Raw genomic sequence first — 63,294 nt, 5'->3', positions numbered from 1 at the left:
GTCGCCTTCCTGTCTCCAGTCCTTGTGGGTGAGTGCGGCTAGTCTGCTAGCATCCTTCATTTCTTCAGCCTTGCGTAGAGCTTCTCTGAGACCTCAATTCCAGACTGCGGCATGGATCCTGCAGCCGCGTGGCTCTCAGCTTCTCTAGGGTACAGCCAGCCACAGCTGGGCTTACTGGCCCACACTGCACGTGTGAGCCAAGCCCCTCCACAGTGTGTATGCATTCTATGGGTCCTGCCCCTCTAAGAACCCCTGGTTAACGTCTCAAGTCAGGTTAGGCAGGTGTCACAGGAGGACACTGGGAGTCAAAGAGGACCAGTGATAGGCTCGTCCTGCTGAGCAGCATTCTGGGAAGGGTTCCAACCCCTGGGCTTGTCAGCCTGTTGTTCCTGCCTGCTGCTGCTCTAACTGCAGCTGGGGGAGGCCAGCTAGCCTCAGACTCTGTACAGCTGTCTTTAAATGTATCATAAGTGCCCGCCGAAGGGATGGGCACGCAGACCGGAATAGAGCGCACGACGTCATTGCATTGCTCCATCTCCAGCACAGCAGTGAGCACTTTTAAATGGCTTTGAGGAATCTTGTAGGGTGGGATGTACTAATAGTGAGAGGAAGGGGCACAGAATGCCCCTGGATAACCAGCTGAGGCCCACAGCTACTTATGTGGTAGGCCCTGACAACAGGTAAATGAGGTAGCCACTGTCCCCACAAAGGGGCTCAGAGATACAAGGCCAGCTCAGCGTGAAGTGTGGGGCAGAAATGTAGTGGGTGTGTAGAGCCAACAGAAGGCCGTCTGTACAGATGGATCTATGGCGGTGGGAGTAGTGTTCCCACTGAGGCTTCCCCTTAGGTGAGATTGTGACAATTCCATGTGAGCAGCCTATTAAGGGAGAGAGAGGAGGGGGGTGAGGAGGGGGGGGAGAAGAGGGAGAAGAGGGGGGAAGGAGAGGGGTAGGAGGGGGTGCTAGGCAGTGTGTGTGTGTGTGTGTGTGTGTGTGTGTGTGTGTGTTTTAAACTTTCATTGTTCAAAGGATATAATTTATAACCAGGCTCAAAAATAAAAGTGAAAAAAATAAGTTTAAATTTTAAGAAAAAAACATGTGGGCTGGAGAGATGGCTCAGTGGTTAAGAGCACCACCTGCTCTTCCAGAGGTCCTGAGTTCAATTCCCAGCAACCACATGGTGGCTCAAAACCATCTATAATGTGATCTGATGCCCTCTTCTGCAGATAAAGCACTCATATACAATAAATAAATAAATATTTTTTAAAAAGAAAAAACATATACGCTGGCTTATTTCTCTTACACAGTCTCTCTTGTGGGAGCTGAAGAGATGGCCCAGCCACTAAGAACCTCTTTTGTTCTTCCAGGACCTGAGTTCAGTTCACAGCACCCATGTCAGGGGCTCACAATCACCCCTAACTCCGGTTCTAGGAGGAATCTGTGCAGGTAACCACGTGCATGGGCTGTCAGGAAGCATTGCACAAGACACAGTCATGAAGTAATAGTGCTTCAAAAGAGTGGCCTGAGAGGTTGATGTGTAGTTCCTTGTGTGTTAGTTTTCTCAAGCTTAGATCAAGAGATGAAAGCCAAGAAGTTAGATTCAAAGTCGCATGCTTGGCCCTCAACAAGCACGGCCTATCTGTTGCTGTGACACTCACGGGTGTTACAGACCTCTCTCAGAGGCTCTTCCCTTCGAGTATGGTGCTAGATTCGATCAGCCAGTTTCCCCCCATACCTTCATTTCCCCAGTCCGCCCTCCCTGCCTCACCCTGAATGAAAGAATGATTGAACTGGGGCAGATCGGCTCCACAGAGGTACCCACTGGCAGAAGAATCCCAAGGTTCTCCATTCCCGCGAGCCTTTTGTGAAGCCCCGCGTCCAAAACCACAGAATGCGACCAGCGGCACCACCCAGAAAACATCCAACCTAAGCCAGGCGGGACCCTAGACAGACGCCAGAGTTTAAGCTTGGGATTTGGAGGCAGGATTTAGGGTGCTGGCCCAAAGTCGTGCCTGCTAGTCCCTGAGATGGTTCTGCCTTTACTCCCCTCAAAACCCCCTCCCCTGACACACAATGAAACTGGAGCCAAAAAAACTGGCCTTGAAAATTAAACTCACTACCTCCTAGAAAAATACAAGGGACACGAAGCTGGACTCCGGATGCTCGCTTGCTGTTGGGGCCACATTCCCGGGGCTCTTTGCATTGGGAGAATCAGTAAGGATGACCGTTTGCATAGAGAAGACCAGGCCCACTGGTGCTGATGAGACGCATGTGGCTACCAGCAAGCCAACCTTCCATCCATCCCTTTTCCGTGAGACTGCTGCTTTTGCCCAAAAAAGGAACCTTTCAGATACCTGTCCCTCAGGCGCCAAAGCAGGAAAACACTCTGGCACTTAACTGCCTTAAAAGGCGGCTGATGCTGGGCCTCTGGCTGATGACGCACACACGCGCACCCCACCCAGAGACGTGGGGAGCAGGAACTATTGTTCCCAAGACACAATGATGACATAATCCTTCTCGCAAGGGAAAAAGAATGTGAATTCTCAGACAGACTCTACCCTCTAGCCAGCATCGCTCAGCCCACCCCCACCCCCACCCTCAGAAAGCTGTCTCTCGTCCAAGTGCAGTCGCCTTGTGAAAACTCAGATCAAAAGTATCCCTTGGGCCTGCAGGTAGACGTAAGGATGCTTCCCTGTGGGCTCAGCGTGTTGCTCCTGGCCTGCCACCATCAGCTCCTGAATTTAGAACGCAGGCCTGGGCCACCCAGTTATGTCTATCTTGGCCCAGCGTCAACCTGAGCCTGGCTCTGTGTGTATATCGAGGCAGCAGAGCTGGGGCTTCCTTCTGCCACTCTGTTCTTCATTCCTATTTGTTTCTGTGCCTGTGCCCGGCCCCCGGAGAGCAGGGCGAGTAACAGCTATTCAAGAAGGTAGTGGGTGTGGTGCACGCTTGTAACCTCAGCACTTGAGGTGCTGAGGCAGGAGAATTTGAATCCGGTCCTGGGCTACACAGGAAACTCCATGCCAGTTGCACAGTGAGACCCTGTCTCGGAGAAGGGAGGTCGGGGACGGTGCCTGGACGGTAGGTCAGCAGTAGAGCACTTGCCAGGCATGTGCTGGTCACTGGGTTCTATCCTCAGCTCCAAAGCAAGGACTGGGGGAGTGAAGGAGTCGGTGAGAGGACGGGGGAGTCTCCTGTCCCTCTCTGTCCCTCTGCCAGGAGAGTTGACTGTGGACCCAGGCACAGTCTCTCGCTTTCTCCACCCTACAAGTCACCTGCTCCATCATAAAGACCCGGCTTGTACAATAACAAGTCACCCAAAACTAAGTCACCTTACACCCACACCCCGTCAGGAGCCATGGGGTAGCCCGGAAGTCAGGTCTAGACAGGCTTCGCTGCTTAGCCACCATAGGATGTTTTATTAAAGGGGCAAACCTGGAGAAAAAAGGGGGGTGGGATAGGGCAAATCAGAGGGGCAGGATGCAAGGTTCAGGTAAGCCACAGGCCATGTCTCCAGGACGGCACCAGCATCCCATCTGTGGAAAAGGGAATCTGCGACAAGAGAGCCAAGTCTTTGTACAGAAGGGTGGGGGTTTTTTTTTTCCCCCTAGTCTTCTTCAGAGGGAAGGGTTCAATACTCCCGGGAACCTAGGCCCCCAACACAGCCAGCCGAGCTGCAGGGAGCGCAGCCACCACCGGGGGCGCTCATGTCCAGGCTACGGGAACCAACTCCGGGTGTCTGTAGCGGGGAGGAGGTCAGGCCTGGACCTCCAGTGACTTCGCCGCTGCAGGGAGCTGTAACGAAGAAAGAGCGTGCAACGTGAGAGTTATGAACGAAGGGAGGGCTCAGGGAAGCCTCCCGCCCCATGCCTGCCAGGGAGGCCCACAGACAGACTTCTCCAAGGAAAATGGACCCTCCTCAGCACCAGACACAAGGTTGGGCTCCCCCAAAGGAGTCCTCTAGACCAGAGTGCACACAGAGAAACACTCCCTAAGAAACAGCCCCCTCCAACCCCAATCTGCACAGAGGCAGATAAACCTCTTCTGCCTGCACAGGGGACTGAGGGAATGAGGGGACGGATGTCCCACCATCCCCAAGTCACTTACCCACACTCCCTGGCCCAAGTCCCAGACCAAGCCTGTGGCAAAAAGAAGCAACAGCTAAGTCAATCTACCTACCAGGGTCCCCAAGACAGATGCCTCCCAGACCAGACAGAGCCTTCCAGCCTGCAGGCCTAGTCCCCATTCCCTCACCTCCTCTCCTCGCCCTCCAGCAGCCTGCGGTAGGTGGCGATCTCGAAGTCCAGGCCGAGCTTGACAATCATGAGCTCCTGGTACTCACGTAGCTGCCGGGCCATGTCCTGCTTGGCTCGCTGCAAGGCAGCCTCCAGCCAGGCCAGTTTTCCCTTAGCACTGCCTGAGGCCACATCCTGCAGGGCCTCCAAATCTTTGCCTTTCTCCAGTTCACAAGGCTGGGAATGAAGGGAAGAGGAAGCTGCGACCCTTTAATACAGTTCTTTATGTTGTGGTGACCAACCCTCCCCACCCCCCAGCAACCATAAAATTACTGTGTTGCTATTTCATAGCTGTAATAAATTGTAAGTGTCTAATATACAACCTCCAAAAGGGTCACGACACACAAGTTGAGAACCACTGGTCTAGACCATCAGATTTTAAAAAAAACAACAACCTTTGCCCAACCAGTGCACTCAAGATGGGCAGTGGAGCCCACCAACTGGGATGGCTAAGAACTCTGTCTCAACGGTGGCCTTCCTCACACGGAGTAAGGGGAAGGAAGTATCAAACGTCCTTCCTCAAGACAACCGTGGTTGGCGCTTCATAAGGAATGAACAGAGTCTGGAGGTGCAAGTCTGCAATCCCAGCTACTCAGGAGGCTGAGGCAGGGGAATCAAAAACCCAAGGCCTTCCTAGGCTCCGGAGAATTCGAGGCCAGCTTGGGAAAGTCTCAGAGGCCTCATGCCGCACTGAAGAAGGACAGAGGACTGGGAAGTGACTCAGAAGTGCTAGCCTACTGTGGGGGCTTGTTTCTCTGTGTTGTTTGTGTGGGTTTGCTCGCTTGTTTGGGGACAGTGTCTCCTCACTATTTTAGACCTTCCTGGAGCTCACTGTGCAGCCCAGACTGGCCTCAACAGGAAATTGTTCTGCTTAGGCATTCCAAGCACAGGGATCAGAACTCTGTTTTACATTAGATTTGTCAGCAGTAGGCATAAGGCCCAGGGCTGGGGTACCACAGGCAAACTCTTGCTCAAGAACCAGAACACGCTCATATAAGCCTTGTTGCTCAGGCTCCCCATCAGCTTACTATACAGCACAGGGTGGCCTGCAGCTTGAAATCTTCCGGGCTCTGGAGCTACCGGTGTGTGCTACCACACCCACTTTGCCTTTCACAGGTTTAAGGGAAAACTGGAAAAATGAGTTTGACTAAGGCAAAAAACAAAACAAAACAAAAACAACAGTGACATTTAAATATATATTAATATATATTATGTGTGTATATATATACAAATACATATAAAGGGAAGAACAAACATATGTATTCATAATACCCTCTTTGTTAATTGTCTCTCCATGTAAAACAGTCCAGGCAAAGGAAGACATGAGCTACACAGGCATCCAACAGTCCCGTGCACATGCGTGCACACACGCGCGCGTGCACACACACACACACACACACACACACACCACCTCTTCCACAGGATGAGGGGATCTAGAGAAAAGGTAACGGGTGACAGCACATCCCCTGCTCTGCTCCCCACTCCCCATGCCCCAACCCCAATGTCTCCCCTGACTCTGAGCACCACCCACCTCCGTCCTCAGCTGCTGGATAGCCTGGTTAAGCCTGTTCAGGGCCTCCTTGCTGTGCCTCGGGGTCTGCACACACTTCTGCACGGTGGCCTTCATCTCCTCACACTGGGATGGGGCGGCAGAGTAGAGGGGAGATCAGGGAGGAGAATAGAGGCTAACGCAGCCCCACCCAGACACGGTGTCCCTGCCCAGTCCTCTCCTCCAGCGAGCATCCGGCTCTCCACCCTGTAACTGGCAGAAGTCAGTGCTCTGTCCCGGGATGGTATCTGTCCAGGGGCTTTGCGAGCTGGGCAACCCGAGACTCACCCCTACAACAGGAAGAGGTCACTGTGGAATCAGGGCTCTGAAGCTTACACATATGACCATCGCTTAGGAAAACCCATGGTAACTCCTAATGTTAAAATACATCACACTTAGTATACTTCTGGATATGTGTGACATCGGGTGGGGTGTATACAGCATTGGTGTGTGTGGTATGTGTGTATGTGGTCGGTGTGTATATTGGTGTAGCACTGGGAATGGGTTGTATGTGTGTGTTCGTGGGTGTGTACATGTGTCATGTATATGTGTGTATAACTGTGTTATGTGTGTATCTGTGGTGTGTGTACATGTGGTGTGTGTGTGCACACACAGGAGCACTTCTGTGTGTATATACGTGTGCTTTGTGTGTGTGTGTACATGTGGTGCTTGTGTGTATATGGTTGTATATGTATATACGTGTGTGCAGGAGCACTTGTGCATGCATACACGTGTGTGTACGTGTGTTGTGTGTGTATATATGTGTTTTGTGTGTGTGTGTGAAAACAAGCATGCCATGGCGAGCATGTGTTGGTCAGAGGACAGCTTTTAGAAATCAGTTCTCCTCTTCCCTCGCATGAGTCCTGAGGATAAAACTCAGGTCCCGCGTCTTGGCAGCAAGAGCCTGAACCTGCTAAGGCATCTCACAGCATCTCACAGCACCTCACAGCATCTCACAGCACCTCACAGCACCTCACAGCATCTCACAGCACCTCACAGCATCTCACAGCACCTCACAGCACCTCACAGCACCTCACAGCACCTCACAGCACCTCACAGCATCTCACAGCATCTCACAGCACCTCACAGCATCTCACAGCATCTCACAGCACCTCACAGCCAATCTCACAGCATCTCACAGCACCTCACAGCACCTCAACATGCATCTCACAGCATCGCACAGCACCTCCAGCATCTTCACACAGCACCTCACAGCACCTCAGGCGGAAGCTGTGCACAAGCAATCTCACAGCATCTCACAGACATCTCACAGCACTCAGCAGCATCTCACATGCAACCTCACAACAGCACCTCACAGCACCTCACAGCATCTCACAGCACCTCACAGCACCTCACAGCACCTCACAGCACCTCACAGCACCTCACAGCACCTCACAGCACCTCACAGCACCTCACAGCACCTCACAGCACCTCACAGCACCTCACAGCACCTCACAGCACCTCACAGCACCTCACAGCACCTCACAGCACCTCACAGCACCTCACAGCACCTCACAGCACCTCACAGCATCTCACAAGCAGCTCACAGCACCTCACGCAGCACTCACAGAACCTCACGCACCTCAACATCACCTCACAGCACCTCACAGCATCTCACAGCGCTCACAAAAATCTCACAGCAACCTCACCAGCATCCGTCACAAGCATCTTCCTCACAGCACCTCACAGCACCTCACAGCACCCCACAGCACCTCACAGCACCTCACAGCATCTCACAGCACCTCACAGCACCTCACAGCACCTCACAGCAATCTCACAGCATCTCACAGCACCGCACCTCACACACAGCACTCATCACACATCATCTCACAGCATGCTCACAGCGACCTCAGCATCTCACAGCATCTCACAGCAGCTCACAGCATACAGCGCGCACAGTGCACCAGCATCACTCAACGCACAGCACACTCACAGCAGCATCACAGCACTCACAGCATACAGCATCACAGCACCTCAAAGCATCACAGCACCTCACACTCTCACAGCACCTCACAGCACCTCACAGCACCTCACAGCATCTCACAGCATCTCACAGCATCTCACAGCATCTCACAGCATCATCACAGCATTCCTCACAAGCACCGTCACATGCCACATCAACAAGCACCTCACAGCATCTCAACAGCATACTCACAAGAACCTCACAGCAAGCACCTCACAGCAATCTCACAGCATTCTCACAGCACCACAGCCTCACAGCACTCACAGCGACCGTCACACAGCACCACTCACAGAGCACTCACAGCATCCTCACAGCACCTCACAGCATCTCACAGCATCATTGCACAGCACCTCACATGTCATCTAAACAAGCAGCACCTCACAGAGAAGCAATCACAGCATCTCACAGCACCCACATCACAGCACTCAACAGCACCTCACAGCATCTCACAAAACGTACACGCACCTCAAAGCACCTCACACTCGCCTCACAGCACTCACACATATCACAAGCAACCTCACACACAGCAACCTCACAGCACCTCACAGCATCTCACACAGCACCTCAAACAGCACCTCACAGCATCTCCACACCATCTACAGCATCATCACACAGCAGCGCTCACAGCACACACAGCATCTCACAGCACCTCACAGCACCTCACAGCACCTCACAGCATCTCACACACATCTCAGCATCTCACAGCACCTCACAGCATCTCACAGCACTCAACTCACACATCTCACAGCACCTCACGAGCCATCTAACAGCAGCACCTCACAGCACCTCACAGCAACACCTCAACACCAGCACCTCAACAGCACCTCACAGCATCTCACAGCAATCTGTCTACAGCATCTCACAGCATCTCACAGCATCTCCAAGGCACCTCACAGCACCTCACAGCATCTCACAAGCACCTCACAGCACCTCAACACACAGCATCTCCAAGCTCTCACAGCACCTCACAGCACTACATCACCTCACAGCACCATCACATCACGCACCTCAACAGCAGTCTTCAAGTCATCCGCACAGAAGAAACGACCCGTCATTCACAGCACTCACAGCATCTCAAGCACGCAGAGGTGCAGTCTCACCAGCACACCTCACAGTCACTCACAGCACCTCACAGCCTCACAGCACCTCACAGCATTCGCACAGCATCTCACATCACAGCATCTCACAGCAACCTCACAGCAGTCTCAACAGCACCTCACAGCACATCGCAAGCAACCTCACAGCATCTCACAGCATCTCTACACAGCACCTCACAGCACCACCTCACAGCATCTCACAGCACGCACAGCTCCACAGCATCCTCACAGCACCTCAAGCAGCTCCAACTCAACAGCACCCCTCACACATCGCACCACCTCCACAGCAACATCACAAGCATCTCACAGCACCTCACAGCATCACCTCAAAAAACAGCATCTCACAGACACCATCTCACAGCATTCTCACACCTCACAGCATCTCACAGCACCTCAACAGCACCTACAGCACCTCACAAGCACCTCACAAAGCATCTCACAGCACCTCACAGCACACAGCACTTTTTCTCACAGGCACCTCACACAGCACCTCACAGCACTCACAGGCATCTCACAGCAAATCTCACAGCATCTCACACACATCTCACAGCATCTCACAAGCCTTCACAAGCACCTTCACAGCATCTCACAGCAACCTCACAGCACCTCGCAATCTCACAAGCAACACATCTCACAAGACTACAGCATCTCACAGCACTCACAGAGCACCTCACAGCATCTCACAGCACCTCACAGCACTCACAGCGACCTCATACAAGCACATCACATGCAGCCTCAAAGCATCTCAACAGCATCTCACAGCATCTCACAAGCAGCCTACAGCATTCACGCACCCACAGCACCTCACAGCAGCAACAGCACCTCACAGCACCTCACAACACAGCATCTCACCCATCTCACAGCATCTCTCAAGCACCATCACAAGCACCTCACAAGCACCTCACAGCATCCAGCACCAAACAGCATCTCACAGCACCTCACAGCAGCACACACCGGTGCACACAGCATCTCACAGCACTCACAGCATCTCACAGCACCACACAAGCAAGCACCTCCAGCATCACAGCACCTCACGGCACCTCACAGCACCAGAGCAAATCACAGCACCTCACAGACACTCGCACAGCATCTCACAAGCACCTCTACAGCATCACAGCACCTCACAGCATCAAGCGCATGCTGTGGGACATCAGGATCTCTCACACAGCACGGAACAGGCATCACAGCATCTCACAGGGCACCGACAGTCAGCAGCAGCAGCAAGCAATCAGAGCACCTCACAGCACCTCACCAAAGCAGCATGGCCTTTCCCTTCAGAACCCTTTTATAGCTGGGCCACTGCCAGAAAGAGCTGCCCAGTCTGCGGGAGGGTCTTTCCAGGAAACACCCTCACAGATATGCTCAGAAACAGCTTTTCTAGTTGATCCCAGAACCACTTAGGCCAACAATCCGTTCGCATCCCTACACTGCACTCACTATGTACTGGCAAATCCCCGACGCTCGGAGCATGCTGAGGTTGTGCAGCCGGATTGGGAAGGAGGAGAGGGAGAACCGGAGCTCAGCAAGATGGGAGAGTTGACGGCAGGGCAGCCCAGTAGTCCGTCAAGGCCCGGCTTGGCTGGCGAGAGCAGAGAGGTTGACGGGAGGTGGCAGAGAAGTGGCCCGTCCAGGCTGGAGCTCAATAAGTTTCTGAAAGAGTCAGAGAGGGCCGGGGCTCCAGACCAGGAGTCTGGACACACACAGGCCTTGCTTCTCAGCTCCGTGATGCCTGGAACCTTCTGGCACCCTCTGGGGGCTCCGTGATGTCCTGGTGTGAGGGCTGGCAAGAAGACTCACACACTCTGGAGCCCTCTGGAACCCTCTGGGGTCTCTGTCTACAGACATGGCTGGCACTGGCTTGACTGTACCTCTGACAAAGGCCTTTGTTCAGGCCACTCTGTCCTACTCCCTCAGTGGTTTTCACTGTGGTGGCTTCTATTTCTTCTACATCTTCTGAGCGCTGGGAGTTGAAGTTTAGAGATGCACTCAGCTGTAAAGTGTATGTTCGGGGACAAGTCTTAATGCCATAGGACAGCTGTGCTGGTCCAGCCTCTACTTGCAGGACCCTCATCTATGAAGGAGTCTGGTGGCCCTTCATCGATTTGGACATTTCTCTGCACACGCTTGTGACCTCTGTTCATGGATACACACTTAATAAGAGGCCGCTGGTGGCTCTGATTCCTGGGAGACATTTTGCTTTATAGTCTACAAAAGGGCAACAACTAGGAAATGCAGACAGTGTTTGCTTGTGGCAGGTCCTGCCAAACCCGTTGCACACGTGTGTAATTGCTTTGCTTTCCTCTCCCATGGAGCCTTGAGTTGGGGATTTGTTTTGTCACCTCTGTTTTAGACTTGTGCAAACAGGTACAGAGCGAGCAAGCACATAGCCTATGTTCACTCAGCTTCCAAGAGGCAGTCCAGCCTCCACCACCCGGCTGTGGTTTGCTGTGTTTGGGGCAAGGCAGCAGCTACGGCAGGGCTCCAAACCCCAAAGGGACTCCGTGAAGAAAAGAAAGCCAAGTCAAAGTTTTTTTGCTTGTTTGTTTTTAAGTTTTATATCATGCCTTTAGGACCCCAGTAAACCACTCAGACATGAGTCTTCCTCACCGGATGCAAGCGATGCTCACACAAGCTTCAGGTGCTGGAGAACGCAATGTGTATTGCCCAGAGTCTGCAAAAGTGCTCTGGCTGTTTTCTCAAAGGCAGTGGTGGCTCAGTGAAATGAACACAGGACTCACACTGCAGATGCATCCTTCTACTAAGAGACAGCCCCCTGCCCCAACCATTGCTCATCTGCCCCAGGGACAGAGACTGTCCTGGAAGCTGAGCTTTTGGGTCCATGTGATGTGCACTCCTTAGAAGGCTGACAGAGACACACAAGGCTCAGAGTTGACTACATTAATTTATTGGAAACAGAGAGAGAGAGAGAGAGAGAGAGAGAGAGAGAGAGAGAGAGAGAGAGAGAGATTAGAGACGGGGTGGGGGTGGGGGGAGCTGTGGTTTTAGCTACTGGCTCCCAGGTAAGTCAGGGTAGGTGCTGTCCCAGACCTACTCTCCAGACTCCCCACCTTGAGCTCCAAAGGGACTTCTAGAAGCCAATATTTGCTTCTGAGAGCAGGGGCTTGTCCAGGGAGACCAGAGGGACCGAGGGTGAGAGGGTCGCGTCGAAGTGAGCAAGTGGCTGAACCTCTTGCTCCAGGTCCCAGTACTGGGAAGCCAGAGATGGCTCAGGGAGGCAAAATGCTACATGGGTGAGTGCAGCGCCTAGCATTTACGGCCACAGGACACAGTTGAGCCACAGGGCGCACACAGGCCTGTGCTCACTGCCAAGTTCCCGCTGCAGGGGGCGCTGCAGACACTGCCGCTCACTGGCCTGGAGCCTGACACGCACAGGTCCCCGCACACGACCCCTCCTCGGGAGCTGCTGACACCTGCAGATCCGGAAGAATGAGTCAGAGCAGGGGTGGAGAGGTGGTAGCCAGGGAAGCCGCCTGATTTCTGAAGGACCCCGTTTCCTGGCCCTGAACCCCTGGGTTCCTGGTCAGACCCCTTCCTGTGAAGCACCTGCTTCTAGAAGGGTCTTTTTGTCTGATCCCAAATTTCTCCTGCTACTCTGCCGGTCTCCGCTTTGCATTTAGCTCCCATCTAAACACCTCCTTTCACACTCTGGCCGCTGTCACATGCAGTAAACCTGTCCACACCAAAGCCCCCAATACTTACAAACATTCACAGCTCCTACACCTTCACACAGCCTGGAGGACGACAAGAGAGAACTTATGCAGCTCAGCATAGCAGCAAACACAGCCCGCACCCCCAACCGTGTCCTACATGTCAGAATTTGCCCTCAAAAGTCAGTTAGAACTCGGCCCCTTATAAACACGGCCCATTGTAAACAGCCTCAAAGGGACCAATGGAAGTTTCCACTGCCCGAGTCTGGCTATTGGCTAGCTAAGGGCAAAATGGAGTTTGGCTCCTCTGGGAGGGACCCACCTCTGTTCTTCACCCTCCAGCAGGCGCTTGTAGGTGGCGATCTCGATGTCCAGCCCCAGCTTAGAGTTCATCACCTCCTGGTACTCCTTGAGCAGGCAGGCCATGTCCTGCTTGGCCTTCTGCAGGGCAGCCTCCAGCTCAGCCAGCTTGCAGCGGGCATCAGCCAGGGCGGCCTCGCCCTGCTGCTCAGACTGGGTCACAGCGCCCTCCAGCTTGGTGTTCTGGGGACACAGAAGAGAATGGGGTAGCTGGTGGTCCCTGGGTCTCACTGTCCATTATCAGCATGTTATCCAGTCTTTCCCAGCAGCTGGGAACATTCTAGAAGCAGCCTCTTGCCTTGTTTACATGGGTCAACCTGAGTGGTTGTGATTAGGAAATCTTGCTTTGCAAACAGGTGGAAGACTAAGTGGTAAGATCCAAGCAGGCCACGTGCTGGCCGTATGGCCCTGAGGAGGCATCCAGCCTCTCTGGTCCCAGCACAGCTGACCCATACACACCTGGCACTTGGCGTTCTCGATCTCGGCCGTCAGCCTCTGGATCGTGCGGTCAGCTCGTTATCTCATCCCTGGTGCGGCGCAGGGTCTCCCCGTGCCGGATCACCGTGGCCTTCATCTCCTCGCACTGGGGAGATGGGGGGAAAGCAGAGAAGCCCATGAGGCACAGGGACGCAACAGGGACCTGTCTGAGCACACTGCCAGACTAGTGTGCAAGACGCACAGTGCTCAGCCTGGGCTGCCCTCCCTCAAACCCAAGGGCTGTCTGCAATCTTCTTGCCATCCTTGGGGTGCAAGAAGCCTCTTCTGACAGACCCCCAGAGTCTGCCCCTGTTGTGTCTGGAGGACAGATGTCCTGACCTCTCACTCACCTTGGTGCGGTACCAGGGACTCAGCTCTGCCCGGCTGCGGGCTGGCAATGTCATCATACTGAGCCCTTGATCTCAGCTATGACACAGTCCATGTTCAGGTCCCGGCTGGTTGTCCATTCTTGACGATTGACGGAGGTGTCTGAGATGTGGGAGTGGAGGATGCGGGGTCTCCTGCAGGAGGAGGCAGACAGCAATCAAACACTGTTGAAGATTCAGCCTAATCCCACACGTGTGTGCCAACCTCTCAGACCTCCCCTGGTCCGCACAGGATTTCACAGCCTTGGCGCAACTGTCTTCAGGCTACCTGCCAGGCTTCACCTGGATGCTGCCCCTCACCTCCTCATACAGTTGCCTCAGGAAGTTGATCTCCTGGGTGAGTGCCTCCACGTTGGCCTCCTGGTCTGACTTGCGCAGGTAAGCACAGTCCACATCCTGGGAAAGAGGAATGCGTGAGCCACTTCTGAGCCCGTCCTGTGCAGCACAGGTAGAAGGACCCGTGTTTCTGTGTGAAAACTGCCTCTGCTTCTCTTCCCAGCATGCACTTGGCAGCACCTCTCTATGGAGACGCTTCCTGCTTCCCAGGCCTGGCCCCAGGCCTTGTCCCCTTTTTTCTCCTGTCGATTCTGCCTTGCTCCAGCAAGCCTCCCAGATGGGTTCCAGGCTGTGCCTCTGGAGCCTGCCCTGACCCCAACGTTGATCTCTGGTTCTGTTCCATCATTCCTCACACTCTGGGTTGAGTCCTGACTTGTGGAGTAGGAAAGTGGACCACACAGTTGTTCAATGGAGAACAAAACCCAGCAGTTCTCTTTGTACCCCAGCCACAGGCTAGACCCTCTGAAACAGGACATGGCAGCAGAGGTCAGTGCGGCCACCCAGTGCATTGCAGTCTAGGTAATTTGCCCTTGTCGCAAACCTGACATGACATGTATTGGGTTGCTTCCCACGGAATGCCCCATCCTACATGGAGAAGCACACACCCCTGCCCCCTGAGGCTGGCACCAGCTACTCTCCAGGCACAGTGTCTGTCCCCCTCAGATCTCTGTGCTGCTCTGCCTCCCACACCCCTGCTGCTCACCTTCTTCAGGGCCACAAACTCATTCTCGGCTGTGGCTCTCAGAGAGACTTCCTCCTCGTACCTGACGTAAAGGAAGGAGAAGTCACTCAGGGAAGGGGAGTCTCTCAACCCCATAGTCCATGTCAGAGAGAGCCGGGGTGGGGGGAGGGGAGGAGCCTTTACAGCAGACCGTGCCAGCCCCACCAAGGACTTTCCGGTTATCCAGGGACCTCTCTCCATTTGAGTTTGGGGAGGCTTGTCAGCATTCTGGCCAGTGATGCTCTGGGATCAGCTCAGGAGAGGAATGAGGCTTAGCCTCAATGTCTTGTGGGAGGTGGGTACCATGGGTTCTGGGGGATTGTAGCCCAAGTCCTCCTTCACTTAACACCCAGTTTTATTCCAGCTGCTGAAGGACATGGAAACCTAGGACTGTGCACCTAAGGCTGTGGACTTTCTGGGTGTTGGCCCTGGCCCTGCTCATGCCTTAGCCTGTACCTACTTCGTTGTCACAGTGCAGGGGATGAAAGTGGAACAGTAAGAATGCCCCTGAGTGTCCTCCCCTAGAGGGAAGTGGCCAGAGTTGCTAGACTGCCTGCAGCTCAGCTAGATGGAGCTTGACCAAAGACACTCAGGTCCTCTCTTCTAGACAGAAATTTCATAGATTCCATATGGCTAGCAATGCCCTTGCTTGGGGGATGCACGCCCTCATGAAAACAATCTTATTTCCTGTGCCTTGAGCTTTGAGCTAAGCAAAATCCTCTGCCAGTTCCCCACCCAGAGCCCTCACCTTTTCTTGTGGCCCTCCATGGCCTCCTGCACACGGTTGAGCTCGGCAGCCAGCCTCCCGCTGTCGGCCTCCACACACTCAGCATCCTTCCTCAGCGTCTCGATGTAGCCCTCGAACAGGGGCTCCAGGTTGCTCTCACAGCACTTGCGGTTCTGGTAGAAGTGCCACTTGGTCTCCAGCAGCTTGTTCTGCTGCTCCAGGAAGCGCACCTGTCATGGCAGTGAGAAGGGGCTCAGGGCCAGATCTGGGGTGGTGGGAGAGGGTGGTGGAGGGAGAGGGGCTCCGGGAAGGATCCCAGCTCTCCAAGATTCCCTTCTCTTGGCCCTGCCTCAGCTTCCCCACGTGGAGAGAGCACAAGGAACGGTGTCAGTGCCCACACTCATGAACCCAGGCAGCCACTTCAGTTGCCCTATGCTGGGCTCAGTGCTCTCCTCAAAGCTAGGCAGGTGGGCAGGAGCCCCCACAAGCCCAGCACCCATATTCTCACATCCCAGGATGAGGGAGCTGACTGGCACGCAGTCCAGGGAGATGGCATTTCACCAGGCCATTTAGAGGAGCTCACTAGGTGGGCCTCTTGCCCCTTCCTCCAATGCTCTGCACCCCCTCTGTCAAGCTGAAGTGCAGCCATTCCTCACTGGGCAGCCAACAGCTCCATGTGGAAGTCCCCTGGAGCTCCCTGCAGGCAGTTTGTGCACAGCGAGGCCATAAACCCTGCTTCTCAGGACTGACAGGTCCTTAGTGCGCCCAACCTGGGCACACTTCTCCCTTGGAGGACTAGGGTTCAATGTGAGGAGGTCTCTCTGCCTCCTGCCCCTCAGTGCCAGCCTTTGGCCATGCACATGCCGGGCTCCAGGGTAAGGGTCTGAGACGGGACACCACCTTGTCGATTGAAGGCCCGCGAAACCTGCTGGTTGAGGCACTTGATCTTGCCCTTCCTCTCCTCATGCTTCAAGCACTGCGCGTTGGGGTCGATCTCCAGGTGAGGGGCCGTGAGAATGGCTCTCGTTGGACAAGAGACGGTGGTTGATGCAGGGGGGCTGGGCCCGCCAGAGGCCCCCAGAGCGGTACCGAAGCTTGCGTCAGCAGGAGCCAGAGCGGAAGGCCCCGCAGACGCTGCGGCTGCCGAAGCCCCCTGAGAGTCCGCGGTAGCAGGAGATGCCCCTGTAGGGAGCTGCGGAGATGCAGCAGCGTCCTGGCCTGGGTCCGCAGGCTGAGGCACAGCTGAAGGCGCGGCCACAGAATCCTGATCCGCAGGTCATTGTGCTGTTGAGAATGTGCTGCAGGGTTCTGGGTGGGAGCTCTGGAGTCCTGGTCGAAGCTCCAATGTGCCGGTCCAGGTGCCGTGGTCCTATTTATGGCAGGTTCTTAGGGGTTTGGCTAAGAAGGTGGTTGAGACAATTGGACTTTATGGGCTTGGGCGGTTTAGCCCTGTCCAAGCCTCTCTAGAATATGCTTTAATGGTAGAGTGGCCAGCACCCTCATCTTTGTATCCAAAGCTGCGTCAGCCTGTGCCTGGGGCACTTAGCAGGTCACATCTTCAAAGTGCCTGAGGTGGGGCATGCGCACTCTGTGGCATCAGGGAGCGCAGGGTAGAGGGGAGCTGGGAATGCGATGTGGGTGCAGTTGTGCCTTTTGTGTGTGGGGAGGAAGGAACCCAAGCCAGGCTGGGGAGTGAGCCCTCAGACCCCATAGACTTTGGTCCACAGTGGCGGGGGGGGGGGCCCTCCATCAGGGCTGTGCACGCTGGGAATTGCTTTCCAGACTACCCAGTGCCTCAGATCTGCCTCTTAAGTCCTTTAAAAGCTGATTGGCGTTTCCAGAGTGTATGGCATGCAGTCCTTAGGGAGTTCAGCGCCCTGACTCCTCAACTGAATCCAGGGTCGTGAGCAAACTGGTTCTGCCCACCCCTTCAGCATACAATTCTTAAAATATACAGGTAGTTCTTTTTTTTTTTTTTTTTTAAACATGCAAGAAAACCAACGGCAAATCCAAAAAAGCACTTACAACCCATTCCACATTCAATCTCCGTTAGACTCAGAACTTTAGGCTGATTGATTGCTCCATATGTGTGGCAGTTGACATTTCAGTCAGTTGAGCCCCCAGCTTTCTGGTTTTGTTGTGGACATCTGAGCCCCTCACTGCCTATGTGGGAATGATGCCTGTTTGCTGCTCAACACAGGAGAGGAACAGGCACCGCTGGGCAAAATCCTGTGAGGCAGTGCTGCGCGCTGAAGGCTTGGCTCCTTTACAAGCCAACCTTTGGGACAAAATCAGTCACAGTAAATGTTGTGCAGTTCTTGCTGCATCGGGTCAGGAGGCCTGGCATGTCAGTGTGTGAGTTTGAAGTCGGAATGCTTGAGAATTGTTCCCCCTTTACACGGGGCGAGGACTCCACCAGGAGCACACACCTTGCTTTGCTAAGAGTGCATCCCTTTGCACGGGGTTACCTAGTGTGTGGTCATCATTATAAGCAGGAGATGCTCGCCAGCTCTTACCTCAGCCGTCCTCAGGATGCACCGTTCCTCTTGTTTTACAGAAGAGGGGTAGAGGCTCAGACAAGTTGGGCAGTTTGCACAAAAGTCTCCTACCGGCCGAGTAGTAAACTTGGGGACGTGCTAAACCTTCACCCTCATAAGTGTGAGGGCCAACTCCTCATTTCCTACTCTCTGAGGGAGTTCCAGAGGGTAGGGGAGTGGTGGCTGGGGCAAATATCTGTGCACTTAGACAGTGTAAGGAAGACGACAGAGTCAGTGATGGGAACAGGTTGAATGGGAGGGTTCAGTGGGGTGTGTGAGCTCAGGGATGTGTGGGGATGGCACGTGGCTGAGATGCGGCTTCGTGGATGGGAGCATGGACAAGGCCACGGATAGCACCAGTTTTAGCTACTTGCGTCCTATGGGCAATTGTAATTGTTTTGGTTCATTACTGTGTCGTACTTGCCGCCAGCCATTCCTCCTCCAGTAGACTATCTTAGAAAAGCCACGCGGGGAGGAAGGTACAGAGGGCAGCGCAGTGACACAGAGGTCCCACTGAGCCCAGGCAAGTAGAAAGCTCTTCCGGAGGAGCAAGAAGGTGGGCTTGGTGAGAGGGTAGGAAGGAGGAGACCTCAGGGCGGGGCTCTGGCATCTGCAGTCAGAGATGGAGAGGACAGTTGTGGGACCACAGGCTGTTGGGGTCATCTGGTTACACAGATGGGTGTGGCACCTGCTGCCACTTTATGTGTTCAAAGAGCTGGGCCAATGTGTTGGAAGCTCTTTGCTACCATTCTGGGCACTGCCCACAACAGTGTCCCCAGCCAGGCAGCTGGGCAGAAGTCTTTGGAGCAAGCATGTGCTGAGTCAAACAGGTGGCCTTTCCTTCCAGGGGAACTCTTCAACAAAAAACCCTCACACAAACACAGACCCATTAGGAACGCCTCACTCTCGCTAAGCGATTTTCAAGCCCAAGAAGCAATTTAGGATAAGACACAAAGACACTCATGTGTGACACCACCACACTGGACTTCCGAGGCTATTACTCACTGCTAATTTTTGAACACTTAATAGGACGCAGCCTGTTTACTTCCAGCTGAAAGCTGAAAAATTAAAACAGAGGTGAGGAAGGGTCAAGAGAGGAGGGAAGAGGACAAGAGGTTGACTTTTTTTTTTTTTTTTTGGCAGTTTTTGTGGTTTTATTTAAACAAATGAAACACGCACTCCAGCCATCCACTCATTTTCTTTCGCTGTGTAGCCTGGCGTTGGGATTGGTCACTCTGATGGCCAGCTGTGCTGCTCTTTCTACGATGGCTTTTCGGTTCTTGGAGGAAACATTGTGAGCAATCTCGGCACAGTTAGATTTGTTGCACATCAGCAGCACTTCCAGCTCCTTGACATTGTGGACCAGAAACTTTCGGAAGCCACTAGGCAGCATGTGCTTGGTCTTCTTGTTGCTCCCATAACCAATGTTGGGCATCAGGATCTGGCCCTTGAGTCTTCTCCGCACCCTGTTGTCGATACCTCTGGGTTTCCGCCAGTTTCGCTTAATTTTGACATATCAGTCTGACTGGTGCCTGATGAACTTCTTGATCTTCTTTTTAACGATCTTGGGCTTCACCAGAGGCCAGAGGGCAGCCATGATGCCACAAAAGAGATGGCAGCCACCTCGCAGGCAGTGCCGAGGAAGTAAGAGGCTGACTTTTGAACCACGCCATTCTAACATCTTTGCTCTGACAGCATAAAGTCCGTACATTACGACTACGGAAATTAAAACCATTCTTCTTGAGGAATATGTCAGCAGATAGAGCGTATAACTGATATGCTTTAACATATAGTAACAAGTAAAACACGTGAACAGGAGTCCTTAAGAGCTCCTGTGGACTGTGGCTTCTTCAGAGACTCCTCTCTCTGGCCTGGGTGCTCTATCACTGGATCTTATAATTATATAGTTTATTTTATTTTTACAGCTTTAGAAACAGTGGTTATAAAACCAGTGGCATTTTTAGCCACTTTTCAGGATTTGAATTTTACATATATGGACTCACGTCGTATGTTCTCTTTCATGTTCTGTGTTGCCTTATCTAACTGTCCCGTGTTGTTTTCACTCGGAGTGTGCTTGTTGTACGAGAAGACCCCGTTCAGTCACCTTTGCCTGGCGAGGCTCATGATCTGTGCCCACATATGGAAGAGAGGCCTTGGGATGCCCCTTCCCAGTTCTGATGCAGCTGTAGCCGTGTGCCAGCCTTTACTGCGTGCGTTTTCTACTCTCCCAGCTTTCAGAAGAATTGCCCTTGATGCCAACCTTGGCTCACACAAGGCACCATTCTTACAGATCAGTACCCATGAATCTGTGTGATTAAGGAATCCTTACGCTGTGTATGTGTGTGTGTGACTATAGCGTACACGTGTGTGTCTGTGTGTGCCTGTGTGTGTGACTATAGTGTGCATGTGTGTGCTCACTAAGAACATCTTGTGGGACTCAGTCTCTCCTTACACTGTCTGAATCCTGGGGATTGAGTTCAGTTCATCAGCCTTGGCAGCAGGTGCTCTTACCCACTGGGGAATCTTGCTGGTTTTTGTATAATCTGTTCATTAAAAATTTAACTCTCTCTCTCTCTCTCTCGCTCTCTCTCTCTCTCGCTCTCTCTCTCTCTGTTTTACCTGCATGCATGCTTGTGCATCGTGTTCATGCTTGGTGCCCATGGAAGTCAGAAGGGGAACAGGAGTTGTGGATGGCTGTGGTCCGAATCCTCTGTGAGAACAAATGCTTTTGGCTCCTGAGCCATTGCACCAGCAGCCCTGGCCCATGCAATGCTTACAGTTCTCCCAGAGGCTCGGCCTCTGAAGTTTCGAGACCAAGGAGAGAGTCAGAGACAGCTGACCCTGGAGGCTGGTGCCCCAGACCCAGATGGAAGGAATGGGTTTGGCTCTCTGCATTCCCATCTGCCCACCGTCAACAGCACACTGCAGATGTGTTTGCACGGGACACACCTAACACACATTTTCACTTGCCCTCCTCTTCAACACCCTCTTCGAGGCCTTTGCACAGTTCTCTCAGGGTTCTGGCCTGGAGCATGGGGGAGACCTCAGTTTTAAGAGAAACGCTGGGCACACATGCAGGTCACGAACAGAGGTGCATATCCTGGAACACATTACTGGATACAAAAGATTTGTTTGTGGACACATTCCAAGGGCTTGGCACACAGTAGGTGCTCAATAAATGTCTGTTGGATGAATGCAGTGAGTACCAGGCACACATTAAGTACTGAGTAATGGGGATCATCAAAGCTAGGTGGCCGGTTGTACAAAGCTTTGTGGTCAAATGGGGTGGGGTCAGACCAGGAAGTGGCCGTCCATTCCTAAGGGTGGGGTTGGACCAGGATGGCCACTCCTTGGTGAGGTCTTAAGAAGAGGAGTAAAAGAACTGTGTTCTTGGCCAAAGAGAGTCGGCCAGTGAAGGCGAGGACCCAGAAGGCTTGGGGCAGAGTAGATGGGGTGTGTGTTAGGCTGAGAAGGAAAGGAATCTGACTGAGTGCAGAGCAGTAGAGAGTAATAGAAGGATGGAAAAAGAGTAAGAGGTGGAGCAAGATGGAGGAAAAGTGGATGAAGATCCAGGGGGAAATATTGGAAGCACCTCTGCAGAAATGGAGGAGGAGGCGGGGAGGAGGAGGAGGAGGAGGAGGAGGAGGAGGAGGAGGAGTGTTGTTGGAAGGGTACAGCCTGAGGTCAGAACCCTGATCTGTCTGCCAAGGGGCCCCTTCAGCCCAGAGGCCTCGTGGCGAGGTCTCACAGGCTGGTGCGGAGGTTAGGGAATTAGACTCAGCAGGCTAAGCTCTAGTCTTCTGACATTTTGGCCAAAGTTGCGTTCTGATGGATGTTTAGGCAGAGTCCTGGGTAGGGACGGGGAGGAGAAGCAGGGTTCTGATGTGGAATGGCCCCCAACTTGCCTCACATATGTAGGGGTTATATCTGAGGCCAGTTCCCTCATTCAAGAGTCCTGTTTGGTGTGTAAACATCCCCCTTCCCCTAACTTGGAAATCTCATGGAGCCTGGCTTCTTTCTGCTCACAGCTGAGAAGGGCACACCCAGCTGGTGATGCGTAGGTGCCCTCTAGCTGCAGGCTATTTCACTCTAAACTCCCCATATTGTTTCAGGGACGGCTGGCCTGCTTCCAAGGTCATGGCTTCTGCTGGATGGCGCTCTCTGTCTCTGTCTCTGTCTCTGTCTCTCTCTATGTCTCTGTGTCTCTGTCTCTTTCTGTCTATCTGTCTCTGTCTTTCTGTCTATCTGTCTCTGTCTTTCTGTCTCTGTCTCTCTCTGTGTCTCTGTCTTTCTCTGTGTGTCTCTGTCTCTTTCTGTGTCTCTATCTCTGTCTCTCTCTATGTCTCTGTCTCTCCCCTATCATAGTTTTGTGACCTTCTTTCAAGGACCCTCAGTCTTCCTGGACTGCTAACCTTGACTCCTCCTCCTTACCGCAGTCTCTCTGAGTCACCTTCAGGCTTCTGCCTTGCAAAAGCCCACTCCTGCCCATGCCAAAGAGCTTCCCTTGTCCTGGAAGGACATGGCAGTCAGGCATTCCTCTGTACCCGACGTGGCTGTGAAGAACCCTCTGCACACTCTAACTTTCCCCACCTCAGGGTCTATGTTTCCCCTGGTGTGTGTGTGTGTGTGTGTGTGTGTGTGTGTGTGTATGTGTAAGAGAGAGAGAGAGAGAGAGAGAGAGAGAGAGAGAGAGAGAGAGAGAGAGAGAGAGAGAGAGAGAGAGAGAGAGAGAGAGAGAGAGAGAGAGAGAGAGAGAGAGAGAGAGAGAGAGAGCGCTCCAGAGTATATGTCTCTTCTTCTCTGTAGTTTCCCTTCCCTAAGTCAGTACACATTTGGGGTTGACCTGACACGGCATATCAACCCCAGAGTCCCCAGATCCACCATCTGCCAGGTACATCTGGTCTCTGCTGCCTTCCACCTTGGGGGTCTGTCTCACACCCAACGCTTTGCCCAGAAGCAGAAGAGACTGACCTGGGCTTTGAGTATCGACTTCATAAGATGAAAATGGCCCAGTTTGCCATCACCACTAGGGCCGCTTGTCCACAGGGGCTGGAAGAAGAAACTGCTCTCTAGGCCATACCACGTGGGTCTGCTGTGTCTCCACATGCAGGGCACCCCAGTCCCTTCTGTCAGCAGCAGGGCTACTTCTTCTTCACCCAGGAAGCTCTTCCGTAGCCCCGGCTTCCAGCTCACCAGTGAGTGAAGGCTTGCCTGCTCGTGCTCCCTTCGCAGTTCTATTGTGTTATTGTCGATTACTAAGGGGTCCCCTCAACTGCCCCAGGGTTTTCTGGATACCACCCAATCAGGAGATTTGAGGATCAGAGAAAAATAAAAAAGATACACAAGCTAGGAATTTTTTGATTTACGACCAAGGATTTATTTTTTTCAAAATAATATTTTATTTTGTGAGGCAATGTAATTATGTCACTTCCTCTTTCCTTTTTTTTTTTTTTCTCCAGGCCCTCCCACACACTCCCTTGCTCTCTTTAAAATTCATGGCTTCTTTTTCTTTAATTGTTGTTGTTGTGTGTGTATAAATGTAATATATACATTCCTAATTACATAAATTAGACCTTCTCAGCCCATACAATGTTACTTGTATTATGTTTTCAGGGCTGGCCATTTGGCACTGGCTAATCAATTGGCAACCCTTCCCTGGGGAAGACTCTATCTCAGCTCAGCTTTCTGTAGTTGCCTGCCATTCTTTGTCTAGAGTTGAGGCCTTGTGCAGTTTCCTATGTCTGCATTAGCACATCTGTTGGTATTATCCCTTCCACTCATGTTTACGTAGCCATGTTGGTGAGACATGCTGACCGGCAAACGTCCTACTCCTCCGGCTCTTCCAATCTTTCTATCCCCTCTTCTATAAGATCCCTGGTCCTCGGGGACAGAGCTTGTGGTAGGTGTGTCAGTTGGGACCGGGATCCACAACTCTGCCTTTTGCTGGGTTGTGTGGGCAAGGATTTCTAAGACCAAATGAAAAAAAAAAAAAAAAAAAAAACACAAAGTTTTGAACTGTTTCCCAATTAGTGACTTTCCAAACCATTTGACCCTTTTCCCCCTGTTGGAGCTACGGCTGAAGAGTTGGCTGCAACACGGGCTTGTGAGCAGGCCTCCCTTGAGTCAGTTGGGCTGGACTAGGGAGGCGATGGACACGTAGGCTCTTTCCTGAGGTAAAGGCCATAGTGCTTCTTCCCCTGGGACAGGCCCGTATGGCAGAGCAATAGTGCACTCCAGAGTAATGGGGCACTTTCTATGGTCCAGCTGCCATGCTAAGTATTGTTACAGTGTAATATTTCACTCAGTTCCCTCCCACTACTCTTTCAAGACAGGCCCATCACTGCTAATGCACACAGGTGGTTCGGGAAGGTGAGTGAGCACACACAGTCAAAGCGGTTCACACCCCCACACCCCCACACATTCACACACACCCACACACACCCACACACCCACACACCTGCACACCCACACACCCACACATCCACACACCCACACATCCACACACACACACCCACACACACACCCACGGACTCACACACCCACACACCCGCACACCCACACACCCACACACCCACACATCCACACATTCACATATCCACACACCCACACATCCGCACACCCACACCCACATCCACACACCCACACATCCACACACCCACACACCCGCACACCCACACACCCACACACCCGCACACCCACACACCCACACACCCACACACCCACACACCCACACACCCACACACCCGCACACACCCCACACCCACACACCCACACACCCGCACACCCACACACCCACACACCTGCACACCCACACATCCATACACCCACACACCCACACATCCACAGCACAACAACAACAACAACAGCCCATGTCTGTTTGTGCCCTTGGAGCGCTTCAGGCTCAGGACTAAGTGCTGAGTGTAGACTGATTCTTTAATCCTTACACCAACTTTACGAGGCAGGTGCTTATCTGCATCCTACAGATCACAACGGAGGTTCTGAGAAGCTCAGCATCTGCCCGGACTTATCTAGTAGCGTGGGGGAGCTGGGATTTGAAACTAGGCACTTTGGAATCCGGATCTGTCCTCAGCTGGTACAACGTGTATTTCTACTTTTTTTTTCCAATTGAAGCCCGAGAATTATGCAATGGCAGAATAAATACAAAACAAATATGGCTGGACCAGGAGTCAGGGCACAGTCATGATGCACACAAAACAACACTGCCCTCTGTTCTCCTTTGGCTGGTTCTGTTCTAGTCTGCTCTGTGACAGAAAAATGGTGCGTATTCCCATTAGTGGGTGACAACATCAACCCTAGAAAAAACACTGCCCAGAGTGACTGGGGAGGGTTGGGGTACAGCCTACCGCACTGTGCTCTACAGTTTACAGAGCCTACACACACCCCCTTCAGACTTCTGAGACAGCCAGTCAAGACAAAGCGTCAACCTGTTTCCCAGCCGAGGCAAGCAAGTGCTTCTGGGTCACGCAGGGCTACTTGGGGCAGCCCTCTCACAGCACACAGCTCTTGTGAGTTCGAGGTTTATACAGGATAGGTGACGGAGGCTGGTGTAGTTATGCTTTAATGCCTATCCGCACCACTGGCAAGCTGATGTTACAGAGTGGAAGGTCATGGGGGGGCGGGTTCAGTGTGGGAAACGTCAGAGACTTGGCTGACAGTGAGGGGTAGCATGTTGATCCAAATACTGTTCATATACATAACAGTGAGGCTACCCCCACACCCTGGATGGCATAGGAGCCTGAGGTGAGACAATCATATTAGATATTTGTCTTAGGTCTTTCTAAAAAATGTTGGGATTTCCTGGGGCCAGTGAGCTAGGCTATATGCTTAGTCCTTGAAGAAGACTAAAGGAAGACAGTCTCTTGGTCCAGGCCAGCCAAGAGGAGACAAAGATAGTCTGTGTCCATCAATGTGAGTGTGAGTGTGTGTGTGTGTGTGTTTACCTGTGCAGGCAAACATAGACATGGGGCCTGTGAGTATGTGGAAATTGTGTGTGGGAAGAGCAACTGGTGAGGGAAGGAAGGAAAAGGCAGTGGGGCTGAGAGATGGAGGAAGGCAGATAATTTAGTGATTATACAGATGTGGGGCCTTAAGGGGGCTCAGAAAAGAACCATTAAGCTGAGGCACCCCACCCAGCACACCAATTCCACCAATTCCATGCCGTCAACATCCCTAGCCTGGTGGGGTCAGGACCACGGACAGCGATGATGGCTTTCCCTCCCCCGCACCCCCTTTCCCCCAACTCCACTGTTCGGACCTACAACTCCATTCCTGATTCTTTTTCCTTGCAACATGAATCACCTACACTGTCTCTCCACTTCCAACTCGGTGTTTTGGGCACACGGGCAGGGATGGAGGAGATGAGCTGGCCCTTTGAAGAAGGAAATTGTACAGTTTAGGGTAAAGGACCACAAACACCTGGCTGCAACCGATCACCAATTAAGCACATTTAAGGAAGAGCCCCAGCAACTAAACAAGCCAAGCTCATAAAGCCTTCTAATTGCTTCCAACCACGTGGTCACAGCCAGGGTTCCCCACATATATAAAAGGCCAACAAAAGCCAGACACCTGAATCCACGTCCGCTGTACCCTCCACTTGGACGTCTCCAGTCTCAGAGTCTCCCTTCTCCCCACATAACCATGACTTGTGGATCCTACTGTGGCGGCCGCGCCTTCAGCTGTGCCTCAGCCTGCGGACCCAGGCCAGGACGCTGCTGCATCTCCGCAGCTCCCTACAGGGGCATCTCCTGCTATCGCGGACTCTCGGGGGGCTTCGGCAGCCGCAGCGTCTGCGGGGCCTTCCGCTCTGGCTCCTGCGGACGCAGCTTCGGGTACCGCTCTGGGGGCATCTGCGGGCCCAGCCCCCCCTGCATCACCACCGTCTCTGTCAACGAGAGCCTGCTCACGCCCCTCAACCTGGAGATCGACCCCAACGCGCAGTGCGTGAAGCATGAGGAGAAGGAGCAGATCAAGTGCCTCAACAGCAGGTTCGCGGCCTTCATCGACAAGGTGGGTGTCCCGGCTCAGACCCTTCCCTGGAGCCCGGCATGTGCATGGCCAAGGCTGGCCACTGAGGGGGCAGGAGGCAGAGAGACCTCTCACATTGAACCCTAGTCTCAAGGGAGAAGTGTGCCCAGGTGGGGCGCACTAAGGATCCTGTCAGTCCTGAGAAGCAGGGTTTATGGCCTCGCTGGGCACAAACTGCCTGCAGGGAGCTCCAGGGGACTTCCACATGGAGCTGTGGGCTGCCCAGTGAGGATGGCTGCACTTCAGCTGACAGGGGGGGGTGCAGAGCATTGGAGGAAGGGGCAGAGGCCCACCTAGTGAGCTCCTCTAAATGGCCTGTGATGCCATCTCCCTGGCTGCGTGCCAGTCAGTCCCTCATCCTGGGATGTGAAGATGGGTGCTGGGCTTGTGGGGGCTCCTGCCCACCTGCCTAGCTTTGAAGGAGAGCACTGAGCCCAGCATAGGGCGCTGAAGTGGCTACCTGGGTTCATGAGTGTGGGCACTGACACCGTCCCTTGTGCTCTCTCCACGTGGGGAAGCTGAGGCAGGGCCAAGAGAAGGGAATCTTGGAGAGCTGGGATCCTTCCCGGAGCCCCTCTCCCTCCACCACCCTCTCCCACCACCCCAGATCTGGCCCTGAGCCCCTTCTCACTGCCATGACAGGTGCGCTTCCTGGAGCAGCAGAACAAGCTGCTGGAGACCAAGTGGCACTTCTACCAGAACCGCAAGTGCTGCGAGAGCAACCTGGAGCCCCTGTTCGAGGGCTACATCGAGACGCTGAGGAAGGATGCTGAGTGTGTGGAGGCCGACAGCGGGAGGCTGGCTGCCGAGCTCAACCATGCTCAAGAGACCATGGAGGGCTACAAGAAGAGGTGAAAATGGCCTGGTGGTTCTGGCATAAGATGTGTACTAGATCAAAGCCCAGGACAGAGACAGCAACAGCCTGGCCAGGCTGGAGACATTGTGGGTCTGTGCTGTCTGTGAAATATCTACACATGGCTCCTTGCAGAGGATTGGAGGGTGTCAGAATGGGCTGTTTCTGCCTCAGCCTTCCCTCTGGAGATGGAGATGAACAGCTCTGCCTTCTCTGAGGGACAACAGTCACAGCACTCGCGCCCCCCAGCAACATCCACTCCTTTTGACTTTGATCTCCTGCCCTGTGGCTTCTGAAAAGATCTTGCCCAGGAAAACAGGAGGGCCAGGGCCCATGCTCAGTCTGTTATACCGTCCTGTGTCCTTAGCCTGGGAATCTGGGTCTAGTCAGAGTCTCAGCTGGGACTGACACACAAGTGAGGGGAGGTGGCAGCTGCACAACCCAAGACTCCATGGTGTCCACTCCCAGACTTGAACCCTCATTTTCTTCCTGTGTGGGGTCTTCTCACCCCATCTCACATTCCCTCTGTCTGTCCTAGGTACGAGGAGGAAGTCTCTCTAAGAGCCACAGCCGAGAACGAGTTTGTGGCCCTGAAGAAGGTGAGCGACAGGGCTGTGGGAGGCAGAACGGCACGGAGACCTGAGGGGCACACCGTGCTTGTGGTGACCCCAAGGTTTAACCTCTCTCAGGAACTGTGGCCTTTGTACGACGAGATAGGAAAATTCTCAGGGAGGTGGCCCGGATCCGATGAATGCCATACCCAGGGCTGTGACAAAGGGCTGTTGTGAAGGCTGTGGCACTTAAAGCCAGCGGCTCCAGGGCCGCGGAGCTATGCACTGGTCTGAAATGCCTATGGGTTCCTGCTCTGATGCAGGACTTTGGCTGTACTGGCCTTGCTGTGCCTTTCCCTGCTTCGGGGGTGTATGGCTGGAGTGTCAGCAGCCACAGAGCTTCATTCTGCTTATTGAAAAATGGGGTGATCTGCACCCTAAATCTTACCAGAAGGTTAGGGCCCAAGCCAATGTGGAAGGGATGAAAGAGTCACTAGGCATGGCCAGGGGCCCTCCTGATGCACTGCTGGTTCAGGTAAGGGTCAGTTGGTTGACCTGGAAGCCAACTGCGAAGCTTCTCAGAGTAGAACAAAGAGTGAGGCAAGGGAAGATGTCTTGGGGGCTGAGAGGCCAAGTGCATGCTGGGAAGTGGAGGCAGAGATGACTTGCACACAGAAATCTTTCTTCCCTATGCTTTTCATGGGATGGATGAAGGGATGGAGGAGCTTGGGGCAAGGTGGGCTAGTGGCTCAGGCTCACACATCCCTCTTTCCCAGGATGTGGACTGTGCTTACCTGCGCAAGTCAGACCAGGAGGCCAACGTGGAGGCACTCACCCAGGAGATCAACTTCCTGAGGCAACTGTATGAGGAGGTGAGGGGCAGCAAGCCAGGTGAAGCCTGGCAGGTAGCCTGAAGACAGTTGCGCCAAGGCTGTGAAATCCTGTGCGGACCAGGGGAGGTCTGAGAGGTTGGCACACACATGTGGGATTAGGCTGAATCTTCAACAGTGTTTGATTGCTGTCTGCCTCCTCCTGCAGGAGACCCGTATCCTCCACTCCCACATCTCAGACACCTCCGTCATCGTCAAGATGGACAACAGCCGGGACCTGAACATGGACTGTGTCATAGCTGAGATCAAGGCTCAGTATGATGACATTGCCAGCCGCAGCCGGGCAGAGGCTGAGTCCTGGTACCGCACCAAGGTGAGTGAGAGGTCAGGACATCTGTCCTCAGACACAACAGGGGCAAGGACTCTGGAGTCTGTCAGAAGAGGCTTCTTGCACCCCAAGGATGGCAAGAAGATTGCAGACAGCCCTCGGGTTGAGGAGGCAGCCCAGGCTGAGCACTGTGCATTTTACACACTAGTCTGGCAGTGTGCTCAGCAGGTCCCTGTTGCGTCCTGTGCCTCATGGGCTTCTCTGCTTCCCCCATCCCCAGTGCGAGGAGATGAAGGCCACAGTGATCCGGCACGGGGAGACCCTGCGCCGCACCAGGGAGGAGATGAACGAGCTGAACCGCACGATCCAGAGGCTGACGGCCGAGATCGAGAACGCCAAGTGCCAGGTGTGTATGGGTCAGCTGTGCTGGGACCAGAGAGGCTGGATGCCTCCTCAGGGCCATACGGCCAGCATGTGGCCTGCTCGGATCTTACCACTAACCACACTGTCTATTTGTTGTTTGAGGGTGGGTGTGTTTCCCAGCTGGTAGCAGACTAGATGTATCTAGGTACTACATAGAGTTAGAGCCAGGGACCATCGGCTACCCTGTTCTCTTCTTTGTCCCCAGAACACCAAGCTGGAGGGCGCTGTGACCCAGTCTGAGCAGCAGGGCGAGGCCGCCCTGGCTGATGCCCGCTGCAAGCTGGCTGAGCTGGAGGCTGCCCTGCAGAAGGCCAAGCAGGACATGGCCTGCCTGCTCAAGGAGTACCAGGAGGTGATGAACTCCAAGCTGGGGCTGGACATCGAGATCGCCACCTACAGGCGCCTGCTGGAGGGCGAGGAACAGAGGTGGGTCCTGTAGCTTTTCCCTATTCCAACCCTTCTTGGGTCCTCCTCAGCGTTGAGTCCCACACCTTGGGTACCAGTCGAGCATGGCTTCCTCATCTCACCATCCTGCACGTGAATAGGAAATACATGTAAGTCCTCTAACCTTATCCCATCTCACTTTGTCATGTTGAGCTGGGTCTAAGGCTGTCGACAGGGAAGTACCAAGTTTCACCCCGCTAAGGCCTAGGTGGAGTCTATACCCAAGACACCCTTTCCTCTTTCCTCATCAAAGTCTGCGTGTGTTCTCAGGACTCCATCTTCTTTCCTAAACTGGCCCTGGCCAGCTCCACTCCAACCTTAGAAATTTAGATTTATCTCACAATAGCGGCTTCTGGTGACCGATCCCACAGAGCCTGCTTAGCTATTATGACGCAGTGAGAGCCCCGAAGAGGCTCTCCCATTGCACTTTGGACTGAGGTAGAGCACAATGGAGACTGATTTCCTCTGGAACTCTTAAGTTTTCATGACTCAGAGTTGGGTACTGGTGGAGGACCCACTGTCCGTTCAGACTTCCTGTGGTGGAGGGCTCCTCACACTCCAAGTCTGTAAGGACCCCACTCTAAACCAAGACCTCATTTTGTACCCCTGTTTTTGTTTCATGGTCAGTTGTTTAGCCAGCCTCCAGGGTGACAGGCAGATGGAGGATCGTGTGTACTGGGGAGATGGGCAAACAGACTTGGTATCCAGAAGTCCCTGTGGTCTCATTAGAGAGATTCCCTGGCACAGTGAGTCAGCTTGGGGAGCCCAGAGGCACTGGGTGACAGGACCTGGGAAGCTGGGGAGACATGGACAGATCACTGGAGAAGGAGCCACAGCTTCCCCACCACATGGAGTTGGGGGGACGATAGGACAATGAAGACAGTTACCTAGGAGACCAGAGGAGAGGGCCAGTTGCTGAGTTTGACAGCCCTTGGCCACTGTGTGTTCAGGGCAACTCTGCTTGGCTTCCCTCTGGGAGATAATGCAGGCCAGGTAGAGCTGGAGTTTTAGCACCTAACTGCCACTTCCTCTATGGGTGAGCACTGAGAGGAAAGCCATAGGTAGTCTCCAAGCTGGCTCTGAGGTCTGGTATCTCATTTCTTTACCCAGGAGTCATTTGTGAGGACAGGTGTTGTCTTTAGACACTGGGGTAGAAAGTGTCCCATAGGCCAATATTGCCACAATGACAGTCGGATAGGATTTAGAAGATCACACTTGCTCCCTCAGATGCACTTACAACTCAGAACCCACAGGCCAGCAGCAGCCAGTGCTTAGCTGCATGTGTCGAGGGTCCCTTAGTCCCCATGAGAGCAGTTGGATCATTCCGGGAGGAGACCTAGACCCCACTGGGGTGCACAGCAAATAACCATGGGGAGATGGAGGGCATACCTTGCCTTCAGAACTCACAGGGGCCCCTCAGGGGTACCCCAGCTTCTGGTTACCCAGTCTCTTTCATGCACCTTTTCCCTAGGGCGAGAGCCTAGGAGGGCCCATGACAGCACCTGTCATACGCTTGTACTAACGTCTCCCTTTCCTCACCCACAGGTTGTGTGAGGGCATTGGCTCCGTGAATGTGTGTAAGTAATTCCAGCCTCCCCGTTTCTTGCCGGGTGGTGCAGGCCTGTCGGGGGCGGGCGGCGGGAGCAAGTGTGCTTGCTGGCTTGCTGCAGAGCCACTTGGCAGTGTCAGTGCCTGACGTAGTCTCCCCTGTTCTCCCGGCTTACAGGTGTGAGCAGCTCCCGCGGTGGCGTCGTCTGTGGCGATCTCTGTGTCTCTGGTACTGGCCCTGCTGTCAACACCAGAGTGAGCAGCGGCCCCAGCAGCAACGTGGTGGTAGGCACCCCCAATGCCTGCGCCCCCTGCGCCGGGGCGGGCGCCGGTAGTGGAGGCTGTAAGAGGTGCTAGGAAGCCTCAATACTGCAAGCCACTGCCTCGGGCGGCCCTGCCTGACACTGGCCTTGGCCCCTGCTGCCTTCATCACACTTTGTAGCTGTTCCTACCAACTTGTTACAAGGACTCTTGTTTTTCTCCCCCCCCCCTTTTTTTTTTTGCTGAATTCATTGGCCTTAGGATGTTGGAGGATCCGCTGTCCCAGGATCTTCTTTGTCTGAGTTTACCCAGGTCCCTAGCAGGCTTTTGCCTGGGCATGGAGACAGGGACCAACAAGGTTGCTGGCTTTTCTGTCACTCAGTGAGAGACCATGTGACCCAGAGCATTTCCTTTTGGGTCAGCCTGGCAGCAGCTCCCTCAGAACAGGAACTCCTCTGCATGGTTGCCTTTGTTTCACTCTGTGTTCCCAATAAATTAATTGCAGCGAATCAAATGTGCGTCTCAGACTCTCCAACACACTGCCTGTGACAGGTGTTTTCAGTAGGCTCAGACTCTCCAACACACTGCCTGTGACAGGTGTTTTCAGTAGGTTCAGACTCTCCAACACACTGCCTGTGACAGGTGTTTTCAGTAGGCAAAGACAGCATTAGGCACCTCCTATCTGGCCTGGAGAAATTAGACTTTGATGACAACAAGGGAGAATCGAAGGCAAAGAATCTTGAGGGTTTTCTGAGGAGTTCTGTTCTTAGCAGTGTGCGCTGTGGGCTGGGTGACTGTTCCTGAGGTCTCCCAGGACATTTTACTTTGTATCGTCCTTGGCCTCCCTGAGTAGACACAGGCCTGTTCCACTCCCCCCATTGTGATATGCAAAGACATCTCTAGACAAGGTGACATGTCTCAGAGCTTCTCAGACACACGTCTTTGCTCCCCTTCAGTGAAGGGCACTTCTGGGGTGCTGTGTGTGAGGAAGAGACTAAGAAGAATGGAAGAAAGGTAGTGAGGGGCAGAAGAGGGAAAGAGAGGGACTCTCGATAGGCCGGCGGGGCGGCAGGAGACATGATGACACCTGCTGGGTGGATGGACAAGAAAGTTCTTCCACCATGCCCTCTGCTGAGAGTGAGGAGGGTTGCATACAATTCCCCAGTGTGGCTCCCGACTCTCTGAAGAGACAGGGAAGGGGCTTTGTCCCTAGAGGCCCTATTGGAACACCAGCCCTTCCGGCTATTTCCAGTTCCACTGCAGCAGGCAGGTCTCTCAGACCTCACAGGACCTCAGCTCTTTATCTGTAAAATGAGATGGGTGGTGCCTACATTGTGGGGAAGATGTGCCACCTGTGCCACCTGTGCCGGATGATGACACGGAACACATCTCTCCAGAGAGGCGTCATTTTTAAATGTTAAAAGAAATGTTTTTCTCCAGCAAATCCAGGTGTTTGCACATGCTAGACGAATGCTCTCCCGCTGAATAACCCTCCCAGCCTGGAATGTGTTAAGCACATCTTTCCTCTTGATTCTGTGACATTTGCAGGAGGCTCTTCCTCTTCACCTGGCATCTTGTTGGGCACTGTAATGAGTGAGAGCTTCTTAGTGACTTCCTGGTTCTGGCTGCCAGCTGGGAGCCGAGGTCGGAGCTGTCAGCTAGAATGTATCAGCCATGTAATAATCTGAGCAGAGAAAGTTACCACGAATAGTTATTAACTACAGTAGAGGAGCTGGGGGAGGGAGAGGAGGCTGACAAAAGATGTGACTAGGGATTGCCTGGTGCCGTGGTCAACCTTGATTTTCCATTCACTGCACTGAGAGTGACCTAGGATATGTGTAAAGCAAGCCCCTGGCTGTGTCTGTGAGGGGGTTTCCAGAGAAAATTCCTAAGGGGGGAGAAGAGCCCCTCTGAGCATGGGGTCACTGTCCTGCGGTCCAGAGGAATGAGTGTGACAAAGGAGAGAAGAAAGTCAGTCAGCGAGCTCACCTCTCTGTCTGCTGGCCATGGAGGGGAGCAGTTCTGCTGCCCCCCACTTTCACCATGATAGATGGAAAAGCCTGCAGCACTGAGCCAAAGTGACTGTTTCCTCTCTCACATAGCTTCTCTGAGACATTTGTGCCATGGTGTCAAAAAGCCTAATATACTTTCTGTATGTGAACCCCTAGCTTCCAGAGAGAGGGGAGAGGGGAGGGGGAAGAGGAGGGGGAGGGGGAGGGGACACAGACAGGAGGAGCATCCCATCTGCTCCCCAGGTACTAATGTTCATCACCTCACATAACTGGCTCTTCTCCAGACACCTTCCTGGGGACATCTGACCTCAGCCTGAGGTCAAGTCCCAAAGCCAACAGCTTTTGTTCATTTCCTGGTACTTGGCTCTTACATCATAACCAAACGTCCCAAAGGCAGTTGCTTAAATCACGATTTTTCATGGAGGTAGCAGGTGCTGCTTTCCTTTATGATAGCAACACAAGCTTCCAGCGGCTGCATGGTCCTAAATGCCTTCTTTGAGGTGGTTGGCATTTGGTGCTGGCAGCCGGTCAGCTTGGATAGGATGATGGTCAGGACCTTCTCTTCTCCTTCATGGCTTCCAGTCCTCACAGAGCCAGAATCCAGAAGCCTAGAGGGGCCCTCACTGGCAAATGGAGTGTAGGGACCAGCCCCAAGTCAAGAGGCTGGGTCTTGAGGCCTTTCTGTGCTGTGAGTGGCTGTGCCTGGAGGACAGCAACATGGTTGGGGGCCATATTTGAAGCAGGTTTCCTCAGGAGGATTAATTAGGAGGAAAGATAAAATGTTGGATACTGTGCAGCATTAAATGATGGAGGTGGGGACTTGTTCTTCATCCTTTTGGTTACTGTTGCCATGACACCTTCTAAGCATCCTAGCAGTCATGAAGATCCACTAAAGAGACTTATGCCCCTCCTTTCACTGTCAGGCTATTGAAACATTGTTCCTGGAGGGATGGGTATTCTCCAGGAATCTCGTGCTTGGAGAAGTAAGACTCAAGTCTGTCTCTGCCTATCTCTCTCTCTTTTTCTTCCTCCCTCCCTCCCTTCCTTCTTTCCTCCCTTCCTCGCTCCTTCCTTCCCCCGTCTCTCTCTCTCCTTCCCTCCCTCTCTCTGTCTCATTCTTTCTCTCACAATGTGGCTCAGGATAGTCTCAAAGCCATGATAATCCTCCTGCCTCAGCTTCCTGAGTTCTGCGATTACAAATATGAGTCACCACATCTAGCATGAAATGACTGATCTCTTTACCTGAGTGAACTTGTGGCCTATAAGTCTTTGGTGGCTCCCCTTAAGGTCTCAGCTTCAACATGACGTCTGTCTGTCCCTGGCTAGTGATCTTCTGTCAGGTTCCCTTTCCTCCCAGCCTGAAGGCCCAGGGCTGCCCAACTCAAACGCTCCATCTCCAAGAAGGAGAAGGGAGACCCACAAGACCCAGGAAGACAGTGAAGACCCAGGCTCAGGGGATTCCCCAGCTTCACAGGCCCTGTCCAAGGTGATAAAGGCAGAACTGGCAGGGAACCGGGCGGGGAGCTCCAGGATGCTGCTCTGTGTGTGAGTCATGGTCCATGCTGTGGGGTGGGAGGGCTCTTTCATGACGCAGCTGCCTTTGAGTCACCCACACTCCTGCACGTATGGAATTCTACAAACCCATTGGTTCCTTGAGTGGACTTAGTGACATTATTTTTGTTGGTTTTTTCCCCCCTGGGTGAATATGCAGACATTGTCTCGTGTCTCTCCAGGAAAAGCCACACAGCAGGTGACTATGGTGGCAGGGAGGTGGGCCTAGAGTCCCATTCCTGGAGTCCCTGATAGCTGAGGCAACAGTGTCAGCCTTGGATAGGGTGGGAGGAAGGTGGCTCCCTGGATCCTACTGAGTGATGCTGTGACGCGCCTCCTGAGGTTGCCTGTCCTTAAGGTCCCTCCTTAAGTCCTCAGGGGGAAATAGTGATGTCCTAAAGCAGCTTCCAGGAAGGGATGAGCTACAAGGGCCCCGTGGGGTTTCTGTCCCTGACCTTTGAGGCCTCACAGGGGAGAGGCATCCTGGAGCTCCCAGCCCGTCAGCTCCATATTTGTTAGCTTGGGCAGGGCCTGTGACTCTGGGGATCCTCCGAGCTAAGACCTGAAAGGCTCTGAGTGGTGGGTCAGAGCCAGAGTGGGGGGCTGCTGTACTCTTTAAGAGAGCTTGAGGCCACTTGGAGGGCAGAGGGAGCTGTGGAAGATGGGACTTGGCGTTTTGTGGTGGTCTCTGTGTGGTGTGAGCAAGCCTCACCCTGCTCTGAGCTGTGTAAAACAGTGGTTTTCATGCTAAGCCTTGCACTGGGCGATTCCATTTTACAAGGCAGAAGTTGGCTCAGTTTGAGTGGAAATGACAAAGCAGGCCCTTAACTCTGCCTCTCATGTGGGTGTGAAGACACCATCAACTTTCTGGCACGTGTCACCAGATGCACACTGGTTAAAGAGCTCATTCATGAGAGCTTAAGACGATACCCATGCTGCTGTCAGAGTAGATGAGGAACGCATGGACACATGAGCAGACTAAAATACACTGGGAAAGCCAGGACTGTGCACTTATCCAACACACCAAGAGCAGTGAAGACCGCGCATGCAGCATGGCCTAGGACCTCACCGGGCTGGACCACTCGCTTGCAGCTGGGGCCGGCTCTGCCCCTCCATCGGCTCTCCAGCTGGCTTCGTTTTGTCCTACTTGACAGCCCACGCTACCTTTATTTGTGTCAGTTTCCTGCCTTCAGTAAGAGCTCTGTGGCCTCCTTAAGTCCTCTCTAGCCACTTTGTCACTTACTTGTGACTGTGGTATGTTATCCAAGGAGCAACATTAGTATCTATTATCAAAATAAAAAGAGCCTGAAGCTGGGGGTTGGTGGTATATACATATAATCCAAGCGTTCAGGAAGTAGGGGCAGGAGAATCAGGAGTTCAAGGCCAACTTTGGCATCATAATGAGTTGGAGATCAGTCTGGATGACACAAGACCCTGTCTCAAAACAAAACAAAACAAAACAAAACAAAATAAAACAAAACACCAAAAACAGCCAGCCAACTAACCAACCAACCAATTGTGACTGCCAGTAGGCGATCAGAATTGCAAGGTAAATTGCCGTCAAAAATACTGATATAGCTAATTAATTTATTGTTCAATAAATTCTGAACTTGCTGAAAGACACAAACATTTGTTCTATGGTTTTGTGGCGGGAGTGGGGGTGGGGAGAGAAGAAAGGACACTAGAAAGCTCTTTGGGAGGAAGATGAAGACAATTCTGGTGGCTGAATCCAAGGGCAGCCTAGAACAGGAGGGATGCTGGCCAGGACTGTGGCCTCAAAGGGCACTGCGTATAGCAAAGTATGCAAAGAGAAGATGGAGGATGCCAGGAGAGGCAGGGTTCAAGGGCCAAGGCTGTGGGGCGTGGGCACAGGACCTACTGCTCAGCCATAAGGCCAGTGAAAGCCGCAGGATTCTGGCCTTAGGCAGAACCAGGCAGGACCAACCACAGTGGAAGAAGCTAAGGTGGAGACTGGTGCAGTCAGTGGTCCAGAGTCAGGATATAAAAGTAGAGGGGCCCTGAATGCTCAAGGTCAGGCTGCAGGGTGAGGGGGATGAGCCAACGAGTGATGCCCATGGGAGGAGTGAGAGCCTATGAGGCAGGAGAAACCTAAAGGCCAAGGCGAGGAGGAGAGAAGGTGACATGGAGCTTGGTGTGGACCTCAGAGGGCCAAGGCTTAAGGAGTAGGGCTGGAGGACATTTAAGGTTGGTTCCTCTAGCCTAGGCTCAGAGCTTTTCTGAGCCTTCTATTCTAGAGCACCCTGTGACCAGTGAGGTCAGGCTAGGAACAGAGCGGCCATCCTAGTGTTGGGTGTGGGTGCTGGGAACAAGGCAGAGAGGTGGCGATGGCAGTGGGGAGTGGGGTCCAGAGTAACACAAAGTGGCCCTGGTGGCACTTCTGATACTTGTTGCTGTGATGATGTGTGTGTGTGTGTGTGTGTGTGTGGTATTAGGGGTACAGGGAGAGTGAATGTATGTGGGAGAAAAAATAGGGTGTGGGTGGAAGGGGGTTAGAAATACACACACACACACACACACACACACACACACACACACACACGGCACCCTGCCTTTCAGCAGAGCTCTGGCCTCTGGTTTCCTTTGGGGCTAGCTGAAGGAAGAAGCCTATCTGTCTTGCTGTACCAACCACAGGGGTTGACTGGGAAGTCTACTGGGAGTGAAGACAGGGTATGTGTTTGGGGAAAACGGGTGTCAGGGGTCACATCTCTCTGTGACTAGTGGGCAACATTGGGACACACCCAAAAGCCACATGGCCTAGTAGATGTGATATAGGCAACCTGTGCTTTGAGCTCTGCCCAGTGGGGATGGGGAGGCAATTCTAGCTGGGGACAGACCCCATAGATGCCCACCATAAGGACATGCCGCGCCGGCCCCAGTCCTTACACCAGATCACCAAGCCCTGGTGACAGTAGGAGCTCAGCTGAAGGAAGCACAACACTCTACACAATTGAGAGTAGGCACACAGTTTATTGCACACAGGGCCTAGAGGCCAGAGGTACTGGGAGCAGAGCTGGGCACCTCCAGGCCTGCAGCTGAGGCAGGAGGATGATCTATCAACAGCAAGCCCCTTGCCAGCAGGTAGCTGGACAAAAGGGCAGCTGCTGGGGATGGGGAATGGATTCTCAGAACACAAGGGCAGCAGATCTCAAGGCTATCATGCTCAGCTTTGTTGGTCAGGCCACTTCCTGTCTCCCTCTTGACCCCTAAAATCTCCCCTGGTAACAGGAGCCAGTTCCACAGGGCGCACACAGGCCAGTGCTCACCGCCACGTTCCCACTGCATGGGGCACTGCAGACGCTGCCTGTCACAGGCCTTGAGCCAGACACACACAGGTCCCCGGATACAACTCCACCACGGGAGCTGCTGACACCTGTGAAAACGACGGAAGTGCCTTCAAACCTGGCTGGTGGCCACCCCTGCCTGTCCCTTCCCTTGGTCCAATCCTTCAGGGAAGGCTACAAAGAGCCCTCGGTTCTAATTTGTAAGCTGTGCAGAGAGGCCTCCCGGTTCCCATAGGAGGGAGTTAATGGGTGTGTTTCTGCCCTAGAACACTCCCTTTGTGGGCCTGGCTCCTCGCTTCTACGATATAGTAGGTGACTTCTGAGGTCTCGTGGGGTGACGTCTTTCCCCTTTGTCACCCCAGTCATCCTGGGCGCTAACCTCAGTCTCTCTCTCTGCGCGAGCATCCCTACTTCTTTTGACTTGGGAGTTGTTAGTAAAAGTTGACCAGGGTCTGAATGTCACACCCGGGCACACTTGGCCCTAGTGTGCAGCTTCCTTTCAGGGCTCGTTCGTTATACTTACAGACATTGACAGCTCCAACACCTTCGCACAGCCTGAGTGGAGGAGAGACAGAGAGAAGGCGTCAGGGCAGGGCAGATCATCAGGTTTTCCTCAGGCGCCATATTCATCTTTGTGTCACTTAGAAAAATGTGCTTTTTGTTTTGTCTTGTTTTGCTTTGTGGTGGTTGTGGCCTACAGGGCAAGCTATACTGGGCAGGCTTCAGACTGGTAGGCATTCAGCTGCCTCTGCGATGTACAGCCTGACCAGAGTCCCTGACAGGCTTGGGTAAGCCCAGCTTTAGGAGGAGATGACCCTCCACAGGCTTGTGCTTTGAAGGGTTGCCCTCTGACTGCGGGTGCTGTTTAGGGAGGCTGTGGAATTTTAGGAGGTGGGGCGGGGGAAGCTGGGACAAGTAGGTCACCAGAAGTGAGACTTTAAAGGCTTCTGGCTCTCCATCCTGCTTGGTCTGTTGCCGCGGCAACTGCTGTGACCTGAGCAGCTTTGCCACGCTCTCTTTGCTCTGATGGGCCCGGACCCTCTGAATCTATGAAAGCCTTGCCCACCAGTACTGTTCATCTGGCTCTGTGCTCACAGCAACACACAGTAATGAAGGAGTCCTCCTGAGCACAGTGCCTCCTCCTGAGCACAGGGCCAGGGGCAGAAGTTGGCCAGCAGTTCTAAGCCAGGGAGAGACCCCAAGTACCTAGGCAAGATGCCCACCTTGGAAGAGTCAAGGGTAAGGACCCAAGGGAGTTCTGACTCAGAGATAGGGCACTTAGTTCTAATCCTAGCAGGGTCCTGTGATGGCCGGAGCTCTGGCCCTGTGGTGACAATGGCTTGAGTGGTGAGGCCACCTAAGGCCAGTTCAAGAGCACTGGGCTCCACTGAGAAATGGTTGTGCCTTCTGCGGGTTCTTGGGGGCTGAAATTGAGGTGGGTAGGGTGGGAGACAGGCAAGTTAAGGAAGAAAAAACTTCCAAGATAGTGGAGAGGGAAAAGCTACAGGACCCACCTCTGTTCCTCGCCCTCCAGCAGGCGCCTGTAGGTGGCGATCTCGATGTCCAGCCCCAGCTTGGAGTTCATCACCTCCTGGTACTCCTTGAGCAGGCAGGCCATGTCCTGCTTGGCCTTCTGCAGGGCAGCCTCCAGCTCAGCCAGCTTGCAGCGGGCATCAGCCAGGGCGGCCTCGCCCTGCTGCTCAGACTGGGTCACAGCGCCCTCCAGCTTGGTGTTCTGGGGACACAGAAGAGAACGGGGTAGCCGGTGGTCCCTGGCTCTAACTCTATGTAGTACCTAGATACATCTAGTCTGCTACCAGCTGGGAAACACGCCCACCCTCAAACAACAAATAGACAGTGTGGTTAGTGGTAAGATCCGAGCAGGCCACATGCTGGCCGTGTGGCCCTGAGGAGGCATCCAGCCTCTCTGGTCCCAGCACAGCTGACCCATACACACCTGGCACTTGGCGTTCTCGATCTCGGCCGTCAGCCTCTGGATCGTGCGGTTCAGCTCGTTCATCTCCTCCCTGGTGCGGCGCAGGGTCTCCCCGTGCCGGATCACCGTGGCCTTCATCTCCTCGCACTGGGGATGGGGGAAGCAGAGAAGCCCATGAGGCACAGGACACAACAGGGACCTGCTGAGCACACTGCCAGACTAGTGTGCAAGACGCACAGTGCTCAGCCTGGGCTGCCTCCTCAACCCGAGGGCTGTCTGCAATCTTCTTGCCATCCTTGGGGTGCAAGAAGCCTCTTCTGACAGACCCCAGAGTCCTTGCCCCTGTTGCGTCTGAGGACAGATGTCCTGACCTCTCACTCACCTTGGTGCGGTACCAGGACTCGGCCTCTGCCCGGCTGCGGCTGGCAATGTCATCATACTGAGCCTTGATCTCAGCTATGACGCAGTCCATGTTCAGGTCCCGGCTGTTGTCCATCTTGACGATGACGGAGGTGTCTGAGATGTGGGAGTGGAGGACGCGGGTCTCCTGCAGGAGTAGAGAGCCAGGTTGTCTGGGTTTTCCCTCACCTGCCATGCCTGCAATCCCTGTGACTCTCCTGGAGCTGCCAGCCATACTTGTAGCGGGGTTCCTGCCCCTTAGAGAAGCAACAGCTCCTGACTTTAAGTCTCCCTTCGAGGCAGGGGCAAGCGTTTCACAAGTTCTTGCTTGTGGAGTTGTTTAGACCTGAGAATCTGGGCTGTATCCAGATGGTTCCTTAGGGACAGACTGTGCCCTGGGGTCTGATGTTCTCTTAGACCAGCTGCACCTGGGCCAGGAAGGCTGTGCGGTACCTGCTGGTTCAGGAAGGATTAGGTGGTCTCTGCATGGACAGCTTGGCCTAGATCTACCTCTTCCTCTTTCTCTTTCTGAGTCGATCTGTTTGGCTCTACACTCCTTCACCCAAGCTCTCCAGCCTTCCTGGCCTTCTATGTCAGATCAGGTTCCTTATGGGAGGGGTACTTGGTGGGTGTGGGAACTCCTCCAGAGCCCCCTGCATTCTTGCCATGGTCATGCTTACCTCTTCATACACCCGCCGCAGGAAGTCCGTCTCCTGGGTCAGTGCTTCTGTGTTGGCCTCCAGGTCTGACTTGCGTAGAAAGGCGCAGTCCACGTCCTGTTGGGGTTTGCAGAGAGCCATGAAGCTCACTCCCCCATGGGCTCAGGGCATCTGGCTGCTGAGTGGCAGGTCAGAAGGGACAGGAGGAGGTAGAACTGGCTGGGGACCAGCTTTAATCACTCACCTTCTTTAGAGCCACAAATTCATTCTCTGCTGTGGCCCGGAGTGCAACTTCTTCTTCATACCTGAGGCAGGACGAAATGGAGGCCTTGTTCAAATGGTCTTGGGCCTCGGCCGTGAGGCCAGCCCACAGAGAAGCCTAAACTCTAGCCCTCCTTAAAGGATGTGGGAGAGGCCAGACTCTAGGTACTGGCCTGTGAGCACAATGAGTCTTTGGGGTAGAGATTGAATAGTGGTATTTGAAAGGTGTGCATCTGTATACACACACACACACACACACACACACACACACACACACACACTCCTTGAGCAGGCAGGCTGTGTGTGTGTGTGTGTGTGTGTGTGTGTGTGTGTGTGTGTGTGTAAGGTCAGAGAGAGGGAGATGGATGTTTTTTTTTCCTCATCCTTTGCCCTGAGCCCTTGGTCAGTACCCTGTCTACTGTCTCTTCCTGGGCTGAACCATGGGACCACTCTGTGGCAAGGCCTGCTCAGGGCCCGGGCAGTAGCCAGAGGCTGTGGCAGAACACAGCGCTGAGGAAGGCTGGTCTGTTTGAGGAGCAGAAGCGTTTGAGGCTCGGTGCCGTCCTTCATGGCTGTGTAACATGTAACTGACAGTCTCCATACATGACCACATCATGCCTGCATCCCAGCTGACTGTACTCCGATGCCCCACCAAGGGCAGGGAGCATACACAGTGCTGGCCGGATAGCTAGCATCCTGCTGGATCTGCTTGGTGCGGGTGGACATTTTGGAGGAGAGAACTGTACAGACAGCATGCAGGGACTTAAGGGCTAGTTCTGGAGACAAGGCAACGTAGATAAGCTGATGACAATTTGTTCTGCCCAGAGGAAGGCAGGAAGGGGGCTCCTTGATTCATAAGGCAGGGTTGGCTTCCTGACATAGGCAGGCGGAGACCCACCCACAGGCTAGATGCTCTTCTGTATTCAGGGAGCTCCTGCCAAGACTCCCCAGTGGCCCTACCTCTTCTTGTGGCCCTCCATGGCCTCCTGCACACGGTTGAGCTCGGCAGCCAGCCTCCCGCTGTCGGCCTCCACACACTCAGCCTCCTTCCTCAGCGTCTCGATGTAGCCCTCGAACAGGGGCTCCAGGTTGCTCTCACAGCACTTGCGGTTCTGGTAGAAGTGCCACTTGGTCTCCAGCAGCTTGTTCTGCTGCTCCAGGAAGCGCACCTGTCACCCAGAATTAAAGTCTGAGAATGGGCTCTTGCAGGATCAGAGGGCAGGAGTATATGTGTGTGTGTACATGCATGTGTGCATGTGTGTGTGCACAGCACCAGTATATGTCCTCCCTGGTTGACATCTCATCTTTCTATAGCTACACTGGGGCTAAATCCAGGCGGTAACCTGGAATTCCTTCCTGAGAGCTAACTTCAGTGACACCTGGTGTCACTGAAAGTGCTTAAACCAGTCCAGGCTCCTCTGCCTCTTCTCAGTTTGTGACCTTGGATAAGGCACTTAGAGCCCTCTGCAGGGTGGGGCAGCCAAAGCAACTTTTAATAAGGTGCAGAGAGGAGTGCTACCCCAGAAGATAACACAACAAGGGGACCTGTGACGGCCAGTCTGCAAACTGACGCATGGGACTGTTTAGGAAGGCATGCTGTCAGCTCCGGAAAGCGAAGTGTGTACATGCCGGTTCCGGGAGCCCTGCAACAACAGCACGATTACAACAACAGGCACCTGGGATGTATGTGCAGAAATGCCTCGTGATCCACTCTTGTGCTCAAGGGGGGGACTGAAGGCCCGAGAACATGGCTGACTTCAAGGAGAGACCATTGGTGGGCAAGGACCTTATCTCACCACGATAATTAGACAATTAGGTCCCAAGCTGCACGCCATTCCTCCCTATACACCAGGTACTCCACTCCCAGATGCCTTTGTATAATAACCTTGCCATATCCTTGGTAAGCTCCCTCACGGTAGCTCTGGTGTCTCCTACGTGCCAGCGCTGGACAGCCACTCTCTCCTTGGAGCCTTCTCTCCCGGTGCTAGAGCCTTGGCTAAATATGGATGCCTGATTCTCTGAAGAAGGCTGCAGGGTTCACTCTGGCTCTGCAGGAGGTGTCTGTGGAGCTCAGACCATGCTCGGAGTGCCTTCCCATAAGTCCCCAAGGCCCTGGGTGTGGCTACTGCTCAGGCCTGTGTGCTACGCTCCAGTACACTGGCTTACCCAGAGCATGCTGCCCCAGCAGCTACATGGATGAAAATGGCGCTGTGAGAAAAGCTTTCAGGAAGTCTTCATGGTTTCTCCCCTTGCCCTCGATGCAGGGTCGTGGTGGGGCCACCGGCCTTCCTGCGGGAGTACCCACCTGGTCTCACACACTGGAGGGGCCATGTCTGGGCTCTGTAGGCCCTGCTCCTATTTTTGAGGGTGCTTTCAGGTTGTTTTCCTAAATCAGACTGAAAGGCTTGCTTCTAGTCTCTGTCTGGCTGAGCCCCTTCAGCCTTGGGGGGTCTGTAGGTATGCTCTCACTCTGCCTCCCCCTCAGTGGCCAGCCTTGGCCATGCACACGCCGGGCTCCAGGGAAGGGTCTGAGCCGGGACACCCACCTTGTCGATGAAGGCCGCGAACCTGCTGTTGAGGCACTTGATCTGCTCCTTCTCCTCATGCTTCACGCACTGCGCGTTGGGGTCGATCTCCAGGTTGAGGGGCGTGAGCAGGCTCTCGTTGACAGAGACGGTGGTGATGCAGGGGGGGCTGGGCCCGCAGATGCCTCCAGAGCGGTACCCGAAGCTGCGTCCGCAGGAGCCAGAGCGGAAGGCCCCGCAGACGCTGCGGCTGCCGAAGCCCCCTGAGAGTCCGCGGTAGCAGGAGATGCCCCTGTAGGGAGCTGCGGAGATGCAGCAGCGTCCTGGCCTGGGTCCGCAGGCTGAGGCACAGCTGAAGTTTCCAGTTGGGAAGCCACAGGTCATGGTGGAGGAAAGGACGGCACGTGCGAGGAGGAGAGAAGTGGACAGGGTTTGGAGCCGAGGCCGTGTGTTTCCTGGGTCTCTGAAGGCCCTTTTATATGCCCGCGGCAGCTGGCGTTAAAAGGGGCCAAAGAAGAGACAACAGCTACATTTTATTGGCTTCACAGCGCCTGGCCTCTTAAGCTCCAACTCGCTTGCCTCCTAGTGTGGTTGTGTCAACAATCCTTGGCCACAGGCCTGTTTCATCTTCAAAGATCTTCACAAGCTTCCTCCGGGTCTCTGCCCCTCCTTTGGTGTCTGGTGGGGAAGGGCCAGGAGATTCCTTGCTGCATGCTCCCGGAAGCCTCTGCTGGAAGGGGCCTAGTGGGCTATGGATCCTGGAGACCTGACCTGGCTTTGTCCTGCTCTGTGATGGAGTATGTCCCTAACACCTCCTCATCAGCCTCTATCCAAAAGGCAGGGGGATAAGGCCCCTGTCTTCATTGCCAAGGTCAACCTGTTCCAGCCCCTTCTTAGACAGAGCCTGACCAGGCCAGGCCAGGCCAGGGGGTCCTTGAGAGACTGGCATAGGAGCAGGGCGTGGCCTCTGCATTTTGGGTCTTCCCAGTGCAGGGAGAAGAGCTGGGATGTGGGAGAAGGCACGTTGGAATGCTCGGCGTAGGCTTTAGAGCAGCGGCCCTCAACCTTCCAACGCTGCGAACCCCTTTAATACAGTTCCTCGTGTTGTGGTGACCCCCAACTGTGAAGTTATTTTGTTGCTACTTCAACTGTAATTTTGCTACCGTCACGAATTGTAATATAAATAGCCGATAGGCAGAATAGCCAGTATATGACCCTTAAGGGGTCACGACCCACAGATACATGGCTGCTCTGAGTTCTGGGGGTCATTTCTGGTAGGATCTGGAACACGACTCGAGAACAGGCTCTCCAGACTCCAGGAGGGAGTCGAAGGTGGGTTTGAGGCCTGGGAGGGGCAGGAGTGAGAGGAGCCCGGACACCGTAGCCTAGCTCTGATCTGGAGACTGTTAGCTCATTCCCTCATCACCCGGGAAATGCACACTGGGGGTCACCTTGGCTGTAGCCTCAATGCTTCTCTGTGGAGACTCAGCCAAGACCTGGGGTTTGGGAGATGGGTGCTGTGCAGAGCTCAGGGAAACCAGTTTTCGGCCAGTGGGTGATGGGGACGCCTCAACTGGGAGGAATGCTCTTCAGCGTCCAGGTTTGGAAACTGGGGTCTGACAGGGTACGAGTGGCAAACTCAGTGGCCGTCTTGGTGTTCCTGCACCCACTGGAGAGCAGGAAAAATACTTTGTGGTGTCCACAGGGTCCTGAGTGGGGTCTACTCCTTCCCTCAGAGAGCTCACTGGGAGGGACGAGGCTGAGGCTTGGGGGACTGTCCTTAAAGCCATGCTGTCTTAATTTGGCCTTATCCTGACGTTCAGGTCACGTGATAGTGAGGTCATGAGGGTTCCCTAACTTGGGTGTCGAGCTCATAAACCCTCCCAGGCACAGGTCCCTTGATGGCTTTTGAGGATGACTGCTTTGATGGGACCATTTCCTGAGCAAGCTACCTCCCGAGCTAAAAATAGCTCTGCACGCATTCCACCTGCACCTCACCTTTTACCCTCCACTCCTTGAGGAGCGTGGGGTGTGGGCCAGACACATCCCATGGGGAGCTTTTGGAATGAAGAGGAGCCTGTCTGCTGTGGAAAACCTGTCAGGAAGCAGGGCCACGCCTACTCCCCTGCTCTGCACACCCAGGTCTCTACAGTTTCGGGCTGAGGTGAGGAGAGATGAGGGCTTCTAGTGTGAGAGACCCACCGTGGGGCTGGCCTTGAGGCTTGGAGCTGGTGGGATCTCTGCAGCTGCAGAAGGGAGGGTGGGAGAGGCGGACTGCTTCTGACAGGCTAGGGCCTTTCCAGGCACATAGCTGCCCGATGCCCAAGAAAGACCCAGATCTTCTTTCCCCTGAGCAGAGGGTGAGCCTCAAGAAAGGCTTGGTTCAGTGGTCACATGGGATGGAGTATAAGGCGGCGTGTCTTTCCCGAAGCTCTTCCTCCTCACTGTCCTGTAACTGTTTTCTGGCTGGCTCGTCTGTCATAGTCCTGGGGATGGAATCAAGTGGGTCCTTCCTCTGAGGGGCTCTGTGTAGACACATACACCTCCTCAGGTCAGGAGGAGCCATAGTGATGCTCATTCCTATCTGAATTTGTGGCACAGACTCCTAAAATTCAAGGGGTTGTTGGCAACCCAGAGCCTCCTGACAGCTGCGCACAAGGCCCAGGCTTCTCTGGGTGGACCGGCAGCTGGCACATGCTCTGCCGGCCCAGGGCTGCATGGTCCCAGCCCAAGCCATGGGAAGGGCCACTCCATCCCAACTCCATGCTTACAGGGTGACTGGCTTGTGGTTGCAGGCACCTGGCAAGGCCTTGCAAAGGGACAGTGTCACAGGCTAGTGAGATACCAAGAACCACACCTTGGCTCAGCAGAAACAGTCGTGGTTTTATGAGGCGGCTATAGCAACCTCAAAAAGCCTAAATTAGAGCTCGCACGTGTAACTGCTGAAGAACAAAGGAATTGGGACCAGGGAGCCCCTGAAAACAGACACGGATGGACAGGAAACCAACAAAGGGCCCTGGGCAGCTCTCCCACTTCAAGGCTGGCTCTGCTCACCAGGTTCCAGCTGTGGTTGGTCCTGGCCTGGATACAGGCCTTATAAATGCTCTGGCCGAGACTGTGGCTGAGCCATAAGGCTTGCTTGCACTCCACGGCTTCTGCTCTGTGCCTGCCCTAGGCTTGATGCTGAGTTGCCTTCGGACTGACCTGGCCCAGCTGCCTGAGCTGCCTGCTGGCCTTGCTCAGCCAGCCTCTGAGTCCTGTTGTTCTGAGTCGGTGGGTCCCACCTGGCTATCCTCCTAACTGTGTTCCTGGTTGTAATCTGCCCGAAAGCCTGGCTTGTTAGTCAGCACACTCTGGCTTGCATGTTTCTTCTTACCTTTGTGTCTCCGTATCCACGGGCCTTTTGCTTTTATTTCTCGTCCTTTCTTAATTGAATTTTGGGGAACACACCTGTGGCAAACATCTCTGCACCTGTCCTTCAGTTTCCTTATCACAAACGGTTCAACGTGGGCCTGTGGGACCAAGGGTTTGCCTGGGCAGGGGCTGACCCACCTGGCGCCTGGCCGGCTGTAGAAGTGATGTTTCCTTGGGGGAAGCTATTGCAGGGAAGTCAGAGAGCCTGGGTGCCAGGAGATGCAGATACAAGCTCTGAGTTGGACATGGTTGTGAAAAGGTTACTAACCTTTGTAAAAGGCTTCTTTCTTCAACTATAAAATGGTGTGGTGGCCTCCTGGACTCCATGATGATCTGGCCAGCTGGTGTATGCCAGTGCAGAGAGGCACCCCTCCAGAGGTGGGGCCTCCAGTTTTGCCTTCTGCCCGTGAACCCACAGTCTGGGAAGGTCCCACCACGTATTTGACAACTGTGCAGCACTGCAAAAGTACTCTGCCCCTCACGGGACAGACAGGAATTTCCTACAAGCTGTTTGTCCTCAAGGGATCATCTGGGTCAAGGCCAGTGTGGTAGGTGCACCTGTCTCAGCAGCTCGGAGGAGAGCAGCAGGCTGAGGTTCAGAAGGATGGAAGAAGTGCATCTCAGCAAAGCCTAGGAGTGTTACAGGTGAGTAGCTATGCTGGGTGGAGCTCAGAGGGTGTCACGTCGGAAGGATGAACCTGGGGTCCATGCCATCTGAGAGCCACTGGTTGGATTAGTTACTCTTCTTGTCAGGGTGACTGGATGCCTCACAGAAACCACCCAAGGGGAGGGATTTGTTTGGGTCTCTGTTCAGGAAACACGGTCCACCATAGGAGAGGTGTGGTACAGGCGCCATGGTATCCATGGCAAGAGGAGCTCAGGAGGGGGTGGGCGGTCTCTGCTTGTTCACACCTCAGCTAGAACAGAGATCAGGACAGAGACAGGCTAGGTTATGTCCCTACGGCTCAACACTGGCCTTGTCCACAATTATGTCACCAGCCAGGGGCTGAACGTTCTAAACACCAGTGTGTCGAGGCCACTTTATGCTCAAGCCATGGCACCCATCTCCCCATTTTCAAGGCTCTGCAGGAACATGCTGGAATTCCTAGGGGGAAAAAAAAGAAAGAAGGAAGGAAATTAGGGGCTGGGAGATAGACCACTGGGTTAAGATGTTTGTTGCGCACACGTGAGGATCTGAGTTTGGAATTCCCAGCATCCGTGTAAGAAGCTGCTCCTCCTGCCACCCCAGCATCCGGAGGTGATGGCCGGCCCACCTAGATCACTCAGCCACCTCCGCTGCATGTCTCTCTGGTGACACTATCTATGCCCCTGTGCTGGGGCAGTCTGAGGGCCCACCCAGTCAGAGTTTACCACATGCTGCTTGGACTCTCTGCCTTCAAAATAACAAGCTGAAAAACTTTCTTTTATTTCTCCCTAGCCTCAGACATTTTGTTGCAGTAAAGCAGTCAGTCATGTGATAGTAGATTGACACACACATCAACCCCACTCTTGAGAGGACTTCAACTTCATATTTGAGAATAACACTCCTACAAGGACAAGGTTGTTCGCAGTGGCATTGTTTCTACAGAAGGAAGTGGGAGGTGACCTCGCCTGCCATGGATTGGCCCCGGATGTGTACAGGGTAATAAATCCATGACATGGCAGAAGGTGTGAAGGGAGAAGGTGGCCGGAGGTCATGTGACAAAGTTGATGCACTTACAACACATATAGGGCTGAGGTTTGAAAGGCAGGGCAGGAGCTGGGGACAGGGCAGGAGCTGGGGACAGGGCAGGAGCTGGGGACAGGGTAGGAGCTGGGGACAGGGCAGGAGCTGGGGCAGGGCAGGAGCTGGAGACAGGGCAGGAGCTGGGGACAGGGCAGGAGCTGGGGACAGGGCAGGAGCTGGGGGCAGGGCAGGAGCTGAGGACAGGGCAGGAGCTGGGGACAGGGCAGGAGCTGGGGACAGGGCAGGAGCTGGGGACAGGGCAGGAGCTGGGGACAGGGTAGGAGCTGGGGCAGGGCAGGAGCTGGAGACAGGGCAGGGAGCTGGGGACAGGGCAGGAGCTGGAGACAGGGCAGGAGCTGGGGACAGGGCAGGAGCTGGGGACAGGGCAGGAGCTGGGGACAGGGCAGGAGCTGGAGACAGGGCAGGAGCTGGGGACAGGGCAGGAGCTGGGGACAGGGCAGGAGCTGGAGACAGGGCAGGAGCTGGAGACAGGGCAGGAGCTGGGGACAGGGCAGGAGCTGGAGACAGGGCAGGAGCTGGGGGCAGGGCAGGAGCTGGGGACAGGGCAGGAGCTGGAGACAGGGCAGGAGCTGGAGACAGGGCAGGAGCTGGAGACAGGGCAGGAGCTGGAGACAGGGCAGGAGCTGGAGACAGGGCAGGAGCTGGGGGCAGGGCAGGAGCTGGGACAGGGTAGGAGCTGGAGACAGGGTAGGATCTGGGGACAGGGCAGGAGCTGGGGACAGGGTAGGAGCTGGGGACAGGGCAGGAGCTGGGGACAGGGCAGGAGCTGGGGACAGGGCAGGAGCTGGAGACAGGGCAGGAGCTGGAGACAGGGCAGGAGCTGGAGACAGGGCAGGAGCTGGAGACAGGGCAGGAGCTGGGGACAGGGCAGGAGCTGGAGACAGGGCAGGAGCTGGGGGCAGGGCAGGAGCTGGGACAGGGCAGGAGCTGGAGACAGGGCAGGAGCTGGAGACAGGGCAGGAGCTGGAGACAGGGCAGGAGCTGGAGACAGGGCAGGAGCTGGAGACAGGGCAGGAGCTGGAGACAGGGCAGGAGCTGGGGGCAGGGCAGGAGCTGGAGACAGGGCAGGAGCTGGAGACAGGGTAGGATCTGGGGACAGGGCAGGAGCTGAGGACAGGGTAGGAGCTGGGGACAGGGCAGGAGCTGGGGGCAGGGCAGGAGCTGGAGACAGGGCAGGAGCTGGAGACAGGGCAGGAGCTGGGGACAGGGCAGGAGCTGGAGACAGGGCAGGAGCTGGGGACAGGGTAGGAGCTGGGGACAGGGCAGGAGCTGGAGACAGGGCAGGAGCTGGAGACAGGGCAGGAGCTGGAGACAGGGCAGGAGCTGGGGACAGGGCAGGAGCTGGGGACAGGGCAGGAGCTGGAGACAGGGCAGGAGCTGGGGGCAGGGCAGGAGCTGGGACAGGGCAGAGCTGGAGACAGGGCAGGAGCTGGAGACGGGCCCAGGAGCTGGAGACAGGGCAGGAGCTGGAGACAGGGCAGGAGCTGGAGACAGGGCAGGAGCTGGGGGCAGGGCAGGAGCTGGGGACAGGGCAGGAGCTGGGGACAGGGTAGGAGCTGGGGACAGGGCAGGAGCTGGGGACAGGGTAGGAGCTGGGGACAGGGCAGGAGCTGGGGGCAGGGCAGGAGCTGGGGACAGGGCAGGAGCTGGAGACAGGGCAGGAGCTGGAGACAGGGCAGGAGCTGGAGACAGGGCAGGAGCTGGAGACAGGGCAGGAGCTGGGGACAGGGCAGGAGCTGAGACAGGGCAGGAGCTGGGGGCAGGGCAGGAGCTGGGGACAGGGCAGGAGCTGGAGACAGGGCAGGAGCTTGAGACCAGGGCAGGAGCTGGAGACAGGGCAGGAGCGGGAGACAGGCAGGAGCTGGAGACAGGGCAGAGCTGGGGGCAGGCAGGAGCTGGGGACAGGGCAGGAGCTGAGACAGGGTAGGATCTGGGGACAGGGCAGGAGCTGGGGACAGGGTAGGAGCTGGGGACAGGGCAGGAGCTGGGGCAGGGCAGGAGCTGGGGACAGGGCAGGAGCTGGAGACAGGGCAGGAGCTGGAGACAGGGTAGGATCTGGGGACAGGGCAGGAGCTGGGGACAGGGTAGGAGCTGGGGACAGGGCAGGAGCTGGGGGCAGGGTAGGAGCTGGGGACAGGGCAGGAGCTGGGGACAGGGTAGGAGCTGGAGACAGGGTAGGAGCTGGGGACAGGGCAGGAGCTGGGGACAGGGCAGGAGCTGGGGACAGGGCAGGAGCTGGAGACAGGGCAGGAGCTGGAGACAGGGCAGGAGCTGGAGACAGGGCAGGAGCTGGAGACAGGGCAGGAGCTGGGGGCAGGGCAGGAGCTGGGGACAGGGCAGGAGCTGGAGACAGGGCAGGAGCTGGAGACAGGGTAGGATCTGGGGACAGGGCAGGAGCTGGGGACAGGGTAGGATCTGGGGACAGGGCAGGAGCTGGGGGCAGGGTAGGAGCTGGGGACAGGGCAGGAGCTGGAGACAGGGCAGGAGCTGGAGACAGGGTAGGATCTGGGGACAGGGCAGGAGCTGGGGACAGGGTAGGAGCTGGAGACAGGGCAGGAGCTGGAGACAGGGCAGGAGCTGGAGACAGGGCAGGAGCTGGAGACAGGGTAGGATCTGGGGACAGGGCAGGAGCTGGGGACAGGGCAGGAGCTGGGGACAGGGCAGGAGCTGGAGACAGGGCAGGAGCTGGAGACAGGGTAGGATCTGGGGACAGGGCAGGAGCTGGGGACAGGGTAGGAGCTGGGGACAGGGCAGGAGCTGGGGACAGGGTAGGAGCTGGGGACAGGGCAGGAGCTGGGGGCAGGGCAGGAGCTGGGGACAGGGCAGGAGCTGGAGACAGGGTAGGATCTGGGGACAGGGCAGGATCTGGGGACAGGGTAGGAGCTGGGGACAGGGCAGGAGCTGGAGACAGGGCAGGAGCTGGAGACAGGGCAGGAGCTGGGGACAGGGTAGGATCTGGGGACAGGGTAGGAGCTGGGGACAGGGCAGGAGCTGGGGACAGGGCAGGAGCTGGGGACAGGGCAGGAGCTGGGGGCAGGGCAGGAGCTGGAGACAGGGCAGGAGCTGGAGACAGGGTAGGAGCTGGGGACAGGGCAGGAGCTGGGGACAGGGTAGGAGCTGGAGGCAGGGCAGGAGCTGGGGACAGGGCAGGAGCTGGGGGCAGGGCAGGAGCTGGGTGCAGGGCAGGAGCTGGGGCAGGGCAGGAGCTGGGGGCAGGGCAGGAGCTGGGGCAGGGCAGGAGCTGGGGCAGGGCAGGAGCTGGGGGCAGGGCAGGAGCTGGGGGCAGGGCAGGAGCTGGGGGCAGGGCAGGAGCTGGGGCAGCCCCCTTACATGGAAGTGCCCCCTTACATACTGAAGTGCCATCATCACTTACTTCACAGTGATGAAGGCATTCTGCATGTTGCAGAGGCTTTCTCTGGGGCCAAGAAGGGAGAGGAAGGAAGGCGGAAGGCAACATAGACAGCCCTAGGCAGAGGACGAGGAGAACAGTCCACTTGACTCTCTGCCATGTCCAAAGGAGACCTGGAAAGCAGGTGGGAGGAGGCCGTTAGAGAGGCTGGGGGCCATCCTGGGGACCCGTCCCAGCTTGGAAGGGGACTTTGGGGCAGCTAAGACTCTCGTAGGCTGGGGGAGGAAAGCCTGAGCTGTTTTGCAGTTTGGAGTGTTGGGCATGGGTGGTGGCTTCTTGATGCCGAGGCTGGTTCCCATGAGGTCAGCACATGCAGGGATGCCTCTGGGGAAAAGAAGCCACATAGGAAAGAGCCTGTCAAGCCATTTCTCGGGTTCCTCAACCTGGGAAGGCTTCATGTAGACAGCTGGTTTCCGCAGATGGTGTCTTTGGAAACTGGCTCTGGGTGAGGGCGCCCTCTAGTGGAAACATCAAAGTAATCCTGTTGTAGCTTTTCAAAGGCCACTACTGATGACTTCACAGAGCTTTCCTGCACTCACTCTCCCCAAGGATGGATGTGGGGGCGGGAGGGTGGGGGATGGGGGAAGGAGGTGGGGAGATGAGGGTGAAAGGTTGCAGTGTGGATGCGGGTTCAGGTGGGTATGTTGAGTGGAGGTGCAGTGTAGCTAGGGAGCTCCTTGTGGGAGTCAGCGAAGGGCCATGGAAACAGTCCCCCTCCCCCTCCCCCCTCCCTCGCCTCCATCCTGCCTCCAATGCCCCTCTGTTGCTGTAGGATCCCCGACAGGAATGTTCTGGTCATGGGGCCAGCCTGGAAGCAGGCCTCACGAAGAGCCCAAACTCAGTCCCCATTCTTGCTCCATCAGCTGCTCTCCACATCTTTGGGGACACACCTTGGCCGTGTCCATGTCCCTTAAGGGCCTCCCTAACCTGTTTTCCTCAGGACCTCTCAGGGTGAGTCTTAGGAACTTGGGTGCACCTGAAACTCCTCTGGGTGCTGTCTGGGCCAGCCAGTGTTCTCGAGGAGCAGTGGGGCCTGAGATAGTTTGCCCTGCCTGTCTTGTGACCTGAGCAGCAGAGGGCTACTTTTGGTTACTGCTTTGGACACAAGCCTCAGTGAATGCCTCCTGTTACAGGATGAAGGTGAAATGTTCCCTGCTGATGTCTGTGGTAAATCACTGTATCACTAGCTAGTATCACTGGGACCTTCGGGAGATGGGAATAGCTGGAGGAAATTGGGGGTGGGCCTTCATGGCTATAGGCACATTCTGGATCTAGCCCATTCTTTCAGCTTCCTGTCACTTGTGACCTCCATCTGGCTCCAGCATCCATCACCCATGACCTCCAGCTGACTCCAGCATCCATGCCTGTGACCAGCTGGCTCCAGCATCCACCGCCTGTGACCTCCATCTGGCTCCAGCATCCATTGCCTGTGACCTCCATCTGGCTCCAGCATCCATAGACCGTCCACTCCACCACCAGGCCTTCCCCACCATTACAAACTGTATTCCCCGAGCCCTGAGTGGATTGAACCTTGCCTCCTTGGATCCTATCATCTGTTCTGTCCTACCCATCAGAAGGACGGCTAATACGTGCGCCAGGAGGCCATAACTTGGGCTCTGCTGTGGAGGAGGCAGCTGTGAGGGTAACAGCCTCCCTCAGTGGGTGCTTCTAGACTCCATAGCACCACTAGCCCATCATTCTGGGGTTTATTCCCGTTGGTGCTGCCTGCCCCCCCCCCCCCCCCCCCCCCCGGCCCCAGTGTTTGGTCCCATGTCAGCATTCATGCTGCTGGGTGCTGGTAAGATCAACTTTCAGGCTCAGCTGTCCAAGATCTCCTTGTATGGTGGGGAGGCTGATGCACAGCTCTTAACGCTGCCGTGTGCTCTGACTTGGGTCTTGACTGCAAACCCAGGCTCACATGAAGCTACCACCCCTTCTCCCAGCCAAGATTCCGGCTACTCTGTAGGTGCCCCAGCATCTTGATAAGGCTACTTCGTCCTTAGAAATTGTGAGTCTGTGGCCTGGCCAACCAGACCAGGGACTTATCGGTGTCCCCAAGTCCCCTTCCTCGGGTGGGTGCACTCTTCTGATGACCCTCAACTCCAGGGACTAGCTGATTGGCTCAGAGAGATATGTGCGTTACCTAGGCCAGCTCCAGGCTGAGGTAGAGGCACCTCTCTTCTCAGGACCTCACGCAGGATAGGTCCTTTAGCCCAGGTGCATATGACACCCCCTGGGTGCTGTCTAGACTCAGTGCAAAGCAGCTTGATCTGCAAAGCAGTAACCCTGTTACCATACCTCATGTGTTCTCACCCCTGCACCCACCAGCAGACACCTGCACTGTTGGTGGTCCTGAGCAGAAAGTGCACATGTCTCGGCAGTGAGTCATGGAGTGGCACAGCTGTGTCATACCACTGGACCCTCCGTACTGATTCCCAAGGTGACTGGGCTCATTTGCATTTCTACCCACAGGCATGAGGGTCACTTTCACTGCCCCTACATCTTTATTATTTGCTTTCTGATGACCCCATGACTGCCCTTTGCCCACTTGCGTCATCAGTCCTCAGCTCAACCACAGTAGTTCCGATAGCCAGACTCTGCTACAGGACGCACTGGAAGGTCCCCGTGCACAATTAGCGAGTGGACATCTCTGGGTCTGGTGTACACAGTTCACTCATTCTGTAGGACTGCAGAGTGTGCACTTTTTTTTTTTTTTTCTGGGAAGTGTGACGGGTGAGAGGGAAATCACATCGGGCATGATCATGACCTTCGAAAACTCACAGGTTGCTTCAGGACAGGGGCAGAGAGCTGTACGGGAGCTGGTGTCCGCCCCAGCTCCCCCTGAATGGTGGGTGTGCTTCCTGGAGCAGCAGAACAGGGTGCTGGGGACCAAGTGGCAAATGTGAGAGAGCAACACGGAACCGGTGCTCAGTGGTGACATCAAAATGCTGAGGAGCCAGACAGCGGGAGGCTGGACTGTGAGTTCAACCTTGCACGGGAGGGAGGCCGCGGAGGGCTACAGGAAGAAGTTAACATGACTGGGCTGGGGCAGTTATAGGGAGTGAGGAGGCCATGCCTCTCTTCTGGATGTGGGGAGTGGGGATCCTGCTGGGGCTCAGAGGCAGCTCTGACTGTTATCTAATTTAGCTCCTGATTCCCCCCAGACCCACTCTAGCACCCAGGGAGAGGCCCACTCTCAGTGTGGGTGGGGCACAGTATGCTGTAGAAAGCACTGAGTGACTGAGACAGAGGAAGAGCAATAAAGGAAGCAGGAAGCACAGGGCCACCAGGGCTGGAGAGCAGAGAGGGGGCAATGGGAGTGACAGTCACCAGTGACTCAAAGGGAGTCACCAGTGGGAGTGGCAGGAAGAGGCTCTAGGGGAGGCATCTTGAGACTTCCTGATGTCCTTCAAGGCTCCAGAGGAACGGGGCTCATTTTATTAGCTGTTCTGCAATAAACCACCAAGCTTCCTTCTTCTTCTTCTGGGATCTGTAGCTTGATGCCAGTGTAAATCCTTTGGTTTTGGACTGAACATGTTTACCAGGCAAGCTCCCTAGGTCACTGTGAATTTGCACCACTTTACCTTGAAGATATGGACAGAATGAAAGATGATTTTATTATGGCCACTACCACACTACCACCACCACCATCACCACCACCACCACCACCATCACCACCACCACCACCATCACCACCACCACCACCATCACCACCATCACCACCACCACCACCATCACCACCACCATCATCACCACACCACCACCATCACCACCACCACCATCACCACCACCACCACCATCACCACCACCACCACCACCACCACCATCACCACCACCATCACCACCACCACCACCATCACCACCACCACCACCACCACCACCATCACCACCACCATCACCACCACCACCACCATCACCACCACCACCATCACCACCACCACCACCATCACCACCACCACCACCATCACCACCATCACCACCACCATCATCACCACCACCACCATCACCACCATCACCACCACCACCATCACCACCATCATCACCACCACCACCATCACCACCACCACCATCACCACACCACCACCACCACCATCATCACCACACCACCACCACCACCACCATCACCATCACCACCATCACCACCACCACCACCATCACCACCACCACCATCACCACCATCACCACCACCACCATCACCATCACCACCACCACCACCATCACCACCATCACCATCACCACTATCACCACCATCACCACCATCACCACCATCACCACCACCACCACCATCACCACCACCACCAACCACCACCACACCACCATCACAACCACCATCACAACACCAACCACCATCACCACCCCAACATCACCACCACCTCATCACCACCACCACCATCACCACCATCACCACAACCACCACACCATCACCACCACATCATCACCACCATCACCCCACCACCATCACACCATCACCACCACAACCACCACCACCACCACCATCACCAACCACCATCATCACCACCACCATCACACACCACACCACCACCACACACCACACACACCACCACCATCACCACCACCACCACCATCAACACCACCATCATCACTACCATCACCACCACCATCACCACCATCACCACCACAACCACCATCACCACCACCATCATCACCACCATCACCACCACCACCATCATCACCATCATCACCATCACCACCACCATCCCCACCACCACCACCACCATCCCACCCCCACCACCACCATCACCACCACCATCATCACCACCACCACCACCATCACCACCACCATCACCACCACCACCACCATCACCATCACCACCATCACCACCACCATCACCACCACCACCACCATCACCACCACCATCATCACCACCACCATCACCATCACCACCACACCACACCACCACCACCACCATCACCACCATCACCACCCCACCTCCACTCTGTGGTTCTGGGGGTGAAGCCCAAGCCCCCTGCATGCATAGCAAGTGCTGGACCACATCATTAGCCCTAAGGAGATTTGACATCAGTTTGTTCTGCTTATTCTAACCTTGACTCTCCTGGAACTGGATGAGCTTTTGTCACCTCAGGAGATACAGCAGGGGGCCTTTCCTTCCTTTGGAGTGGGGCAGATGCTCACACACTTTTCAATGGGCAGGTGTTCAGGTCCAGCTCCCAGCTGGCCATGTGCGGGCTGGTAATTATAGAGCTGAGAGAGAAAGCTGCAGCCAGAATTACCCTATAATGGAGAAGTCGTGGGAACCGTGCTCTGGAGGCTGAGCTCTCTCATGTTAGCTGGGGCCACACTGGCCCAGAAAGGAGGTGTTTCCAGCAGAGCAAGGGCCAAGCCGGTGGTGAGGGTTTGAGGAAATGCTCTAGACTGGGGTCCCTTTTAAAGATCCAAGTCCTTGGGTATTGGGTGGGCGGGGGAGGTGTCCTGACTCTTCAGAGAGCGCCATGGTTTGTGTAGTGTTAAGAGATGAAGGGCTATAGGAACGACAGCCTTCGTTCACGCATCCTAGCTGCGGCTTTGCTCACTGCACAGGCACGGAGAGATTAAGTGACTCGCCTCAGACACTGCTGAGGTTTCAGTCCAAGCCCGGGCCAGAGCCCACCATCCTTTCTTCAGGCTCTTGTGGCTGGGAAGTAAAGCTCCAAAGAGGTCAATCATTTTTTTTCCTCTCCTTCCTCCTTTTTTTCCTTCCCTTCTTTCTCATCTTTCTTTCCCCAAGCCAAATCACATCCAGCTTTATTAAAGGCACCTTTCATTAAAAAAAAAAAAATCACAATACTTCAGGCAGGACACGGCACACAGTCATTAATAGTGTTCAAGGACTTGCGAACGCCTTTCTTGTACGGTCTACCAGCTCAGAGAGCCGCCGAGGCGCCTTCACCCGAGGCCGTGGACAGGCGAAGTGCAGGGTAGCGGTCCACATTCGGCACGCTGTGAACTGCCCACAAACCCACTCTGACTCTCACAGGAGGGACAGCTACTCCTCCCATGAACGCTGACAGACAAGCAAAACCAATTTCAGGGGGTCAGGTCTCAACATGTCTCTGGATTTAAAGGAGTAAGTCCATGTTGATGGCTGAGGGGGAGGAGGAAGATATAAAAAGGAATTTAGAATGTTCTCACGCTACAGGGGATTTGTGCCCAGGTGAATGTGTGTGTCTATTTCAGGAAATCCCTCCTGGGGGCCACCAGGAGTTATATTAGTTACTTTTCTGTTTCTGTGATAAAACTTCCTGACTAAAAGTGACTTATGGAAGAAAGAATTCATTTCAGGCCAGGCGTGGTGGCTCACGCCTTTAATCCTAGCACTCGGGAGGCAGAGGCAGGCAGATCACTGTGAGTTCGAGGTCAGTCTGGTCTACAAAGTGAGTCCAGGACAGCCAGGGCTACACAGAGAAACCCTGTCTCGGGGAAAAAAAAAAAAAAAAAAAAAGAATTCATTTCGGCTTGTGGTTCTAGAGGGTTACGAGGCTGCCATGCCAGGGGAGTGTAGGAGTGTAGGCAAACAGTGTGGGCGTGTTGGTCAGAGCAGGAAGTGGAGACCTTGCATCCTCAACTGCAAGTGAGGAACTGAAGTGGGGTGAGGGTATCTGATTGCACGGGACTCGCTTCCTCCGGCAAGGCTGTACCACTCAGTCCCCCCGAGGCAGCACCACCAGCTGGACCCGTGTGCTCAAATGCAGGAGCCTATGGGGGACGTTTCTCACTCTGACCACACAGGAGCATTTCAAAGCTGTTGGGGAAAGGCATTTTCCTCACACCAACCCAATTTGAGAGACATTTTGTTAGTGATACATATTTCTTCCTTTCCCCAAACAAAGTGTTCTGTGTGCTAGCAACATAGTTTAAAAGTAAACAAATCCAGAGTTTTATAAAAAGCCAACATAAATAGTATTCCAAACTGCTACAGTCACTGGAAGTGAACCATTCCACCCCCGCCCCCACACTTCCCTGGCATCTCCGGGCGTCAGCCTTCTGTGCCTGGTCTGTTTTGGTGTCTCCTTTTCCTGCACTGTTAATCCCGCCCTTGCCAGTGTCGATTTCCCCTTCTTGCCTTTGGGAACCTTCTTTATCTTTTCTGGGTCTTTTAGGCTTGGGATCTGGCTTTGGAAGGGCAGATTTAGAAGGGAGCCTTGCAGGCCTCTCTCTCATCCTCCTTCACCTTAGTTCTGTCTCCATTAGCATCCCTCAGCCTTTCCTGTGGGCATGACCGATGTTGTGGTGTGGCAGTGTGTAGCTCTGGTCAGTCTGTTTTTTTTTTTTTGTTGTTGTTTTTTACTTTCTCCACATTCTTAGGTCTCTCTCTCTCTCCTCTCTCCTCTCTCTCTCTCTCTCCCCTCTCCCCTGTCCCCGCCCTCTCTGGCACTGTCCCAGTTTTCTCTCTGCAGCTTGGGCAGGAAAGGGTTAATTTTAGCATACCGATTACAGACCACCACCAAGGGGCAACAAGGAGGGGGCATGAAGCAGAAGCACTGAAGGAAGTAGTTTACTTGTTTGCTTCAGGCTACCTTGGACCCAGGATCATGTACCCAAGGGTGGCACAATTAACAATCAAGAGAGCATCCCCCCCCCACCACAGACATGCCCACAGGACAAGCCAATGGAGGCAACGCTACCTTGACCGAGAGCCTCCCTTCTCAGGTGTCTCTGTTTAGGTCAAGTTGGCAAAAACTGACCAGCACAAGAACACACAGAGAGCAAGGAGCACCAGGGAGCTTTGCGGCTCAGGGCGTAGGTGGCCAACCTCCCCTTCGCCCTCTCCCCGGGTATGGAGAAGAACTGGCCCTAAGGGCGTGGCTGAGAATGGCTTTGTGCTACTGAGGAAGGTGAGTGGCCTCCTGTGGCATGAGGATGAAGTCACAGGCCCTGGGGACTGGAGCCAGTGTCATGTTCCCCTGAGTTGGTGGGGGACCCTTTAGACTACTTTGGATGGTTTACTTGCGGGGAGCTATTTTGGTCCTCATCAGTAACCCAGACTAATCTGAGGGGGGAGTCTTGAGGTCTCAGGGGCTGCTGGGATGCTGTCTGCTGATGTTCAGGCTTCTTGTGAGTGGGTCCTCCCATCATCCCAAATGGACCTTAGCTTGTTAGTGGGTAAGTGTGGCTGTCAGTCAGTGCTATGAAAGAGGGTGCAGACGAAGAAAACCGGCCTGAAACAGCCTGCCATCTGTATTTTGTTTCAACCTCGTGAAAGTGTGACCGCACTTGTGCATGCGCGCGCTCTTCAGCCACTTCCTGGCCCCTCTATCTGTAACCAGAGAGTGGAGCTATGTAACTGGGCCTCAGGCAGCAGAGGCAGGTATTTGTGCTCTGTGGGTAGCCTGGTCAAGAAGCAGCAGCTGACCTCCAAGGCTGTGACCCTGGGCTTCCTCCCAGCAAGCCCTCAGTGCCCAAGTGCACGTCTGAGAGACTCTTCTCTACTTATTTCCCCTAAGTGACCGGTCCCACTGCCTGTCAACCAGGGTATCAGTGGTAGATACTGAAGAGGGGCCCTGGAGGTGAGGATAAATAGTCACTGGACAAGGCCAGGGTAGAGACAGAGTGGTGAGGTGACGGTCTCTTGGCCACTGCAGTGTGCGGAGCCTCAGTGCATGCAGGGCACAAGCCCATCCACATTCTCTCTCTGTCATCACACCAGGACACAGTGCTTACCTGCACAAGGCAGAGCTAGAGGGCAACGCAGAGCCACTGAGGGAGGAGATACCTTCCCTCAGTCCCTGTACAAGCAGGTAACAGAATTCCCCATGGCTTTTCTTCACTGAGGCCCTGTATTGTAGTGAGAGTTTGGTTTCTTAGAAAACCCAGTTATGTTATGTGAATATGCTTTTGGTTTAATCCCAGGGGTGGGATAAGAGGCTGCTTCATAGCAGGTGATTATGACTTGCCTCGTACATTAGAGGGGGGCGTGATCACTGCTGTCCAGAGATAGTTTAATTCTGAGAACTCTGGAGAAGGTATAAACGGGAGAGCCCAGAGAGGGCCTGCGATGGCTGCTGCTCCTGCTGCTGCTCCCCTTGCTGCTGGTCCGTCCCGATGCTGTGTTTGCTGTTGCATTTGCTGTCTTTGGATTGCTTGTTTGCCGAACTGCTGAATATTCTGACAATGAAGATTGGATTTGCCACAAGGAACCCAATGTCCCTAATCAGCAGGAGGCAGCCTATAGAGGTCAACACCTCTTTCCCCCTCTAACCTTCCTTCTCTCCTACCTAGTGTTGGAGGGCATTGGAAGGGATTAGGGTAGAATAGGATTGGAAGGGAGGTAGAGGTATAAGAACCCAATAAAATAGGTTAAAAAAATTTACGCCTTTCTTATTCTGCTCGCATTCCATCTCTTCTTTGTGACCAGAGCGGAGTCTTCTCATATTAAGGCTCCATTTAGTGAGCCATGTCCCTCCTTTAGGGTGGTGATTCAGAAGACTAATGTGTTTCCTGTTCACTGCACAGGTCATGAGGCAGAGCCTGACAGTCAGTGGGTGGTGTGAAAACAACCAGGTGATCTGGGGCTCCGGCTCTGGCTTATCTATGGCATCATTTACCCTGATGGCTCCTGCCAACCTGGGTGGCTCTGGTCTCAGTATAGATCCTCTGTAGACATAGTCATCCGCCTTGCTGAGCCAAGTGACTGTGGAGCTCTCGATGATTGGATGACGTGG

The 63,294-nt window shown here is 54.6% G+C and overlaps 3 protein-coding genes and 2 pseudogenes across 3 annotated transcripts; 1 reads left to right on the top strand and 4 right to left on the bottom strand.

Annotated features, from left to right (window-relative positions):
• Window positions 1–3,919: 3,919 nt before the first annotated feature.
• On the bottom strand, window positions 3,920–5,994 carry LOC127186620 (keratin, type II microfibrillar, component 5-like). Its single transcript, XM_051142876.1, has 3 exons — window positions 5,826–5,994; window positions 4,254–4,471; window positions 3,920–4,138 (listed from the first exon to the last, which is right to left on the bottom strand). Exons 1-3 carry the CDS (start codon window positions 5,919–5,921, stop codon window positions 4,099–4,101), a joined length of 354 nt encoding a protein of 117 aa, XP_050998833.1. The 5' UTR covers window positions 5,922–5,994; the 3' UTR covers window positions 3,920–4,098.
• Window positions 5,995–11,797: 5,803 nt separating this feature from the next.
• On the bottom strand, window positions 11,798–16,975 carry LOC127186618 (keratin, type II cuticular Hb1-like; annotated as a pseudogene).
• Window positions 16,976–19,307: 2,332 nt separating this feature from the next.
• LOC127186619 (60S ribosomal protein L32-like) lies at window positions 19,308–19,712 on the bottom strand (annotated as a pseudogene).
• Window positions 19,713–26,696: 6,984 nt separating this feature from the next.
• On the top strand, window positions 26,697–32,542 carry LOC127186616 (keratin, type II cuticular Hb6). Its single transcript, XM_051142874.1, has 9 exons — window positions 26,697–27,142; window positions 27,803–28,011; window positions 28,552–28,612; window positions 29,341–29,436; window positions 29,603–29,767; window positions 30,003–30,128; window positions 30,351–30,571; window positions 32,135–32,166; window positions 32,316–32,542. Exons 1-9 carry the CDS (start codon window positions 26,774–26,776, stop codon window positions 32,492–32,494), a joined length of 1,458 nt encoding a protein of 485 aa, XP_050998831.1. The 5' UTR covers window positions 26,697–26,773; the 3' UTR covers window positions 32,495–32,542.
• Window positions 32,543–38,929: 6,387 nt separating this feature from the next.
• Window positions 38,930–45,507, bottom strand: LOC127186617 (keratin, type II cuticular Hb1). The gene is made up of 9 exons (XM_051142875.1): window positions 45,065–45,507; window positions 43,479–43,687; window positions 42,502–42,562; window positions 42,279–42,374; window positions 41,582–41,746; window positions 41,221–41,346; window positions 40,778–40,998; window positions 39,787–39,818; window positions 38,930–39,352 (listed from the first exon to the last, which is right to left on the bottom strand). Exons 1-9 carry the CDS (start codon window positions 45,425–45,427, stop codon window positions 39,186–39,188), a joined length of 1,440 nt encoding a protein of 479 aa, XP_050998832.1. The 5' UTR covers window positions 45,428–45,507; the 3' UTR covers window positions 38,930–39,185.
• Between the last annotated feature and the right edge of the window lie 17,787 nt (window positions 45,508–63,294).

Source organism: Acomys russatus, unplaced genomic scaffold (assembly GCF_903995435.1).
Source record: "Acomys russatus unplaced genomic scaffold, mAcoRus1.1, whole genome shotgun sequence".
In the NCBI taxonomy this organism is placed as follows: Eukaryota; Metazoa; Chordata; class Mammalia; order Rodentia; family Muridae; genus Acomys; species Acomys russatus.
Note: the sequence above shows the minus strand (reverse complement) of the source record. Positions and strands in the feature narration are given on the sequence as shown.

Coding starts and splice junctions, on each gene's coding strand:
- LOC127186616 (XM_051142874.1), top strand. CDS start 26,774: ATGACTTGTGGATCCTACTGTGGCGGCCGCGCCTTCAGCTGTGCCTCA. Junction 28,012..28,551: donor ATGGAGGGCTACAAGAAGAG/GTGAAAATGGCC, acceptor TGTCTGTCCTAG/GTACGAGGAGGAAGTCTCTC. Junction 29,768..30,002: donor AGTCCTGGTACCGCACCAAG/GTGAGTGAGAGG, acceptor CCCCATCCCCAG/TGCGAGGAGATGAAGGCCAC.
- LOC127186620 (XM_051142876.1), bottom strand. CDS start 5,921: ATGAAGGCCACCGTGCAGAAGTGTGTGCAGACCCCGAGGCACAGCAAG. Junction 4,472..5,825: donor TCCAGCAGCTGAGGACGGAG/GTGGGTGGTGCT, acceptor CTTCATTCCCAG/CCTTGTGAACTGGAGAAAGG. Junction 4,139..4,253: donor CTGGAGGGCGAGGAGAGGAG/GTGAGGGAATGG, acceptor TTTTTGCCACAG/GCTTGGTCTGGGACTTGGGC.
- LOC127186617 (XM_051142875.1), bottom strand. CDS start 45,427: ATGACCTGTGGCTTCCCAACTGGAAACTTCAGCTGTGCCTCAGCCTGC. Junction 42,563..43,478: donor ATGGAGGGCCACAAGAAGAG/GTAGGGCCACTG, acceptor GTCCTGCCTCAG/GTATGAAGAAGAAGTTGCAC. Junction 42,375..42,501: donor AATTTGTGGCTCTAAAGAAG/GTGAGTGATTAA, acceptor AAACCCCAACAG/GACGTGGACTGCGCCTTTCT.